General features: G+C 38.2%; 1 protein-coding gene across 3 annotated transcripts; it reads right to left on the bottom strand.

Annotated features, from left to right (window-relative positions):
- Nucleotides 1-8,993: 8,993 nt before the first annotated feature.
- LOC122077749 (zinc finger protein 385B-like) lies at nt 8,994-38,293 on the bottom strand. Of its 3 annotated transcripts, XM_042643600.1 has the most exons (4): nt 37,817-38,292; nt 21,376-21,693; nt 10,360-10,975; nt 8,994-9,375 (listed from the first exon to the last, which is right to left on the bottom strand). In XM_042643600.1, exons 1-3 carry the CDS (start codon nt 38,219-38,221, stop codon nt 10,376-10,378), a joined length of 1,323 nt encoding a protein of 440 aa, XP_042499534.1. In that variant the 5' UTR covers nt 38,222-38,292; the 3' UTR covers nt 8,994-9,375; nt 10,360-10,375. The 3 variants fall into 3 exon arrangements, with proteins under 3 accessions (XP_042499534.1, XP_042499535.1, XP_042499533.1); XM_042643601.1 differs by lacking the exon at nt 8,994-9,375 and having other exon boundaries at nt 9,667-10,975; nt 21,376-21,564; nt 37,817-38,293; XM_042643599.1 differs by lacking the exon at nt 8,994-9,375 and having other exon boundaries at nt 9,667-10,975; nt 37,817-38,291.
- Nucleotides 38,294-63,098: the final 24,805 nt, after the last annotated feature.

Below are 63,098 nucleotides of genomic sequence, written 5' to 3'. Positions count from 1 at the left end.
GTGTGTTGAACCAACTCCTCTATTTGACTAATCACATTTGACAATCATGTAAGAAAATCTTCCCTTTATCTTATTCACAAGAAGTTATTTAAGTCTTGGATGGAAAAAACAAAAAAAAGTAACACATGCCATACTCCCAAGAAAGGCTTAAACTACCTTTGACAAAATGTACCCAAAACCAACATAGGTGAATAGGTACAGAATACCTAGGATACAAGACAAAAAAAATTCAAAATAACTATGAAAGTGATTTATCATTATATCATTTTCAAAAAGTTGCTATTTCACAAAAATGTAAGATTACAACTTATTTTCACCAATCTTAATTACAATAAGTTCCCTTCAATGCGGACATGAAACTTGGTTTGGTGATTTGTGCTTTCCTTGTTGTCGGGAGGCTGTGAACTTGGATCTCAATTTTGAGTCCCCTCCACTGCATATCGCAATGTTGGCTGTTACCATGCCCCACTCCATGCACTCCCCCCCCCCTCTCTCTCTCTCTCTCTCTCTCCCTCTCTCCCTCTCTCCCTCTTTGGGCTTATGGGTCCTCACTCGTAAGATCCAAAGAAAATTTGATATTCCCTTTAATCGAGTATCATTTGGTGTATATACACCATCATATATGTTCATGCATGTATGATACTTCAACCATTACTTTGCACTCTTTCTTAGTCTTGATTTTCAAATCTCTACATTGGCACCTGACAAATTTATATTTGACTAAAATTTTACATGTGAATAAAGGAAACCGGGGTTTAATATTGTCCACAAAAATTGAAGCCCACGAGTTCTGCCATGTAGCAAATATTGAACTGCCTTGATAAGATTAACAATTAAGGTAGATCTTTTTCTGAAACGTTGTATTGATTTGCTTCCTTATTTAGAGTCACTTTGGAACAAAGAAAAGAATATTTCTATTTCCAGTATTGTTTTCTTAGCTGTCTTAAACAGAAAAAGCTCTTACCGAACAAAAAAAAGTCACAAAGATTCCAAATCATTCTCCCCTTTTCCCTTTTTCTGTCGTTCTTCTCAATTGTAATATTTAGCTAAGTTTTTTATTTGGAATCGTGTCAACCCAAACCATGGTTTGAGGAATCGGATTGGATCGCCTGAAATCGATCGGATTGAATTGATATCGATCTTAATCAATTCCAATTATTGGCCAATACCGTATCAGTTGATTGGCACCCTAGTTATCAATTCGGCCGAATAATTCATGAATTATTCGGCCGAACCAAAATTTTCTGAATTTAATCAAAAATTCTGACCGAATCCAAATAAAAAATAAAATTTGGTAAAAATCGAGATTTTTTCAAAAGTGAATATAAAACGCGAATAATTCGGACCGAACCAGATTAAACCGAATTATTCGGTCCACTTAAACAGTATTTAAAAAAAAAAAAAACCAATAAGCTTTTTTGACCGCTTAGGCAATGAGTAAAATAGTCAAAAAATGACTTTAAACATAAAACCAAGGGCATTTTTATCCGATCTTGGGTGATCTAGATTGGTATCAACATTGACCTATCCCACTTCCGATACCAAGTTCTCAAATCATGCCCCAAACGTATTGAGAACATTTTTTCTTCTGTTTTTTTTAAGGGAGGTGATATTATTAGCCCTTCCACATATATATATATATATATATATATATTTGTTATGGCAAAAATATGCTATCATTGAAGGCATGATGCACAAATCGAACCGCAGCTAGTGCGGGCACGGTACAAGTCTAGATGAACGGTTTGGGCCCTACCTAGTCACTTATCTTGTCTGACGTTGATGCATGGGTCAGAAACAACCTAACGGACCTACGTTACTAAAGAACCTCAATAATTGAGTAGCTGGTCAAACACCAGCAAGGTTGCATGGATGTCTCATCGCACAGTAATCTAAACAATTAACAGCTCAACACTAGGACCATGATTGAGCGGCAAACCCAAGGCCTGGCCAACCAAACGGTGACACTGTAGCCTGTCATTAGAAGTGAGTAGCTTGAAAACTGAACCACCTGACCCAGATCGCTAGGCATAGGAGTCCTATAGGTTTCCTCACCAATATACGCCTTGATGAGCCATACAAGATCCGCACGTGATTTATTAGTTAGGAGTGGACTTGTCCTAGACTGGAAAAGATTCTCGAAGAGATACGGATCTTTCCTAGAAAGAAGGATATCTTGTCGTATCCCCCAGGACATGATGAATATGTGGAGTTCCCATAACTGGGACATCCTCCATATTCATTTTCCTACTATGATTCTTGCCATATGTGGGCTCCTGCTAGCATTAAGAAGCTACCAAGTTGGGACTCTCTCTCTCTCTCAATTTTCCCCATTCTTCAGCTATAAATACCTAGGTAAACCCCAGTTCAAAGATATTGACATGTTTCACCCACATTTTTTAGCTATAAATGCCTAGGAAAATCCCCGTTCAAGGATATTGACACTTTTCCATTCTTACCGAATTATCTGTTTGCAGAGAGATTTGAGTTAGGCAACAAAGAGTCCCCGCCGAATCAATCCGTTGCTCACTCTCTTGTGTTTTTTTCTCTGTCCAAGTTCCACGACTGCCTAGGATGATTTCTTGCCACAACAATATTTTTTTATTGGCCATGGAAATATAGAATTAATAGAATTATAGTTATTCATAATTTTTTAAGAGTTTCCAATAGATTATTTTTTAAGGTAGGAGGGGAGAGGGGGGTTCACACTCCTTCCAGTGCGGCCTCTGTTGTGTGTGGATGTTAATGTTAAGAGTGAAGTACCCTTTCTACAACATGGTTCTTAGTATCAGTATTGGATCGCCCGATCCCTAACGGTTTGGAAAGTGTCTAATGTTGATACCTGACCGATAACCATATCAATTGAACGGTATAGACTACAGGCAAAAAAGTCAAAAATCATTTTTTTGGTAAAACAAGGGTATTTCTATTTAGGGGTGCAACAGGGCCGGGTTGGGCTGTGTTTCTTATGAGTCCCTTTAACTGGGCCCAAATCCGCCCTGATCCTGACTTAGGGTCGCAAAACTTCAACCCTGGCCCTACCCTTTAGGGTTCAGCCCAACCCTTACCCGGCCTGATTGGCCTTGATTTTTCAGGGTCAGGTCAGGATGATCCTGATCCTGATCTTGACTGTGACCTTAGTTTGCCATCAAGGGTTGAGTATACTTTGGCCCTGACCCTGACCTTGACCCTACAAACTATGAAATAACTTAAAAATAAAAAATATTCATAATAAAGAGGAAATAAAAAAAAAATACAAAGTTACAAATTTCTTGGTAAAAAAAGCAAGAGAGATCGGTGAGAAGATATATTAGGAGTTTTGAGGTATTAATGACTCAATGTCAAACATTATATAAAATTAGGTTAAATTCAGGGTTAACATCAGGGGCAAAAATCAAGGCCGGGTTCAGGGCGGACTGGGCGGGCCAAAAACATCAACCCTTACCCACCCTAACTATGACTCAGAGTTGGGTCGGCCCTCAGGCCAAAATTTTTGGGCCGATACTTGTTTGGGATCAGGACGGGTTTGGGCCTTCAGGGCCAAACTTGCACCCCTATTTCTATCCGATGTAATTGATTTGATATAAATCTATTCTGATATCATAATGATTTTGGGGACCACCAATACCATTTCGATACCATGCTCTAAAACCATATTCTGCAATGAGGGCGTGGATGACCTTGGTCCTTGTCAAACCCATCATAGTTTGAAACCGTTCCTTCCCTTATCGGACCCTGGAGAGAGAGAGAGAGATAGAGAGAGAGATTATGCATGGGATTTCGTGTTTGCTTGTGTGCTGACACTTTTAGTTTTCCACTTTAGCTAAATTGTGAAAGTGGGAAAACAATGTAAGGGCGAAATGATGGAGAGAGAGAGAGATTATGCATGGGATTTCGTGTCTGCTTGTGTGCTGACCCTTTTAAGTTTTCCACTATAGCTAAATTGTGAAAGTGGGAAAATAATGTAAGGTCGAAAGGATGGTCCCTGGTCATTGGCCCCGTCCCCAGACAGAGAGGGGTAAAATGACACCATCACTCTGTAAAATACGAAAATTCTATCAATTACTGATGTTCATGTGCGTCTCTTCATTGGTTAATATAAACATTGGGTACTAAGTGGTATAATACATGCAAAGTGCTGACCAAGTTTTAAAACTCGGGATTGGTCTTAGGATCTGTCTTCAATTCAATCCCAAACTGAAATTGGACAGATTTGGAGCATCTGAAGTACAATTCAGTTGAAGGCGTTGTGCTAATGCTATTCCCCCAAATAGCTATCCATCCCCTACCAAACAATGAGGTTCCAACACCTTCAGGCTCGTTAGAGTTCTCAATGTCGCAGATTTCACTTTAATTGGTTTACTTAAATGGGATTTCTTTCTTTTCTTCCAATTAGATTCAAGTTTTCTTTAATTGGTAAATAGCAGCCTAGATAATTCAATCTCTTCAGAAAATAACTCCTTTGAGTTATCTCTGTTTCAGATATTTAAAAAACTATGTCCAGCCATCGTCAAATATTGTTGGAAAGTCAAAAAAATTCCATAACCAAGCATGAAAAGAGGCATATTTCATCACATCATCAACATTGATCATTGGCGGCATACTAGGCCTTCTCCAAACCATATTCCTAATTTGAACCAGTCTTGAGATTCATGGGTGTGAAATCTGTAAGTGTTCTCAATAGGAATATTGAGGTCATCAATTTCTATAGCTTTGTTCTAATAATTCTTTGACCTTTCTATGGTAAGAACTATCATTAACTTATTTTGATTATTATTTATAAATAGGGCTCCCCAATGATGACCCCAGCTCTAAGGTACTTGACATTGAGGTCACTTGTTTCTCCTGCTGTTCTTCTTTCTTTGGCCATGCAAGGGATCCTTCGAGGATTTAAAGACACGAAAAGTCCTTTATTTGCTACTGGTAAGTGGAAGTCTTTGTTTTCAGTTTGCATGTGTACGCATACTTGTCCCAAACTTTCACCATTAATACACTGGATACGTCAATAGTGCGGCACTTGCCCATGTGTTGCAATTCAAAATAGATCATTTTTTTTAGGGTAGATAATATTATTATTATTATGATGATTTTCTCAAGTAAATTTTTATCTTTAGGTGCTTCATTGCTATCATACTGTTGTGGAGATTAATGAAACACATTGAACTGTTACCTTCAAGTATTAAAGACCAACAATTTAGTAGGTTTTTTAAAAAATGGTAAGGGCCTTTTTCCTGTATTACTAAAGTGCCTACCAGTTTCTCTTTATTCATATTCCCTTCACTTGAAGGTTTTCAATTCAATAACATATTTCGACCTTTCACACTGTCATGTGGCAGTTTTCAAAATCTAAAGCCATGGATTCATTTTTTGTTATGTATAAACTAAAGAGTTTTGAATTTGTAAGGAGTGATTCCTTCAGCAGGTTGGAAGCTTGATCAAAGGGATACCTATTACGTTTAACATACTCTTGATGACATTAATTCAATCTCATATCAATGGATTCGGAGCTTTTTCCAAGTGAAATATGGATATGGATCACAATAACTGGTTTTTACCTGATCTAGGCTCTATAACTATACATACTGGATCAACTTTCCTCATATGTCTATATGATTACAGGTTTTTCATTACCAGCTACCTCTGTTCTTGGTCCTACTATTTTGGGTATAGATACCATTGATGGAGATACAAATGCCCAAAGGCATCAGCCTCAGTGCTTGAAAGCCTGCTCAAATCGTTTATTTGGGCATTATCTTCTAGTATACATAGACAAAAGGAACTAAAAGTGGGTGAGGAAAAGATAGTGATAGCCACTAATAATCTCATAAAAGTATCAACAGATGGAATAACTTGGAGCCCTGGGTTCGCTGGTTTTGATGCCAAATGCAATCTTGCCTTCATGATGTCTGAGCCGGGTACAGTTTTGGGAATGATCAAAAGGACTTAGATTTTGTGGTAAAACTAGGATGATACCATGTCATTCTAGGGGTATGTGAAGTACAGCTAACATAGTTCAAGTTATTTTCTTGAACTGCTTTAAACTTCCCTGTTTTCTGCTTTGTTTGGCTCCATGAAATAATTGTTTCTGACAGAAGGTGTTAATAAGAATGATTTGAATCATCAGAAGGTTAAATTGAATTTAGTGGTCACGTTTTAATATGTTTATTTTTTCCCCTTGGAACTCCAATTATTTGAGTTACTTTAATTATGTTTTTCTTCACACTTTTCCTTTTCATTTCATCTATAGGGTACTGCTGACGGTTCGAAGGAAACTAAGCCCAAATCTAATAGTACTGGTGAGACATGGTGTTAGTGATGGATTTTGATGCACATACTTGCTTATGTAGCTATTGAGATTTTTATTTTTATTTTTTATTTTTTATTTTTTATTTTTATATTTTGGCCAGTTAAGATAAAAGATGGGAGGAAAGTATTGCCTGATGTCAGACATAATGCTATTGACCAATTTTGATGCACCAAACTTGCTTATGTAGCATCTTTACCAAAAAAAAACTTGCTTATGTAGCTTTTGAGAATATATATTTTTTTTCTCCCCAGTCAAGATAAAGGATGGAAGGAAAGTATTGGCTGATTTCAGCCATGTAAGGAATTACATCATAAGGAGTCGAGCAAGAGATGCATTAAACCAGTTCGAGCAAATTAGAGATTCTTTTCCTGTATGGATAAAGACTTTATTTTGCTGTTTTTTTTTTCCTATTATGTTTTTTTATTATTTATTGTTTTTATTCTTTAAAATTTTGGCACAGGGTTGAGTACCAACAAAGTTTTTGAGCTGTTTTGTTTGGCATGTGTTCTTTTTTTTTTTTTTTTTGGGGTGGTGGGGTTGCTGCAAACCTTTTCCGTCACATGTATGGTTTTATTTTGCTTGGATCCTTAAAATGGAATTCCAGAAAAATTGATTGAAGAGTCCTAATACTCTCACATTCTTCAGCAGTTGGAATTTAACAAGTTCTGAGCATGCAAGGAAGCCCTTTGTGTTTGTTTCCTGGTACCTGTTTCTTGGTTTCCAAAGGCAATGGTGAAATAGAAGATAGAAATGTACAAGGTTTGAGGTTGATTTAATATGCCTGTAAGAGTTAAGGTGGAATTCGACCCGTCAAAAAGAATCATGTAATGAAGCAATGGTGAATGCTCAATTCAAATGAGTAGTTGATTGAGAACCTTGTTTCCTACTTTTAATCTTCAGGAAGTAGTCTGTATTTTTATGGATATTATTTGGATTCTTTTCCTTATTCTGTTTTGGTATGAATTTGTATATGAAGCTTGATCATGAATTTTTTACCTACAGGCTCCGTTTGGTTGCAAGGGAAATAAAGGGAAGAAAAGTGAAATGTTTGGTTGTTTGTGTGTGTGTGTGTGTGTGTGTGTGTGTGTGTGTGTGTAATCATTGCCTAACATAATTGCGGAACTAACTCTAGAACACTTTAAATATGACTATTCAATTTTAGTTAACTTTGCAATCAAATCCCTTTTATTTGAAAAAGAAACAAAGATGATATTATTTTCTTTTTTAACTTTGTAGGTTATTCATAAGGTATGTTATTTATAGGAACCATACGGTTATAGCATTGTCATTGAAGGTTAGTGATAAGAAAGACTAGGAAGTTTCTAATTTTTAGCCTAAGCTGGGTTGCAAGTAAAAGAGGAGGGGAGTGAAGTGACATTGATTTAAAAAGGAAAAAATGATAATTTAATAAGGTATATTTATAGGGCTGGTACGTAAAATAAATTAATTTTATATTGGCAGGGAGGCAATTATTTCCTTGTTAATTCTTGAGTAGATCAATCAATCTAACATATAGTACTAAAGTAGGATTATTTGCATAAATTAAAGGTATGTTCCAGCTTAATTTTCAATTCTCATTCTCTTATATAGTTCTACTAGACTTTTTAGTATAAAGGTCTTGGTTCAGTAATCTATAGGTTACTTACCATTGTGGATGCCTCTGTATGGAGCTGTGAGTGATTTGTTGGTCTCGTGTCATTATTTGTGCATCTTATGTTAAATGTTGTTAGATACTTTCATATTTTAGGCTCAATTCTCAGTAGTTTACTAAGAAACTTGGGGCTGTTTTGAATCTATAAAAAAATTCTCTCACTCTGTTTTGTATCAAGAATCAAGATACCATTTGGTTTATAAAAGAATGCATTCTTAATATTTCCAAATTATAGGGATCCCAAATCCCTTTTCATTTTTTTCTTCAAGATTTTTTTTAATCCATATCGTATATGCATTGGTGAAAGGAAAGTGTAAAATAATATTCAATGATTTTTTTTATTTGCAGGGGGGCATTTATTTCCTTGTTAATTCGTGAGGAGATCGATCTAAGATATAGTACTGAACTAGGATTGTTCTCTCAACGTAAGAGAACACATGAAACTTTGATTTAATATTAGTCATTTCTGTTCCCACGTGCATTTGCACGTGTATTTCTTACTAGTATATATATATATATATATATATATATTGGATCATTTTACCCTTATACTAGTGGATCAACGTCACATCAATCAGGATCGGAGATTGAACAATTGTCTTTGAGCGTGAATTTATCTTCTTATCATGCTTGGGCCTACCCTCCTTATTTGGAGATGGTTTATTGGTGCCTTCCTTGGGAGGGTAGGTCTTAGACGTCTAGCAACGAGCTTGGGCCTACCCTCCTTATTTGGAGATGGTTTATTGGTGCCTTCCTTGGTAGGGTAGGTCTTAGACGTCTTGCCGTTGCAGTTCTTGTGCAACTCAACCTTGAAGGTCATCCATGAAGTTGAATAGGAGTTTCATCGCTCATGTTCGGTACCTTGATGGACCTTGAATATCAAGGTAGAGAATTTCTTTACATAGTCCCGAATATAACTTGTTTGCTTGAGCCTTTTGAGACTCTTCCTAACCAATAAGCAGCATGCCAATACCACTCCGATCCAACTTCTAAAACCATGGTTTCTACCCAAAAAATAAATAATTTTTAAAACTATGGTGCAAACCGTACCCATTCAGCTGCATAGTTTGGTAAATCCCTCCACCCTCTCCTTATGAAAATATAAAATCTGTAGTGTACACAATAGAGGATTCACATGTGTGAATCAATAACAAACATCTACCCAAAAGAAAATCAACAAACAGATGGTAGGACTTCGTACCAAAAGGAAAAATATAATAGATATATATACATATATATATATATATATAGTAGGAGTACTTAATAGGGAGGGAGGGATGGATCATCAGAATCGAGAGAGTGAGTAGGATATACAAGGAAGGAACAAACTTCATCTTCAATTTCCTCCCAGGTCCCCGGTCCACGCCCGACAAATATCAATAATTCCCCCTGATTGTTGGGTTGCCCGTCGGTCAATCTGCAGCATAAATCGGCCATTATTTTAATAAGTATATTTGGTTATATTAAACATAACAAATGAGAGAATGTTCTCCTTGGGGAGCGCAGCTTCCACCAGCACCCTGACAGACTCTGGCGGAGACTGCATTTTCCGACGGAAAACATTATTCCCTTTCAGTTTTCATTTTCCCCCTTCTAAAATCTCTGATTTTTAGAATTTTTTATTCAATAAACTTGAGATCTTGGTTCAAGAATTAAGTTTCACTGACGTTTTTGTTATTTTACTGACTAAAAAACAGAATGAAAAGAATGGTAAAAATGAAGATCAAATATTAATAGTGAGAAATTCAGAAAATGATAGCAAGAATTAACTGGAATTAAGATCAGATCAGGATATGAATTGAGCTGTTCAAAAAAAGATTCCAAGAATTTGCAGAAATCCATAAACCATCATGTCCTATCCCCCTTTCCACTTTCCAGTTTCAACTTTCTTCCCTTCTAATTCCTCAGAGCTCGATTGGATTGGGACTTGGTATCTCTTCCAACCATATCAACACATAAACATCACTCCACTCCACTCTAAGGCCTTCAACAAGCAGTCCCTGAATAATATGGGAAATCCACAACGTATATCCATATCCATATATCCACATCCATCCACATATCTACATCCGTTGAAGTCGGTAGACCCACAGTTTCACTGTTGGATTGCAAGATTGTTTCATCTTTGGGGGCCCTTAGCAGAAGAGATATGGTGCACTGACTGAATCAAATATACCAGAGCTGCTGCACTTTTTCTTGTATGAAAATGGAGGTTCATACTTCATTACGACCAACTAGTAGAGAGAGACTTGGGTGGGTGACATTATCTTTCACCAAAAGAGCCCCAAATTAATGCTCTAACAAGTCAACCTAAAACAAAGGTCCCCCAAAATAAACAAAGAAGAGCTATAAACTGATGATAATAATGATAATGAAATTGATATATTTCCCTTCTTTTTACCAGGGCAATTTGTCTTCTAAGCAGCAAAAACCACCCCAGGACCAGGAGGATTGGCAGTTCCAGCTGCTGCTGCTGCTTCTGCCTGTTTCTCCACCATATTAACATGCTTTTGCCCTGCCAGATGGTAAGCAAAGACTGTCTGGCTATTAACCACCACATTGCATACTGTGCACACACTCACTGCATCAGCTGCCACCCCACCTTCCATCAGTTTCCTCCTCTTTGTTTCTAGAACGTCCCCAGGCCCCAAAGAAGGGGCTCCCTTCTTTTTACTCTCTTGCACACGAACAGCCTTGCCCTTGTCAGCTGCTGGGTTTTCTTTTGGCCCAATCATGGGATCCTTTGCTGTTAGGGCACTGGCTTGTGCCTTTGATTCTTCCAGTTTCTCCAGGTTCTTCTTGTGTTTTTTTCCCAATTTGTGATTGTCCAAGACATCCTTGCTGTTACAGTCAATCTTGCAGATTTCACACCAGGCAGACTGCACAATTTTGGTTTTCTTTACACCCTCCCTCCAGTTGCCATTCACAGCAGGGCAATGAGTCTTTGGCTTGATCCAACCAAGGAGATTGGGATATGCTGCAAGCAACGTCTGTGCCCCGTTCAGTCTAAAGGTAGCCTGCATAGTGTTACCAGCAAAGGAGGACTTCAGTAAAGCCACAAACCTAGCCACCCGAAGGTCGATAAACACAATTGAAGTGAAATTCAATTCCACCCAAAAATACAAAGCAGAAAACTGACAAAGTCCAGGTTCAAGAGACAGTTACTTCATAATGAAGCTGATCAATATGTAAGGGGGAAACAGTTAGAAATCCACAGCCATAAGATTCCAATGACATTGCTATACAAATTATGAACGGCAATACATCTCTGTTATTGCACAAACTCAGACATGTTCTCAGAAACTAAGACTGCTTAGAAGTTCGATATAATTGAGAAGGAAGTCAATAATCCAGAAAGGCAAGTATAGACTGGTAATAGAACCCAAGAATTCCATTAATTGATCAATAAAAATGGAAAAGAAATACCAATTGTATTTCAAGGAATTTTTTTTTTTTCCCATCTGCAATAGCTTAACAAAAATACCACTAACTCATCCTCTAAGAAGACAATATAGGAAGAAAGATAAAGATGATGATGTCAGCAAGGACTCCGTTTGCGATTAACACACTTAAACTAGAAGAGCTGAGAACCTACTTTGCATCTCAGTCAAGTCACCAACCCAATGTATTCACACCTTTTGTTCACCACCATTTGTTAGGAAGGCCAACTCAATTTGAAGATAAAATTTAATAGGTAATTTTTTTTTTGCAGAAGCACGTAAAATTATCAAACAAAATGCAAAACCAGCATAATCTAGCTCGGCAGCATCAGGAACAGTTCCAAGGCAAGCAGGAAATACTCCAAGGCGATGAACATATTGATGGAAGAACAGTTTATGCATCTGCTGCTTATGCTGCAGACAAAGCACACTTCCGCTACAAGGTTAGTCATATAGAAAACCTCTAGCATCTTCATAGACAACTCTCTTTTTCTCTTCCATTTGTTTGCAATGTTCTGATCACAGGCCAGGACTGTCAATCAAACAGATTTATAAGAAGCCTTCATTCTACATCTAACATAGATTGATATCCCAAGGCAGATCTGTATCTTGAGCATTTAAAACTCCATGAGATATGGGAAAGTCCCACTTCCTTAAGAATCTACAACACCAATATGTCCTGTAAACATCCATAGATCCAACATAACCAAAGGCCAGAGAGAGGAAGCCCACAACCCCAGCCCTCAGAAACCGGCCTCGCAGGAAGAAATTTCAGAATGATCTCTGTAATTACTTATCTAGGGGGCTTAAATGAAAAGTTGATAAAGATGTGTGACAACACTACTTCACGGAAATATTTTTATAACATTCCTTGTTAATGTTCATAGAATATCTCCATTTTCAGCCATTAGTTTGGAGAACAAGGCCATCTCTATAATGTGAAAGAGTTCGTAAATCATTGCTAATGATAGGATTAAATGATGTTACTGGTAAATACATGAAAATCTCCATGGGCAAGCCTACTAAATACCATGGAATTGATTGTTGTTGCCAAGGCTACAAAATCAATATAGATAAACAGAGGGTTCAAAATGCTGCCTTAAATGCAACTTGAGCCAAAGTTCATATTGTGGCAGAAGATTCACATTTCACAAGAGGTAGATTTAAGCAAATGAATCTCCGTTCACTAGATGATCACCCCACTAGCTGGTATATAGAATTAATACTTGTATTAGCAAAAAGAAATGGCTCAAAAAATATTTAATGTGAGCCAATTTCCCAAACACTTTGGATGAAAGAACTTGATGTGTCTGAGATATTAATTACTGGATGCTCCTAATAATGCTTCTAAGATGTTATACAATTTTCTTCAGGACAACTTGTTTGGGATAACTATCACCCAAGACAATTAACAAATTGTGATTCCCTACAACAACAACCATTTAAAGACTCAACGGTGTCAAATGATTGCACCAGTTGGGGCTATGGAAGTTGTATTAGGACTGAATTGACCAGCACAAGCTAGAAATCAAGGGCCATAGTAAGGAAGTTCAACTGCTGCAACAGGAAGCATAATAAAGAAAAAAAGAAAGAAAGTAAATTGGTATTAGACGTGAGATGTGTCTTAGTCAAGTATAATATTATAATGTCTAGTGATTTTTCTGCACAAACTACACAACTGCAAACACTACATCAAATTCGAGGTAATGTCATCATAGTGAAATTAAAGTTCAGTAGGAATTTGTTCACTCCGATAGCCTTCTTACCCTCCTTCCCCTTGCTGTGCTCATTTTTCTTCTCATACATGGCTACCTTAAACCCATCAGACTTCCCTCCTCTAGCCTATTCCTCCCCTCTACTGTGGAATGGGTCACAATTCAAACCCCCAACACCTTGCTTTCGCCCAATGGGCTTAACCAATCTGATCCTTAGCAATCCTCCACCACCATGCATAGCTCCAGTGACCAATCCTTACCCACCACGCAAGCCTCCACCATCATACAAAACTCCACCACCATACAAAACCCAAACCCTCCACAACCATTCAAACCAAGGCCATTAGAACCACCCCGACCATGGAAACCATCATCCAGCCAAACAACCCACCACACCACCCTCTATCCCTCCTCTCCAGGGAATCCCTGAGCCACCCAAAACATGGTCTGGTCTTTTCCTTGGCTCTTCATTTAAAGAAAAAGAATTCAAGCTCAAGTTCGTTCCTCCTACCTACCTCAAAGGCAAGCCTATTGCTTTTTTGCCCTCCAAAACAATAGTCAAGCTCTGCTAGCTAGTCAACTGCTGCTATAGGGTTCTTCCTCGGCAACGACCCCCTTTTTATGGCTATGAAGGCATCCCTCTCTCGCCAATGGAAGCACTGCAGAGATCTAAAATTCCATATGCTCAATAACGGAGTTTTTATTTTCACATTCAAAACCGTGGAAGATATGCACTTCACCATTGACAGAGGTCCCTGGTTTGTACTTCGAAGACCCTTAATTCTTCAACCTTAGACACCATCAGTCCAGATTCAACCTGATATTCATCGGTCTTTGCCATTGTGAGTTACCTTCCCTAAACTCCCACTGCACTTGTGGTCAGAAAAAGGGCTGAGCATCATTGGAAGTCTTATTGGGAAACCCCCATACTCTGATGTCTGAACAAAAGCAATGGATCACCTCTCTTACGCAAGAATTCTCATCGACGTTCCAGCAGATTTCAGCTTTAATCTGTTAATCTCCATCCTCCCAGAAAATGGGGTGATCTTTAAGCAAGATGTTCATTTCGAATGGCTACCACCGAGATGTCTATGTTGTAATTGCTTCGGGCATATTGATCAGGAATGTCCAAATTCTCTAATGAAAAATCAATCTATCAAAAAGATGGAATCTATCTCTAAAGCTCCAAGTGAAGAGACCTTGTTAGTGACAGTGCTGCTCTCAAATCCAATGAAGATGATACAACTTCTCTTGTAAGTCTAGACAAGATTGATGTAAACTTAGCCCAGGGAATTTTAGATACATCTCTTACATCAAGAAATTCATTTGGCCAAGGAAATGTTGACCAGCCTATCCAGGTGGCCGGAACTCTATTGTTGTCCGCAAGAGACCTCCATGACAGTCCTCCACAGCTAGCAGAAAATCACCCTGCCTGTTCTACGTATAACTGCCCCTTGATTCATGCTCCTTCCAGGTTTGTTACCAAAAATGCGTTTTCTTTATTGGCAGATTTGGATCCCTTGATTTTAGGGATGGAACCACCTCTTTCGAATTTAAATTTAAACCATTCCATCGAATTTAAATTTAAACCATTCCTTAACATTTACTAATCCCTCCTCCTTGTCCAACGTTTCCACCCATTTGCAATCCCTACTTTCTAGAAATTAACCCCTACTCAACCTCCTCTTGAGCTGGACCAGTCCTTATCTATCTCCTTGAATCAAGGGCTTGACCGGACCATGACCAATTCAAATAAATAGCACTTTATTCCCATTAGTTTGGAACCTCACTTTTTAGCTAACATGCATATCATCACCCAACCATCCATTGCAGCACAATACTTGCCTATTTCTACTCCCAATCAAGCCCATCCCAACCCTTGTCCTACTCACAGTCACTACCCAATCCCACTTAGAGAACAAAACTCAACCGATCCTATCTCATCCTTATCCTCCTCTCCCAAAACTTACCAAACTAAAGCTAACCACCCATTCCACGAACAATTCTCACCAAAACCAAACCCACACTAACCCATCCCACCCAAACCAATCCCACCATAACCTAACCCACCAGAACCAATCTCAACTAGACCAAACCTACAATATCCATCCCAACCTGAACCAAACTCAACTAGACCAAACCTACAATACCCCTCCCCACCCGAACCAAACTCAACCTACCCCTACCCACACAAATCCAGACCTCTCCCCTCTCTCATCCCCCTACCTCTAGACCGGAGCTCCCCTCTACCACCTCTGCTTTGCATGGGCCATTGCTATGCTCCATCCTCCCCCACTCCCCTCCTCCTTCAATCCCTTGTGACCCCCACTCCCCCTATCCCTATTCCCCCTACTTTTCCTTCCCGAGCAACAACTTCCTGCCCTGGATCCCCCTATTGCTGATTCTTCCCTCTCCCAACCCCCTTCAACGATGATTGGGAAGGCTCCGTAATACCCCTCCCTCTTTTGGACACTCGAGTGAGACAATTTCCCCTTCTATCAAGGCTAATGCCCATTCCACACAGGTAAGGAACCCTCCCAGCATGTAAAGGTAAAAATGTAGTAGCCCTCTCAAATGGTAAAGGCCTTGGTGCTAAAAAGAAAAAGGACACCCACTAACTTTTTTCCTATACTAGGATTTGGGCTTTCTCTTTTATGTTTTTAGGTAATGCAATCGATCTTATGTTGGCATATAAGAAGATTGAATGATCCTTCAAAAGAGGAAAAAGTTCAGAATTGTCCGTGGCTCCAACGTTTCTGCATCTGCATTGTTTTGGAAACGAAGATAGAGGATAATGCTATTGCAATTAGCTCTTCCACTGCACCATCATGGGACTTTCAGAATAACTACTTTTATCATCAAAATGGTCACATTTGGTGTTTATGGAACACAGGTAAAATTTCTGTTACATTGTTTTGACTTCAGATCAATTCATGCACTTTAGAATTGTTGTTTGCAAGCAAATCGATCTTTTCATCTCACTGCGATGTATGCCTCAAATTCCATGGTTGATAGAATTAATCTTTGATCATCTCTGTTAGTCATTTCTAATCAAGTAAGGAATAATAATTGGTGTATTGCAGGCGATTTTAATACCGTGCTTGCTGCCCATGAAAAAGTTGGGGGTTTTGTTAATGACAATGCTGTAATGACTTTACCTCTTGTATTAGTTCCATTAATGTAACTGACCTAAGGTGGTATTGTTTTGAGTTTACTTGGACTAATAGAAGACTTGCTGGTTCTAGGACTTCTTGTAAATTAGATCGTGTGTTTGTTAATGAAAGTTGGCTTTCTGGTTTCCCAAGTTCCTAGGTTTCTTTTGAACCCCAGGGTATTTCTGATCATAGCCCGGCTGTAATCACAATTGCTCCATATATCTCATTCAGTCCAAAGCCTTTTAAATTCTTTGACATGTGGCCTCCCATAATGATTTCTTGGATCTTGTGAATCAAGCTTGGAGCTCCCCATTTAAGGATAAATCCTGCCCTCTTACAATTTTTGCTCAAAAGCTGAAATATGTCAAGCTTGCCTTGAAATCCTCAAACAAGAGCACTTTTGGTAACATCTCTCAAGGGGTTGAAGATTGTAGGGCTTTCCTTTCTGATGCCCAAACTAGACTTCAAGCTGACCCTCATAATTTGTCCTAAGCTGAGAAGGAGAAAGAATTGTCCTCTAGATTAGGCTCCCTTCTTCGTCAAGAAGAGGTTTTGTAAGAAAAAACCCAGGATCAAATGGTTGACTCTTGGTGAGTCAAATGCTGCATTTTTCATAAATCTATTAGGACTAGACATAGTCATAATTCAATTCAATGTCTAAGAAATTATAAGGGTGATCTTTCTTCTAACTCGAATGAGATTAAATCAGCTTTTGTCAATCATTTCTCCAATCTTTTCAACCCTTCCATTCTCCCTCCACTTGCTCGAATTTCTGAGATTTTGCAGTTTTCAAAGGCCCCTCCTGACTATAGAAGAGTGCTATCCTCAATCCCATTTGATGAAGAGATTCTCTTGGCTATCAAATCCAATAAACCTGAGAAATCCCCTAGTCCTGATGGGTTCAGTTTTGGTTTCTTTTTAACTACTTGGGTCATGGTAAAGGATGATCTGGTTTCTTTTACCTCCCCAAAAGATTTATGGGATTAACCAGACTTTTCATTGCCTTGTCCCCAAACTTGCGGGGGTTGATCATGTTTCCTCTTTTTTTCCCATCTCTCTTGCAAACTTTCTTTATAAGTTTATTGCAAATAGGCTTAAGACAGTTATTAATGATCTTATGAGATATAATCAGGCTACATTCATTCCAGGGATAAACATTTCCGACAACATCTTGTTGTGCCATGAAATCATCAGATGCTTCGATAGGAAAAACCAACACCCTTTTGTTCTCCTCAAGCTGGATATCCCCGAGACTTTTGACTCCATTAGATGAGAATATATTCATCAGATCCTTAAGAGAACGGATTTGCCCCCAAATTTCATTCATTGGAATCATTGTTTCATTTCCTCTCCTCGTTTTTCCGTCTTTGTTAATGGGTCTCCTCATGGTTACTTCAATTCAAAATTTGGTACCCATCAGGGTTGCCCCATATCCCCATTGCTTTTCTCTATTGCGATGGAAGGTCTCTCCAAAATCCTCTCAATCAAAACTGAGAAAAATTCCATTCACCCCATCTCTAAGGGTAAGGCTTTGAAGATCTCCCATCTCTCCTTTGTCGATGATCTCAAGATTTTTGAGAAAGCAAACCTTTAATCTATAATCAGCATATTTGAAGCCCTTAATCCAATAAAGTTTTTATCTTTCTTTGGAGGAGTCTTGGAGCCCTTTGAAGACTCAATTAAGGGGCATCTTAGGCTTCCCTGAAGGTCATCTTCTTGTTACCTATTTGAGCTTGCCTTTGATCTCTTCCAAGCTTTCTGCCCATCACTGTTCCCCCATTCTTGATAGGCTTCGTAAGAGACTCTAACTTTGGAAGAGCAAATTATTCTCCTTTGCAGGTCACTTAGAACTAATTAGATCTGTTATGCAAACCACACATATCTACTGGTCAGGGATTTTCGGCCTTCCAACTGCTATCTCTTCCAAAATTGAATCTCTTACGTCATCTTTTCTTTGGTAGGGTTGTGAAAGCACTCATTTTCTTCATCCTTTTAGTTGGGAAAGGTATATCTTCCCAAAATGAGGGGGTCTTGGTTTCCGTGAGTTACGGATGCTAATATTGTTGGTATTATAAACTCATCAGGAATAAAAAAAAATAATAAGAAAAGAAAATTGATGATGGTTCTAATACTTATCTTTGGCTTGATAATTAACACACTTATGGGGTTCTAATTGCCAAATATGGGGATAAAATTAGATATGATATGGGATCTCATAGCAAAGGTGTCATTAGAGATAATGGTGTTTGGGACCCTGGACCCGGTATTTCTAATGCTCTAATTGAGATGTGGAACAAATTACCGAGTATCCGGCTGAGACCTTGAGGGAGTGGGGATGTTGTCCAATGGATGGCAAACTCCTCATGTTGCTTTACTCAAGATTCTGCCTGGAACCTGATTCGTTGTATTAATGTGATTGTTCCATGGTATAGAATTGTTTGGTTCTCCTTTGCGATTCCAAGACATTCTTTTACAACTTGGAGAACAATGACCAACTATCTTCCTATCTAGGACTTTCTTAGGCATAGAAATATTTCTATCACTAATGTTGCTTATGTTGGAATTCCTTTCACAGCCTTAAGCATTTGTTCTTTGAATGTCCTTTCTCAAAATCGATTTGGGGAAGTATTGCCCGGAAGCTCTCGTCAGCTCCCAGAATTATTCTTCCATTTGAATGAGAATGAAGATGGATCTTGAGTTGTCTTTAATGGTACAACTTCATGCCACTCTCTTGGAAAGTTGGCTTTGGTGCAGCATTATATCACATTTGGTGGGAAAGAAACAGAAGTAGATGGGCATCCACATCGTGGACTCTAGAAAAAATTCGGGACGCTATCACTTTTGAGGTGAGAAATAAAATTCTTCACAATTGTGCTGATTGCCTTGATACAAGCAAAAATAAATATTTGACATCATCTTGGGACCTTCTGTTATTCTCGCCCCCTCCTTAATTTTGATGAATCATCTCTTTCCATGTTTTGGATCCCCTTTCCCCCTTTTTGTTGTATCATCTGATCGGGTTACAATTATACATGATATTGTTGTTTAATTATTTATTTTTATTTTTAATTATTTATTTTTATTTTTAATTATTTATTTTTATTCGATGCCATCATTTAATTGATTCAGTTTTGCTATTTTATTGTTTTGCAAGGTTTCAAGTGTAGAATCGGTTTTTCCACGAAAAATTAAAAAAGAAGGAAAGAGAGACGATTTTTCTCTCTCTCCTTCTACTTTCTCTTACCCTTCTCCTCTTTTCCTACTTTCTCTCGTCCTTCTCTCTCTCCTTGTCCAAATGAGAACAGGATCCTAATCTCTCCTAATCTCTCTCACTTTCCTATATCGTCCCACACATCCCACGTAATACATCTATTCTCTCCTATTTTCTCCCTTCTCCCTTACAATCTCTCCCATCTCATGGTTCTCTCTCACCCACCGAATACCTCTCTCTCCTCCTTGATCTCATCTCACGCCCCCTTGCTTCTCTTCCCTAGACCAAATCTCTCTCACTCATGGTTCTTCCTTATTTTTCCTCCCTCTCCTAGAATTTCTCCCTCTTTTGCTCCCTTCTCATGGTCTCTCTCTTTGTCCTAATCAGCCCCTAACTTCTCTCTTTCTCTCATGTTTCTCTCTCCCCTGTAATTCCTCTCTCCCAATTATCTCTCTTATCTACATGGTTTCCCCATACCCACAATTTTTATCTCTCACTCACAACTCCATCTCCTCCCACAACTCCCACTCACGCCATCTCTCTTTTGGTCTTTCACACATTCCTTATTTAAGGAGTGCTTCTCCATTGTTTGTGGGCTGGTTTTTTCTCCCTTTTTCACGGTTATCCCTTCTTCTAGACGGATTTCCCTGGACAGCATTGCATAGAGATCATTGCCATCGACCAAGATTCCATCACCACCATCACATCGTGCCGCAATACCTCTGAATCCCTTCACCTGTGTTCGAGACTCCATGGAAGAACAACATCGTTGCTTCCCTTTGCTGATTCACACCATGAGCGGCTAAGTTCCCTTTGTCTTTAAGTGTAGATGAACCATACATTATTGTTATTTAATTTTTGGTTTAAGCATACTTAATTGTTTGATGTTGAGGCTCCATCCCTTTGTGGATGATTTCAATTGAGTTATTTAGTTTAGAGAATGTACTTCTATGATTCATATTTTCTACTCAAACAATAGTTTTTATCGAAATTTCAGTTGTATCGATGATAGTCTTTAACTAACCAAACTAAGCATGCTAAGCGTATGCGAAAGACGATAGTGCTCAGCAAGATAGGTTATACCTAAAATGAACCAGAATTATCATTTTGTGGTTGCATTAGACTTTTAATTTTAATGAACCGGAGTATGCGCCAAAGTTAAATAATCATGTCAATGGGGGTTCGAAACCTAAAGGCTGTTCTTCTCATAAATTCTCACTTTTGTTAATTAGTCGTTAATTTAGTCTTAACTTTGCAATTTGATTTTCAAAATAACATTCACACCAATTTCAGTAAACTTAAAGTCTTTGAGTTCTCTATGGCTTCGACCCCTTTCTTATCATTATTTCATAGTTTAGTTAGGGTTTTATTTTGATTTGTTCAAGACAACGATCATCATCAGTTTGGATTTGTCTTGTTTCTGTCCTCCCCTCCCCCCCCCACCCACCTCCCTCTATTTTTGGGTTTCCTAGCTTGTTCCTTCCTAGGGATGGCTTGTTTAGTCCCTCGCCTGTTGGGCTGGCTTTTGGTGGGTAGGGCCTTTGCTTAGCCAGTTTAGGCTTTGTTTGTTGTATTTGATTTTCATTTGCTTTAATATATTTTTCATTCACCCAAAAAAAAAATTCAGTAGATGGTGATGGAAAAATGACGGCATCAGAAAATGACAACATATGATTAAATTCGCCAAATATAGCTATGCACAAGATAGGGCTGCAGGAGCCAGATCAAGACGACATTGACGGTCTTAATGAAGTTCCCTGTTGAAAGATCTATGACGCATACTAAGGAAAATTGTAAAAAAACATTTTAACAACTGATTTTTAATTTAATTAGAATTAAACTACACAAGAGCTGCAAACACTACATTATCATTTTCCCACCTACATGATTGCCTACCTCATATGGCATATTTCCAATCTCAGATGTCCCTGGATTGCTCTGCATTATTGTAGTGGTGGGGAAATTAAAGTCAATCCTTGACTCTTCTTGTTTCTTCAGATTACTCTTGTGCTTCTTTCCCAAAATATGTTGATAATAGACATCTTTGGAATTACATTCTATCTTGCAAACCTCACAACAAATGGCCTGCATAACATTTGGTTTTGTTAGGAATATCTTTGTGGGATCATTTGCAGAAGGATGATTCCAGTTGTTCCAGACCATGGGAGTCAAACTTGTGGGCACCTCTGGCTCCTTGTTCAGAGATTTTATGGCCTTCAGTAGAATCACAAGTGATTAATTATGGAACAACCAAAGAAAATACAACATAAACACAAAGTCACCAAACCAAATTTTGTAAGTGAGAGGATAAAAGAGTAAGGCTAGTACATGCAACACATACACAATTAAATAAATAATTGGGGGGAGGGGAGGGGGGGGGGGGGGGGGGGGGGGGGGGGGGGCACACATGCAAATAAACAATTATACATTTAGACACCTGGGACTAGAAAAGCGCATGGAAGCATTGTATTGTATAAATGCATTAATGCTGGCAATGATGTATCATAATCAACTAGATATGTGCATAATGTCTAAACATAGGTCTGTCAATGAGCCAATCCTAAAGCCTGGGTAGTTCACCAAACAAGCCTGGCCTGAGCTGGAAGTTGGGTTAGCTTCGGACTGTGGGTGTATAAAGGCCCCTAAATTTTGGATAAAATGAATCAAAATTAAAATTGGACAGAAAATTAGAAAGCTGAGAAAACTGCAGATTCATAAACCTAGGCAATGCTATGCAAAGCTTCCCTCAACTCCAGAACGAAGCTTCCATCAACTCCACAAGGCATGCGGAAAAAAAGCAAGGTCCACACATTTATGCCACCAGGCAGTAATGGGGTCTAGTGATGTGCACACACAGAATAGATATGAATGCATGTTGCTGATTATTTACAACAACAACATCCAAAACCTTATCCCAACTTAATGGGGTTGGCTACATGGAGATTCCAAGCAAGGACTATGATAAGGTACCGGCTGTCTATTTGACGTACCATATGGATCGGTCAAACCAATGCGTCCTACATGCATTAATTTATGAAAGGAGGAATGAGATAATGAATTCTTGAAAGCCCCGCTGAGCACAAAAACATAAGATATCAAAAGTCTGCAAAATAAGAAAATCTCTTTACATTTTTATATCTACCTATATTTCGATCCATGACCATAGTTTTTAAGGCGGTAAAGTGACGAAGGCGTTTGAGGGTCTTTCAGAGTGCCTTAGCGATAAGGCGGGCATAAAGTGTCGCCTTATTAACTAAAGTGTTCCTGTGTAATTCTTTTATAAAACCAATCTATTTAGTTCAAATCCTAGTTGAATCCTATTACTCATATGCTAAATAAAAATTAAAGGTTCATATTCATACCAATGTAAGATATGCATCAAGAAAACAAATCAATAAAGTGAATAAACTAAATTCATCTTCATCAATCATCAATCATCAATCGTCAATCATCATAACATATTAACATATAATATAAATACATAATTATGAAACAAAATTATAAATATAAAGAAAAGAAGACATAAAATATACAAGTATTTATTATACTTATCTCTATGATGCCAGATCAAAGTGTGTGTGTGTGTGTGTGTGTGTGTGTGTTTTAAAGGGAGTAGAGGCTGGCCGCTATCATTAACTATTTCTAGTCTAAATATAACCAATTAGGCACTTCTTATCTTCTTGAAAAGTGAAAACAATACTTAAGCAAAATTGCAAAAAGCCTATTATAAGCTAGAAGCCTGAATACAATTATTATCACTAAAAGTCTAAAGCAAAATTAAAAATAAAGAAGGAAGAAGAAGGGAGAAACAGTAACTCGTAAGACTCACAAAAAAAAAACTGTTAAAGACTTGAGAGTCGTTACATGAGAGTTGTACGACTGTAACGACTCTCAAAGTCTCACCAAAGGAAGGAAAAAAAAAACTGTTAAAGACTTGAGAGTTGACTGTAACGACTCTCAAGTCTCACCGTATGGCATATGATGAAGATGAAAAAAGAAGGAAGAAGGGAGAAGAAAGGAGAAAAAAAAAAAAAGCGCACAAAGAAGATAAGAAAAATCAGAAAATAGAAAAATAAACAATAACATATTACATACCTGGAGAGAGTGGAAGGAACCTTCGTCGGAAGTCGTCAAAGGCTGCCGGAAGAGAATAATAGTCACCGGAGAAGAATCGAAGGAGGAGGGACGAGGGAGTGAGGGACCTCACCGTCGGCTTTGGGGTTTTGCGATTTGGAGTGGAGACAAAGAGAGATGCAATTTGGGGTTTTGTCTTTTAAGTTATAAAGTTTTTTATCCAATGCATCACATGGGCATCAAAACTTATATACCTGCCAATGAGAAAATTTAATTTGGAATCTTCATCAAGCAATTTTAAAACTGTTTAAAAAAAAAAAAAAAAACACAAAAGGCAACCGCGTTTGTCATAAGTCGTCATAAGGCATCACTTAAGACACTTTATAGCACCTTATGCTATAAGGCGACCGCCATAGCCACTTCACGTAAGGCAGAGCGTTGCCTTATCGTCTCTAGACCGCATCAGTGCGACGCCTTGCCAACCCCTTAAAAACTATGTCCATGACCCAATGCCCATCTAAGAGAACTACATAATTCAACATTTCCCAAGTAAGAAGGAGTGATTGGATTCAGACTGAAAGAAATAAAAGAGCTAGAGGCGGGGCTAAAATGACCATAAGCGAAGTGGTAAGGAATGACATGCTTAGTCTTAGTCTTGTCCCAAGTATGACCTCAGATAGAGCCTATTGGAGGGCAAGGATCTATGTAGCCAACCCCATATAGCTTTGACTATCCTGACTTGTTAGGCTGTGCACCTCTTTCCCCTTACTCTCTTCTCATTTTTTTACTCTCATCTTCATTTTCTTATATCTCCACCCTTTTTTCTCTTCCTTCACCTCTTTTGTTTGGAATTTTTCGTATTTTGTTTTCTTAAAAGATTTTATTTCGTTTAAAACACTCCAAACCAAGGATTTAGTTATCGGTATCGGCCAATACCGACCTGGATCTGGATCGGATTGGTCACTTTTCTCCTTACTTTTAAAAAGAAAGTACATTTTCTTTACGGTTTTACCCCTGAAACAATATTGATAACCAATCTAGATTGGTCAAGTATCGGTGTCAACCGGGGCCGATACTGATATTGACGTACCATATACGAGAGAGAATGTTGCTGATTATTTACCACTCAAAAATATGCATACAAGTTCCCACTTCAACAACCCTCTACTATGTGGTAAGTTTCAACAAAAATGCAGTTTGCCACATGACAAAAAAAAAAAAAAAAAAAAGGCAACAATTATGACTCTGAATTGCCAGAAAAGGTGTTGAGAGTGTTATTATTATGTTATAGTTGTTAAAAGTATAGCTTGGGTACTCATCTGAGTTGTTAAGGGTTTCAGGTAATGACTTAAGTTGAGGGTTGTCTATCCTTGTTTTTATAACTTTAATAAAAATAATTAGGGTCTCACGATTTGGCCATCTAATCAAAATCTTGAGCCCTCTTTCCTTGGCTTGCAATACTACTACTCTTCTCTTCTTTTCTTTTCTACTTCTCATTCTCTCCTCCTTTCTAGAGAGTGGACCTTGGTGCAACGGTAAGGTTGCTCCATTGTGACCAAGTGGTCACAGGTTCGAGTCAGGAAACAGCCACTCCGTGAAGCAGGATAAGGCTGCGTACATAATGGAGCTCCCCCCCCCCCTTTTTTTCCCTCTCCTCTTTCTCTCTCAATACTGGTGGCTTGTCTTTGATATTGTTTCATGGTACCTGAACAGCGCTATCAGTAAGTGCTACAACATTCTCTGTTCCCTGTTTTGAAACTAATCTTAAAAATTTTTCTTCTTTTGGTGAGAGCAGCCACCAATGCTTCAGCCCAAAATATGGCCGTTGGACCACCAAAATGGTCAAATGAAACCATGCACTGAAAACCGCCAGGTTAAGGTTGAAATCCGGATTATCTTCTTGAACCTTGGTCTTAACCTACCAAGAATTTAATGGCCTCGTGGTAATAGGCGTCAACACCGCTGACCTGCTAATTTGGCGACCAAGCTGTTAACTGCCAAGTCTTCTCCATGTAAAAGAAGAATAAACTAGTTAGTCACTCTTGATGACTATCTTTTTTGTATGAGATTTAGAGATATCTTCCTTTTTCTTTTGAAATTAGTTATCAATCTTGTTGAATCGGATGTATCTCCTATAAGGTTGAGTAGTTGAGCTCCTGATAAATTACCCACCCCCCTTAGGCTTCTCCACTAGTTCGTTTTGAGAAACCACATAGAAATTCCAGATGAAGTAGGCTACTGGAAGGCATATATTTTTTTACTACAGTAGAGGAACCAAAGTTCACCATTATCTTCTTCTGAACAGAAAGAAGAATCTTATTCGTGCTGGATCTACACAAGATATGCACTAAATGAAGAAAATACACTTACAACTAAGCTTTGGGAACTTTTAGAGCTAGGCAGGGATATCCTATGCTTCCATTGGGTGGTGTGATTATCAAACAAACAATTCCTACCAGAATCTATCTGACAAATGTTGATCAAGGATGGCCACTGAGAAGGATGATTCCGTGAAACCAAAAATCTGACTTAACTCATTCATTTCCAAACTCACTCGTTGATGTCCCTAGCAGTCAACGCACAATCAGTAGAACTATTCCATCTGGTGTACAGTTACTCATTACGACTGCCCTGCAATTCTCACTTGCACACAATCACAGTCTCTGCTGAAAATCCTCACTGTTGGCACACACACATTCACAGCTCCGGCGTTCACAAAAAAATGCATTCATACAATCTGTACACACACAGCCTCTCAATCAGTGGCTTACAGCGAACTATACTGCACATAATCTGTCTTCTTTGTGAAGACTACTACTAACTACTTGCCTTCTTGCGAAGGGCTTTTGATGTTGTTGCTGTTGCTATGATTTGTTTTGCGGTTGATATTCTACACCGCTTATTGCTCATTTTCTGGTTTATTCGACAGGAAGATTTTTTTTTCTATTGTTGCTACTAATGACAACTATATATTTTCAAGACTGATTCTGCTTTTATTATCTATTCTTGTGGTTTCAAGGTGGAGTCTTTTGAGATATATATATATATATATATAAGCATGTACTCATATATATATATATATATATATAAAAGCATGTACTCATGTTTCGCAGCTAATCTTTCACTTGACAAAAATATCCTCCTCAATATATCTTTACATACTTAAAAATCTACGATTCGAGTTTTTGAAAAGGTCAATTAGGTAAATACATTTCCCTTTTATACTGTAAAAAAACAAAATAACTTTCTAGATTCTCTCTCCTCTATAGCTTTCCTAATTTCATTTAGTTCTTCCTTTTTATGAAACTAAACTAATTCCGTCACCTATATTTACACCAAAAAGAGAAAATCCCTATTATCTAGATTCACTCTCCTCAATTGCTTTCCTAATTTAAAGGAAATCTATATTTTCTAGATTCTCTCTCCTCTATTGCTACTCTTTTCTCTCTCTCTCTCTCACGTCCCTCCAGCTTTTGCTATTTTTTACTACCTTCTGTTTTTCAATCTATAACTAAATATTAGTTTCTTCATTTTCATTTAAAAAATTAACTTCTTGAAAGAAAATCCTTATTCTCTCTCACTATCTCTCTCTAGTTTGTTTGTTTCCCATTTTGATATTTTTTTGCTACCTTATTTTTATTTTTATTTTTATTTTTTTTAACAAAAATAACTTCTTTATTTTTCTCACACCCTCCACTCCCATCTCTCCTAATTTGAAGGGAATTTATATTTTCTAGACTCTCTCTTCTCTATTGCTTTCCTAATTTCATCTAGTTGTTCATTTACATCATCCACTCTTATAGTCCTCCATTTTGCTATTTTTTTGCTATCTTTTTTTTTTTTTTTTAAATTAAAAATAACGTCTTTATTCGTCTCACACCCTCCACTCTCATCTCTCCTCAATTGCTTTCATAATTTAAATAAAATCTTATAATTAAATATTTAGTTTCTCTATTTCTCTATTTCTTTTAAGTAACTTAAAGGAAATCTATTTTTTTTTTTATCAATAATGCTTTCCTAATTTCGTTTAGTTCTTTTTTCTTATGAAACTAAACTAATTCCGTCAATCTATATTTACACCAAAAATAGAGAATCCCTATTTTCTAGATTCTCTCTCCTCCATTGCTTTCCTAATCGATCTCTCTTCTCTCCTTTTCTTTCATCGTCTTCTTTTCCTCATTTGCTTTGCTTCTGTTTGCTTCATTTTTCTTTGAAATCTAAGTGGTATGAATACAGACACCTACAATTACTGTATGATTTGGTTCCCTAAGTGTTGTGTTTTTCTTTATTTCTCTCCATTTTCTTTTGAATGCTCTTCTGTTGGTCTGTTGAATCATAAAGTATGGATTTGTTTCATTTATTTTTTGATGTTTAAGCGTTAATTGATTAAAAATTCACAAGTGTAAAAAAAAAAAACTAAAATTTCCTTTGATTTGTGCTTGTAAACTGATTCACTATGCTTTTGAACTTACAATTGCGGGTTGAACAGTTAATAGTGTAGCTGAGTATTGATTATTGGTAGAAAACATTTTTTTGAACAAGTTGCTTAGCTTTTGTAGTATCCAAGGACCTTACTAATTATGAGAGTTAATGGATGAGAATAAGCTCAGGATCCGATTCATCACACATGTTGTGAATAATGTAATGAGAGATTGAAAACCATTTTGAACCCTTTTTTTTGGGCTGCACTAGTTACAATTGTTTTTTTGGGCAATGAATTATGATTGCAATAGTTACCTTAATTCCCTCTTATTGATTGCAGTCGGTTTTATTTTCTTTTATTATCTTGCTACTACGGTTGATTGCTTACAAGTAAGCCTCTGAATCCCCTTTTTTATAATGAAATTTGAGTAGTGAGTGCCTCTCTTCCTTGATAGATTCATGAATTTTCTCTCCCAACATAAGATCACACATGTAGGTTTGGTTAGTTTGTAGTACTTTTTCTCCATACGAGCATTTGCATGTATATTTTTACTAGTGTATATATATATGTGTGTGTGTGTGTGTGTGTATGTGTGTGTGTATACTCAAGCTTGAGGGAGAGTGTTAAAGACTACTCATGATAGGGGGAGTGTCCCTTTCGTGTTTCACGATTAGTTGTAGAGTTGTGTTAAAGTTAAGTTGTTCCAGTATTTACTTTATTCTAGTTATTTACTTGCCTTGTAATTAGACATATACTCTTAGCAGGTTTCCTACCAAGAGTCAATTACCATTGTTATAAGTATTGGGGAGAGATCGCGACGTGATATACTGAATCCTATCGTGGTCCATTGTTATCCTTTCTTCTTCCTTTGTCCTCCCTCTTTCCCTCTTCTCTCCTCTCTCTGTAGGTACTGGTTTCTTATTCCTGTTTTGTCACAATAGCACTTTGGCAAAGAATGATAAAAAACGTCAAGGGAAGAAATAAGAGTATCAAAAAATATCAATTTAGAGTTACATCAGGAAGATTGATAATTGAAGCTATTCACTTAGATCACTGATGAAAAATGTTCTAATAAAAGTAGAAATATTTTCACAAGGTCTTTGTTGGTATCAAGAAAGCATGCTATAGGGTGCCTAGAGAGATCATCTGGTGGGTTTGCAAATAAAAGTAAATATTTTCAAGCGGATTATATTGACAAAATTATGGATTACGCAACATAGAGCTGTAACTTGTAACTAATGTTAAAACTACTGGATGAGAAACAAGTGTGTCTCCAATAAAACGTGTATATACAAGGGATCAACATTAAGTGTGTCCCTCTCTTCATTAGTTATCAATTAGTTTAACCTAATAATAAGTTTTCTTTATCAAGGGACACTTCAAAATCAAAAGTTTTAAAGAAAAATAGGACAAATACCTGTGATAAAATTAAGATTCTTTAATAAAGAATTTAAGATTTTATGATATATAGATAACCCAAATTAACCGTTTCCATAATCTTGGTTCACTGATTAACAAGGACAAGATTGATTTTGGGTTGGATTGATTAAGGTAAGAAAAGCCTCTAGCATGTTGTGTCATCTACTATTCAAGTAAAGTGAATTCTACACGAGAGCTATAAGACAAGCAATGCTACAAGAATACGGAGCTAAACATAGGGGAATAAAGAAAAAAAAATCAAATAAAATGAATGTACTAGGGATAATGATTTCAACAAGGATGACTGGCAAGACACTGAAGGACAATTAAAAAAGAATGCATTCAAGGAATGTAAAGAGTAGCTATAGTTGGTGACAAGATGAGGGGAATTTTATTGAGATGGTTTGGCAAAATGCAACAAAAACCAGCAAGAGAAAGGCCTTAGATGACCGAGGTTGGAGCTTTCAAGGATTCATGTAGATGAAACTCCTAGTGAGTCGACCATAGCCAAGATCAAGCTGTTGAGATGGACCCTTTTTTTCTGTTTTGGTAAGAAGCTGTTGAGATGGACAGATGCGCCAAGCATAGGTAGGACAGAACCAGAAATACATGCATACAGTGGAACCTCAAGTGTTCTACTAAAAACAACATAAGGGAAGGTCAATTGACATATGCAAGGAAGAACAGGGAACACACCAATAAGGAGTGATATATTGCAAATTGGAAGCATTGAAATGACAGGGAGAAAGCCCCTGATAAAAATGACTGGAGTGGTAAGAAAGCTGTCACTAATTGTGAGCTGACAATTGGAAGTCGACTTTTTTTCGTATACATTACAGTTGTAAGTAGCGGTGAGTAATTATTTCTTGGTTTCCCAACATTCTACCTCATATGGCTGCTATAAAATCTGTTTAATAAAGTTCTCCACCCCCCCTCCCCAGTTTAGTGGAATGTAGCAATCACAAGACAAAAGAATTACCCATTTAGGCTAGTAAAATCTAGAAACCACAATGCAAATCCTAGTAACTTCAACTGCTAAGCAATGATTTAGCACTAATATATATTTGTTTGTAAGTATGAAGCTGTTAAAATATGTAATTAGGTGTTCGCAGGGGCACATTGGCCTTTTCCCCCTTCCACCTACCCTACCTAATGAGGGTCGGCTGAAAGGGCGCATTCTTGTAATTTTGGCTCTTCTTTGCTTGTTATAGATAAAGGGCTTGTGTGGTCACTAAGATTATTCAAGCATTACTCATGCTGTTAACATGGTATCAGAGGTAATTTTCTGGTCTAGGGTTTTCAGGCTTCTCTTTCTCTTCTTCCAAAAATCGCAAAGCCTCCATCCTCTCAACCTCCATCTTCTTTTTAACCTCCACCCTCTCCGCTTCCTTTGTCTCCCTAATTCTCCATGTGGCAGCACTAATGAGGTGATTCATATGAATCTAGTTGTTGTCCTACACATTACCTCAATGTTTTAAACCCAAAAACCTGAAAAAATCGATTAGGGTTCTTCCCTTCTTGGAGTTTGATTCTTCCTACTTTTAAAAACAAATCTCCACCTATTGAAGATTAAGTACAGCAAATTGGAAGGACTCATCATCACTTGCAACATTGAAGCCCATCTTCACCTACGATTCACCAAAAGTTAGGATTTTGGGGAGAAAACCCTGACCCCATTGATTTTGGGTTACCTCCCTCATAATCAGTTGATATTTGGTGGAGACCCTCTTCACCTCTACAGAGGAAATCGACCATCCATGTGGCCCTATCTGCCACGGTTGTGTGTGTGATCCTCATCCTCTTCAAAATTTAAGGTTTTCTCCTAAAACCCTGATATGCCTATCTCACCAGTTCTTCATCAAAATCAGATATATTTTGGAGGAGTGCTTCATTACCTTTACAAGGCAATTCAATCCAAATTTTGGCTCTTTCTAACAACTGGTTTGAAGATTTGGTATTTCTCCCATTCATTGTCAATTCTCCATACTATCATCATGTCTAAAGTAATTACTACAACCTTAGGATCTCATAGGCAAGGCCGCAATGAATACATGCCTTCTAATGATAGCTCTGTGAAATTGGAGAGGAACCAATTACCACATCTGGTCCAAATCTACCTACCTTACTATTGCTGGCAGAGGTCTCACTGCACACATCATAGGAAAATCATAGAAACCCTCTGAAGAGTGGTACCCCTCATGACAAAGGATCACTAATGACTCTCTGGTACTGTCTTTTTTTATCAATTCTATTCATCAGTCTATTTCTAGAGATTCTTATTGTTAGAAACTGCTTCTCAGATTTGGGTTGCTGCCAAGGAAACCTGTGCCCTATGGAAAAATAGGGAATGATGCTCAAGTATTTGATCTTCAAAAGAAAGTTCGTACCACTACTCTACAGGAACTCTCTGTGTCCAAATATTATAGTGAACCTCACAGTCTATGGTATGAGCTCGACCTATTTGTAGACTATCTCCCTACCAATGTTGAAGACATTACTACTTATACTAAGCATGTGGACAAAATCAGGGTGTATATTTTTTGGCTGGTTTGAATGTGAGTATGATCAGATTCGTGACTTAACACATCAGAGTATCATCATAACTCTATGCTTCCTCCTACTATGGAAAAGTCAACCCTACAGACTGGTTCCACTACTACTTCTAAGGGAGCAACTCATACTGGTGACACCACTAAGGAGGTTGTTAAATGTGAACACTAAAACAAGCCACACCATACCAAGGTTAATCAGGCTGAAACTGTTGACACACCACCTACAACTGATACTAGTCTCTCCTAGGAGGAACTTCAGGCTTTCAGGCGCATGCTCAAGGCTTCTAATTCGTCAACTCCTACCAATTCAACCCCTTCAGGTTCCAACTTTGCTCATTCAGGTATCTTGTTTGGTAGTCATGTGCATCAGTAGTCTGCAGACCTTGGATCATTGACTCCCCTACAACAGATCACACCAGTTCTTCCAGCTTATTCCAGCAATACTTACCCACTTCAGGCAGAGATAAAGTTAGGGTAGCAGATGGCACCCTATCCTATGTCTCTGGAAAGGGTTCTATTCAATGTTCTTTTATTACATTTTCTTCAGTTTTACATATCCCTAATTTTACTAGTAACCTACTATCCATTAGTAGCCTTACTAGGGACTTAAACTGTAAAGTAACATTTTTTTCCTTCTCACTGCATTTTTCAGGATCTGGCAATAGAGGAAGATGATTGGATGTGGTAAAGTGCAAAGTGGTCCCTATTTGCTTGATGATGGTTGTTGCCTTACAACTGTAGTATCTACTACCAGTCACCAACTACACTCTGTGTCCTCTAATCTGCAATAGTGGCACTGCTATTCAGGACACCCTCCACTTGGGATATTATCTATTTTATTTTCGTAATTAGTTAAGCAATGTACTAGGAATGATTTTTTGTGAAGCTTGCACTTTGGCTAAACAAACTCGTTTCAGTTATTTTCCATTGAATAGAAGTTCTTCAATTTTCCATTTGGTTACACTCTGTGTCCTCTAATGCACAGGGTCCGTCTCGTCGGCCATCTATTTCTAATAAACGATGGTTTGTGCCTTTCATTGATAGTCACTCTTGCACAACACAAAAGTGAGGTGTTCAGTTGTTTTCAAAGATTCCATAAGATGATTCAGACAGTTCAATGCTACTCTGAAGATTCTTCGTAGTGATAATGGTATAGAGTATATGGAGGGCCAATTTCAGAAATACCTAGTTGATCATGGGATTCTTCATCCGACTAGCTGTGTTAGTACTCCACCTCAGAATGGAGTGGCAAACACAATAACAGGCGCTTACTAGATGCCATGATGTTTTCCAAACAAGTTCCTCTAAGTATAGGAGTGATGTTGTCCTCACTGTTGCTTACTTGATCAACCACATGCTTACTCGAGTTCTGAATTCCCAGACTCCTGTTGATGTTCTTCAAGGGAATTCTTCCTTTCTGGTTCCTCCAAAAACCTTTGGGTGCGCCTGCTATGCTCGGGATCATCATCACCAGGGAAATTAGAACCTCGTAGCATTAAGTGTATCTTTCTGGGTTATTCTCCTACATAGAAAGAATACAAATATTACCATCCTCCTACAAGGTGTACTATAGTCACCATGGATGTTATGTTTTATGAATCCGTTGGCTACTACTCCTCGCCACCTCTTCAGGGGGAGTCTAGCATTGATAGTGAAGAGGTGACTCCGAATCAGCTTACTCCACCAGTGTATCCACCATCCTCTATTAAAGACCCTCATGCTCAAAAAGAGGGTGAGGAGATAGAGACTGATGTTCTAGCTCAAGGGGAGATGACTCTTATTCAATATATTATTAGAGAATTTTAGAGCCACGTTGATAATTTAACTCTTCAAGTGTATCATAGGGGTTACACTAGAAACACGCAACTTCAGACCACCACCACTACTGCAGCACCTTTGCGCATCCTCTCGCCAGCTCTGGATCCAAAGCCTACTAAGCCTAACATGTCATCAGGTACAATTCCTACTTCTGACCAACCTATTCCTCTTAGGAAAGGTAGTAGGACTTGTACTCAACATCCCATATCCACCCTTTCTCCATCCTATCATGCTTTTGTGTCCTCTCTTCCTTCTGTTCATGTTTCCTAGAATTAGTAGGAAGCATTTGCAGATGAAAAATGGAAGGCAGCAATGATGGAAGAAATGGGAGCCCTACAAAAGAATGATACATGGTAACTTATGACTCTTTCTCCTGGAAAAAGACCAGTTGGGTGTAAGTGGGTGTTCGTGGTAAAACAAAAAATAGATGGCTCGGTGGACAGGTACAAAGCTATGCTTACGGCTAAAGGGTTCACTCAGACATATGGAATCGACTGCTAGGAGACAATTGCACCGATTGCCAATTTGACTTCTGTGCAAGCTTTGCTCTCATGTGTTGTAAATCTAGGATGGGATCTCCAACAACTTGGTGTGAAGAATGCTTTCTTCCATAGAAAGCTCGATGAGGAAGTGCACATGGATATTCCAACAGGATTCTCCAATGAGGGAACTCAGGGCAAGGTCTATATATGGAAGCGTGCTCCCTATGGGTTGAAGCAGTCACCTCAAGCATGGTTTCATAGATTTCACAAGGCGATGACCTCTGTGGGTTATAAGCAAAGTAATGCTAACCATACATTGTTCATAAAAAGGTCGAGAGATAGAATTACTATGCTCATTGTCTATGTGGATGACAACGTCGTAATAAAAAATGATAATGCTGAGATTGGTCATCTCAAGGACTTTCTTAGTCAAGAGTTTGAAATAAAAGATCTCGGAACACTAAGGTATTTTTTTGGGATTAAAGTTACCCGGTCTTCAAAAGGCATCTTTCTTTCTCAAAAGAAGTGAGGCAGCATTGAAGACATGTACGAGGAAGAAAGAAAAAGAGAGGAGTCGACCAGGCCTAGTATTAAGGCCCACGATTTGGCTTTGATGGGGTTAATTAGTTTCTAATTCCAGTGTGAGTTTCTAATTTCAGTATCTAGTTAGTTTCTAAATTCAGTACTCTTTAATTCCTAGTTTCTATTCTCAGTTTCAGTAACTAGAAGATTTGATATTTTGCAAGCTTTCTATTTCAGTTTTAGCACCTATTTTAGTTTCTAAAGTTGTAAAACTCCATCAACGTTATAAATAAAAAGGAGGGCTCTCATATAGCCACGATTTTATGAAACAAAAAAAGAGCTTGCTGCTGCTTCCGCTATGTCTTTGCTGAGACTACCTTGTGTTTGATCAAGGCTTTGGGGCTCGTGTCTGATCTGGTCAACACTTTGCGCTGAGAAGCCCAAGTAGTTCCCTCTATCTTCTGATATTCTTAGTATTATTTTCTTCAGCCATCTCAGGTAAGTGATCTGGTCTTTTCTTAATTCTGGTTTTAAGAACCCCAGATTTCTCCTACCGACCCATCGCTGATCTGAGCAACCAGCCACCTGATGGCTTCCCTGTTTGGGTCGAGTGTTACCGCTGCTGAGAGGATGGTTCGATCCCAATTTTAGGATAATCAGACCTGGGAACTGTCTGTTAAGTCAAATCTCCCTAATCTGGTCGATATCAGCTTTAATCCAATTCTGCCCAGAATGTTGAATCGATTGTTCTGAGTGTTTGTGCATTATTTTGGTCACTATTCTCCCATGATTCAGTCTCAGATATTGGTGCATTAAGCCTTGATTTCCTGGTTACCATTCAGCTACAGGATTACTGAAATACTGAGATCAATATGGCTGATCCTTGTTTATTTATTTCAGTCTTGTTAGTATTCTGTTGTTAAGATATATGGTGATTGATTGGGTGTTCTTTGAGAGTATCCTGCTGTTTTGGAACTAGGTTGACTTGCTGATTCTAGTTATACATTAAGAAGTACACCTTTGATCTGTTATCTGAGACTAGTTTATTGGGTTGTCATCCTTCTGATACTCATACGGAAGCTAGTACCCGGCTCAAGGAAAAGAAAGGAGAACTGGTTGACAAAGGTCGTTACCAATGATTGGTATGAAAACTGATCTATCTCTCCCATACACGGCCTGATATTGTTGTGGATGTTAGTTTGGTGAGTCACTTTATGCATGATTCTTATTCCTCTCACATGGAGGCAGTTCTGCGTATTTTGAGATACTTGAAGTCATCTCCAAGAAAAGGAATCATTTTATCTCCTCATGATCATCTCAAAGTTGAAGCCTATACAGATGCTAATTGGGCTGGTTCACCTAATGGAAAATCCATCTCGGGTTATTATACCTTCATGGGTGGGAATCTTGTCACTTAGCACAGCAAGAAGAAGAATGTGGTGGATCCAATGTTAAAGTAGAGTTCTATGCTATGGCACAAGGGATTTGTGAGTTGTTGTGGTTACGCACACTATTAAATAATATTGGTGTATCTTTTCGCCTTCCAATGATGCTCTGTTGTGATAACAATGTTACTATCAGTATCACTCATAATCCAGTACAGCATGACCGTACTAAACATGTGGAGATCGACAAACACTTCATCAAACATAATTTAGATGCTGGTTTGATTTGTGTTCCCTTTCAGAAGTCTGGTGATCAATTAATTGATGTATTCACTAAGGGGTTAGTCAAGGAGGTGATTCATCCTTGTTTAGTCAAGTTAGGCATATGTGATATCTATGCACCAACTTGAGGGTGAGCATTTGAATATGTAGTTAGGTGCCGCAGGGGCACATTGGCCACTACCCCCTTCCACCGACCCTATTTAATGAGGGTCAGCTGAAGGGGGGGCATATTTGTAATTTTGGCTCTTCTTTGCTTATTATAAATAAGGGCTTGTATGGTCACTCAGATCATTCAAGCATTCTACCCTACTCATGCTATTAACAAAAGCATCTCTAGCATTAGAAAAAAATATAAGAGGAAGCCAACATTACAACAACAACAACTCAACCTTATCCCAACTAAATGGGGTCAGATACATGGATCCTTGCCCCCCCCCATCTATTCCATGTCATATTTGATACAAGGCCTAAGCTATGAATGAGTTTTCTCACCACTTCTCCTAGGGTCATTTTCAGTCTCCCCCTAGCTCTTTTAGTTCTTTCAATCTAAATCAAATCACTCATCTGCATTGGGGTATCCAAAGGCATCCATTGAACATGGTCATGCCACCTCAAACGACTTTCTCGTAGCTTATCATGTATTATAGTTACCTCCCAATTCAGCTCTAAAATGAACATTCCTGACTTTATCTTCCTAGTTTTGCCACAAATTCATCTCAACATCATCATCTCCACTACACTGAGTATAACAAATAAACAAACAAACAGAAGAAAAAGAGGAATTCATTCAGAATAACCAAAAAGAAAAACAACTACAATTATTCTGACCAAAGGGGGTCATGAAGATTTCAGATGACATGCATAAATGCAACCATTTACTCCAATTAACACGAAATCAATGAATGGAGAAAGCCAATAAAGTGAAATAAAACATTATTATCAATGGTCGAATAATCAAACTGTCCTTACTAACCATGCTGTATAGGTGGGGTGAGGGGAAAATAGTACTATATTTAATAATAAATCAAATAATATAATTTAAAGAGGAAAATTCATTGTTAGTTCAGAAAAATCCAACACAGTAAACTACCATTCAGGCACACAGGAAATAAAGTAAGGGACAGACTACGTGAAAGAAACAGCATCAAACACCAATTCATTCACACATAAATCATAAAACAAGTCCCAAGTAACAATCATGAAATGACCCTCAATTCATTAATCCCAATGAAATTCGAATAACCAAACGAACAACACATACCCACCTAACAAAAAGTCTACAATTTCATACAAAGCCAAACATTTTCACACAAAATAAATGGAGACAACAAAATAGGCTACTGCAGTACTAAATTTGCAAGAAATAGTATCAATACTTACAGCAGTGTAGCTCGTGTGATCGGCACCAAACTGGCATATAGATTCCTTGGCAGCGCAACTCTGCCCAGAATTACCCGTATCCTGATAATACGCTGCAGCAGTCAATGCACCGATCTGAGCCACATGGTGACCATAGGAGACGGCCACCTGGCTTTCCAAACCTACATGGGTAGGAGGATACGAATTAATGGCCGCATAGGAGTCGATTCCTGGTGGAAGGATCGGAGGTTCTACTAAAGTATGGTTGTGGGTTTGGTGTAGGTAGTAAGGATATTGATGAGCGTAGGAGGAAGACTGCTCTACATTGTACAATTGAGCATAATGGTCTGCCGACGATGGGTTAGGGTTTGATGGTTGAAAACGTCGCATTTCAGCCATTTGCCGTAATCCATTGAAGGTTACCATTGAGAGTTGCGAGAGAGAGAGAGCCACTAGAGCCCGTTTGGTAACCCTCTTGGGATTATCTTTTCTATTCTTTCTTCCATTTTAGAATGGGAACAACCAAAAAAGCATTTGGTAAATTCCTTTTTGTTTCTGTACCCAAGGAACAAATCGGTTCAAAAACTCATCCCAAGAGTAGAAATCAAGTAACACCTTTTAGGTGTTTCTTCATTTGAAAATCATCTCATAATGAAGGAACACAAATAGATGATTTTACCGAAGAACGACGTTCTCATAACAGAATCGTTACCAAATGGGCTCTAAGAATTCTGTTTCTGTCCTTAATTCCTTCCATGCATAGTGCGAAAGAGATACCGTTGGGTTTCTGACAACAGGTGTCAATCTGTTAGATTTTGATTTGGTTTCAGATACAAAATATGAAATCGAACCGAATCGAACCAAATCGAACCTGGTAAGAAATAGGAACACATTTTCAAAATCAAAATCAAACCAATTAATTCGTATTTAGTTTTAATTTGATTTCATATCGGTTTAGGTCCTATTTTAAGCGTTTGGACATTTTACATCTTCACCACCAAAAGAAAATTCCTTATTAAGGTCATAATGTACCAAACATTTTCCAAACATAAAAAAGGGAATGTAATTTATCATCCACATTGATTGAAATTTTAAAAATAATATAATTTTACCCGATTCCTTATTTGATTTCGAAAATATGTAATTTAATTCAGTTCGATAGTTTTAGTCTTGAAACTGAAACCAAACCAACTCTATTTACTACGGTTCAATTCAGTTTGATTTGGTTTTACCGATTACGATTTTAATTGACTACCTAACGGCATCTTTGGTTTGCTAATTCTACAGGAAGTCTCTCTGTGGATCGTAGATCTGATTTATTCCCTTATTTAGTTGCACTTAGAGGTGAATCGCGGCAGACTTATGTGAACCTAGAGAGTCATTGTTTCTACCAAAAACGTAACATTTTTCATAAGTCACCTTAATAATTCCACCCTTGATATAAAAACCCCGACTCCAGTTGGAGTCACTTTTGTTGGGTGCCCCCGACGAGTGCGTGCCCATATTAATTGACTCCCTCGCTTGCAACCAAAAAAACAAAGCAACTCAAAGGGTAAGCTCTCTCTCTCTCTCTCTCTCTCTCTCTCTCTCTCTCTCTCTCTCTCACACACACACACACACACACACATCTATACTTCTCCAATATGAAAACAATTCCGTCTATTTCTAATCTCTACACCGACTCCAAGTCCCAACTGCCATGCTCAGTGTGCACGGTGTTATTCTTCCTTGGCTTAGAGGCACCGACAAGCTCACACTAAAAGAAACTTCGCTCACCCTAAATTTTTTGTTTATTTGTGGATTTTCTCATTTCAAATTTCACCACTTAAAACCTTTGGCTGAGTGTTTGGTTTTTGTTATAAAGGATCATGTAATCTCTATACTGAGCAATTTTATCAAAGACTGATATATGCTAGACTTTTTAGAATGCTTTGTGTTGATGCAGTTTCCGGCTCAATTTGGACTTGCACACCACAAAAATCACCCCACAGGGGACTCCGAGTGGAAGTTCTGATGCCTAACTTAGGTTTCAGGTGAGTAAAAGAGGAAAGGAATGTAGAGTTATGGGTGTGTTAGGAGTCTCACCCCTGAAATCCGTTAAGTATCCTTTATATAAAGGTTGGTGGCTCCCTCTATTGGTTAGCCGGTTGCTTTCCTTGCTGATGTGGACTTTCTTGCTATTGATGGGTTGCTCACCATCTACGCCGAGGTGGCAAATCTTGTAACGGATAACTTAACCATGGTTGGCCCATGGTAAGATAACTACCTTATCTATCCCTGGTCAAGTTTGTTAGCTATGGTTAGGTCTGTAAACAGTTATGGATGTCATTGTCCTATGATCAGGTGTAGGATTTAGGATTCTAGGTCTCACGTGGATGATTGGCACATATGGGGGTAGAGTATAAGACTTACTTAAGCTACAACTCCTTATGAGATAAGAGGTTGGCCTCATAAGAGACGACCACGCATGATCGGGGTGCTTTCACCCATGGGTAAGGCATATTTCTAGGTCAAGGTATCAGACACTGAGTAGAGCCTTTACCGAGCCTTTACCGATTGATATCATAATGTCTTATTTTCTGGGCTAGGGTCAGGGTCTAGAGAACCGATCAGGATTATCATTGGTCGGTGCTATAATGGTATATCACTTTGTAAAACCACTCGTAGTGAACTGATCTGCCATTTGTGTTTTTGTTTCTTTGCAGTTGCCAGGCTTTTGCCCTCTTCTTTACCCATAATCTCTCACATCCACTGTTTCATTTTGTCTTTCAAGGGTTTAGGCCATTAGGGTTTGGGCACAAGGTCGTTTTATAATCTCATAGTCAAAGACAACCTGATGGGAAGCTCTGCCTATTCTCTCTCTCTCTCTCTCTCTCTCTCTCTCTCTCTCTATGGAATGCACAAATCTCATGGATTTCCCATCAACGGGTTCTATTGAAACCTAAATCTTTTCTATATTCCTTGTTAACGTTGCTATGACTATTCTTTTCTTTTTTTTCCTTGTGGTTATCAAGTTTAGTAGGGAAATCTATTTCCACATTAATTGTTCTAGAAATATATTTCCACATAAGTTGTTCTTGTTGTTATCTTTACCATCTGTCATAAAATGAAGAGTTGGCCTTTATAATCTCTAGATCTTCTTCAAATTAGTTAGATACCTAGAAAGGAAGCATCCACGGATTATTGTGTTAACATGGCTCAATATCGATCATTTGGATATTTGTTTTTAGGTGGTTGGTTATTTTTGGATGGGTAAATAAGGTCTCAGCATTCCCAATATGCTTTGGAAATAGGAGAACTTCCTTTGTATGTTGATCACCAAATTGAATTCTTCCAACATCTGAAGTTACGAAGTATCTCTTATCAAAATAAATAAATAAATAAATAAGTAACAAAGTATCCATCAGTCCACAGTTGGGTTGTAGTCTTGTAGGTAGGGCACCTCATATAGTGATTGCGTTGTGCAATGCCTTCTTTAATGGAAATGGAAATGGAAATGGAAATGATTGCTATAGCCATGGAAGAAAAAAGAGATAAGCTCTTCAATTCTCAGCCAGAATTAGGAGTAAAAACACTTCATTTCTTTTTCAACCTAATTGAACTAACCCTCGCATTAATTAGATTCTTTTCTCAAACCCCAGTAAATTTTATAAGCATAATTTTCTCCTCTATACTTCTCAGCAATTGACCACTAATGGTCAGTGATATGTCAGATTCTGACCGGCGATATTTCAGTACAAGTGCCTATGTTCCTGAAGAAACTTGCACACAAATGGTAAGTAGAAAGTGTCGGCCCAGAACACTCCAATGCCTAAGTTCGAAGTTTGCAACAAGTGAACTTAAAATTCTGAAAAGAACCCATCCCCCATTTGGAGGCTTACCTCTTCTATTTATAGATGTCTGGTGATGGTTGCTTGTGGGGAGCTTTCCGCACAGTAAGAGTCCTGAAAGGAAGGTAACTCCTTGATTCTTGGGGAGATTCTAGGGGTATTCCCACCTATTGAAAGCCTTGAATCCCTTGAGGGGATCCGTTCCGGATCCTTTGTAGAAACTTGGACTGGACCCTTATCCAAAGGATATATTCCTTATCTGAAGAGTCCACACATGAAGAACTTCCTTGTGTGCTTTTGCTGTTAAGTCCTTCCAAAGATTTGGCACGCAGGCGTGACATGCTCAGTTGGGAGGTGCCAAATATCCACACCGGTCCCGCAAATACGGGGTAGGCCTAAAGGGTCTGGTAGTTAGATTGTCGAGCGGAACGCTTGACCACAAGATGGCCGAGCAGGAGGCTCGGTAGCACAATGGCTGAGCAGGAGGCTTAGCCGCTAGATGGCCGAGTAGGAGGCTTGGTTGTAAAGTGGCTGAGCGGGACACTTGACCACAAGATGGCCGAGCAGGAGGCTCGGTAGCACAATGGCTGAGCAGGAGGCTCAGCCGCTAGATGGCCAAGCATGAGGCTCGGCTGCAGGATGGAGTGTGCATTCTATATAGTGCTCCAAGCGGGGTACATACTTAGGCTCACCATAAGCTCCCCACTCTAGCGAGCCTGGTCGATTCTCTAGAGTAGAGAGCCTCGGGTCATCACATCTAGACTCATGGACTAGCATTTATAGCATCCATCATGCACCATAATGTCGGCGTAAAATCCTCATGGGCCGCCACATGTTTGATGTGATGTTTCGTATCAAGAGCGTCAACCATTGAACGATCGCCACCATTAGTTTTGATGAATCTAGACCGTCAAAAGCATCGACATTCTTTTATAATTAGGCAAGCCCCTGCATTCGTTTCTCTCATCGCAACTACCATTAGTGCACGGATTGTTTCAATAGCGTCTTCAACTCGACATCCATAACCGATTGTCGGTGTGGTTTTAGTCTCTCCTTTTGACTCGGCCTCCATCTTTTAGCTAGTTATTATCTAAGTTATGACCCACATTCATTCTTATCATAATCTGCCTCAGTATGTCTCCGATCAAGGTAGTGGTCATGTGACTGAACCTGCCTCGAACGAGGTAATGGCTAAGGCACCTCCCTTAGCAGTGATTAGGCCTGACCCCACGCAAGGGGCCCGTCCCACACCCGAGGAAATCTCTTCATTCTCAAGTGAGGATACCTCTTCTAGTTGATTTGAATCCTCAGAGAGTAGTTCAGAAACAAAGTCTGAGTCTAGTGAGGTGAGATCCCCAACCCAGTCTAGTGAAACAAGATCTGTTGAGATTAAAAGTGGTGAGGCCGAGGTTGTCGGGGTTGAGGGTGACATCGAGACCATCGAGGTCGAAGAAGGCTCCATGGCTAGTGATGATGAAGGCTCGGCTTCATCGTTTCATGCAAGCCGAGCCGTGAGCAAGACTGGAAGTACCCTTCCTACTACAGCCCTGGACAACATAAGGGAATGGTACAAAACTCTAGAGGACATAGTGATGCGGGTCCCTAGTGGTAGAGAATTCGCCGATTCTAATGAGGATGAGTTGGCCCTCTATGAGTTGGCCTTCCTTAATGGCCTTAGGATTCTGGTGCCCAACCTCATCTACGATGCCCTTGACTATTGGGGGTTATCCCCTACCAACTAATGCCCAACTCCTAAAGAGTCCTGCTTGGATTTAAGATTTTTGTCTCCAAGTTGAAGCATGAGGTATCCCTTAGCCCCTTCTGCCACTATTTTATTCTAAAGAGGCATGGTATGGGTTGGTACCACTTCACTCAATGGGACAAGAAGAAACTTTATGGGACCGTTCAATTCTTCAGCCATATGCCTACTCCGGTGAAGGGTTGGAAGGATAGATTTTTCGTTGCCGCCATACCGAGAAACACTTTCAAGATCACCTGGTCCGAGCCCTCCCTCAAAAAGCTGAACCATGCCCCTGCCCCTAGTGCGAAAGAGTACCAGACTATCTAATTGTGCCTAAATGGAGAGGCCATGGATGTTCGGAGGCTTCAAGAGGAGGACTTCCTGCAGGAGTGGGATCTTAGTGAGATCCGGAAACAGGGTGAAGATTCCCCGCTTGGCATGCATTCCCCATTCCTCCATTTTTTTTATACGTAGCTATTATTTTTTCCTGATGTTTTATTGTTTTTCTCAGTTAAACCACAAGAAACTTACAGCTACGTCAGTGGAGTTTCGGAGGGCCAAGACAGCCAAGCAGGCTGCTAAGAGAGCTAAAGAGAAGGCAGCCAAGAAAGTTAAGCAGTCGGACACTCATGCCTCCGCCTAGGAAGGCGAGAAGATACAAGAAGTGAGCGCCACTACTTCGGCATGGCCACGGGTGAAAGCAAAGGTCCCTTCAGTGACTGGGGGAGGTGAAGAGTGTCCAGAGAAGGAGTTGGTCCCAGTTAAAGGGTTGGAAAAAGGAAAAGAACTCATGGGCCCTCCTCTGACCCACAGGGTTAAGGAGAGAAGTCACATACCATAGAAGGCTTCTCCTCAACCACTCAATTAACCTGCCAGTCAAGGCCAAGAGTGTCGCAAGAGAAGGAGGAACAAAGAACCATCCCCAGATACTGAAGTTCAAAACAAGGTAGTTGCTCCCCCTTTAGGGTGCCCCGTGGCTCAGGGAAGAGGGCCGCACCTCCGACTTGGAATTTGTTAGAGGATGATTGTTCTATTGTGGACAAGGTTGTGGCTCGGATCTACGGTAGGCAGGCTGCCTTCATCCCGACAACGAAGGAGTCAGGGTGCACTTGGACATCTTTTTTTTAGAGAACATCTACCAGTGGATTTGTGATGTGAATGTTCTAGCCTGATCAAAGGCCTTTACAGCCTTTCTCCGATTCTCTTATGTGCCCTTAATGGCTCTTTCTTCGTAGGTATTTAACTGGCCGATTGAGGTGGCCAGTCAGTTCGAGTGGATGGCCATGAAGAAATAGAAGGCCGAGCAGGAGGCCCAGCAATTATGGGATCACCTAGCAGGTTCGGGGCCAACTAGACGTGGCTAGAAAGCAGTGCCAAGCCGAGGAATCCAAGGCCCTTGCAGCTGAGAAGAGGGTAGCTCAGCTCACGGATGAAGTGGGCAAGCAGCTTCTAGCACATAGTGACCTTGCCATTGGGGACAATTCCATTTAAGTTGGGGAGGGTGAATTTGTGAACAACTTGCATAACTTTGAACTTTGATCATTATGTTAATTCATAATTTTTTTTTTTTTAATCTAGAGCATTCAAATTCTTTATCAAGAGTCATAACAAGTGATTCTAGAGTTGGTTGATGCTTTTAACAATTAATTAACCTTAGAACACAATTTCTTTTACATTGTTAGTCAAATTTTTCCTTGAGATATGAATCTCCATCTTTGGTGAATGTTTATGATGATACATGTGTAATTATGCAAGCCTTATGTGGTTGAAATTTTTTAAAAATCCTGCATTTATAACTTCCTCCTTAGTAACTGGATCTCTTTGCACAAGCATTGAGTTTCCCATCAAACAGTTAGAATGTCTATGAAAACAAACTTCCTAATTAGTAACTGTCCCTTTGCCACAAATATTGAGTTTCACGTAAAATGGTTGGAAAGTTGGAAATTTTTTTACTCTTTGATCTAGTCTTGACCTGTAGCCTATTTGGGTTAAGTAAGTCTAAGGGATGTTTTATACCTAATTCCTTAAAGGCCTTTGTCTTGAGAGTAATTGACTCGAAGCTCGTTACATAATCCAACTAGAAAGCTTAAGAGGTAAGGACATTGCACGGATTGAAGCAATTGTGAAAAAATAAAAAGAAATAAATAAATAAATAAAGCATGGGAATGAATGGCGTGTGACGCCTAAGAATACGGCAAGTACCATACCCACTTGGGAGATCAGTGAGGTGTCCCCACTAAGAATATGACAAGTACCAGGGGGTTTTGAAAGATCGGTGAGGGTGTGCAAATTTTTATCCCACATCGCCTAGGCGGAGATTTCGGGGCTAGTTGATAACCTCTAGCTTCCTTAACATGGCACAATGCGTTTTAAAGCCTTGAGGCCCATGGGATAAAGAGAACAATATTGTGCAAGGTTAATGGGGCCGGGGCGTTACATGGCGGGCTTGTGTAACAATTGGACATTATGGCATAGCTTAAGATGAGTGGTTTTGAATGCATGAATAGGAAATGGCTAGCTTGGAATTGGTTTCTGTTAGATTTTATTGGCATGCTTAAGGGTCCTTGCTATTGATTCATTGATGATAATCTTACTTGCTTCTGAGTGGTTAAATTAAGTTAATGGAGTGATAAGAAGAGTACCTATGCCACCTATCACTGAGTGGGATTAGCTAATACATTATCCCCTATTGGCAATGGATTATAGCACTAGGATGTGATCCTAATCATAAGCATCTATATGCATCCATAGCATTCATAACATCCAATCATACATTTGTGGCCATAGCTGTAAAACTGACATCTGAGACCACGGTACCAAAATCCACACCTCGGTCACACTGTGTCTTAGACCGTCAATATTACAACCATTACCACACAACTATTATACTACACATCCACAAAACCTTGATTACATCAAACTCGGTAAAATCATGCTATATGTGCAATATATCATATATATATATATATATACTATTATAAAAGCATGTACTCATGCTTCGTGATTAATATTTTCTTAGACTATTTTACCCTTCTTATTTATATAAATACCTTAACTTCTTTATTACTACTTTCTTTAAATTATTATTTTTTGGTACCCTCCACTCTCTCAAACTCTCACGCCCTTTCCTACTAAAATAAATTCTATAAGTAAATATTATTTTCTTTTTTTTTTTTTTTTTTTTACTCTCTCAAACTCTCACGCCCCTTTCTACCAAAATAAACTCTATAATTAAATATTATTTTATTTTTTTTCCTCTCTCAAACTCTCACACCCCTTGCTACCAAAATAAAATCTATAATTAATTATTATTTCCTTTTTTTTTTACTCTCTCAAACTCTCACGTCCCTTTCAGCCTTTCTACCAAAATAAATTCTATAATTATATATATTTTTATTTTTAATAATTTTATTTATTCATTTTTAAAAGGTTAGTTTCCACTCTTTCTCCCTCTTTCCTTAAGTTATCTCTCCCTCTATCTTGCCATAATCTATATCTTTCTATATTTAATACTTTTTGAAATATCTTATTATGTAATACTTTCTTTGTTAATTCATTATTATTTTGTCTCAATCTCCCACACTCTCCACTCTATCTCAAACTCATGAATGATCTTGAGAACGCTAGGGTTAGAAAACAAATCTCGCAGAGAGGGATCTACACTGGTCGGAATCAGCTATAGTGGGTAGGGTTTCTTTTAAGCTTTAATTTCTTGTTTGTGCTTTTGTGTATTTCTTTTTTTCTTTTCTTGTTGAGTATTATCTTGATTCTCATGCAATGCCGATTGAATGCTTAAGCCAAAGTTCTGATTCTTGTTTTTTTGCACTCCTGTTGTTTCTTTCATTGATTTTCCCTTCTTTGATATTGGGTTATTTGATTCCGATGCCAATCTTACCCTTGAAATTCCAGATTGATACAAATCTAAAAGAAACAATTCTTGAGGTAGAAATCTCAAATCATCAAAAGCATTAGATCTTAAAGACTCTAACATGCATTGCTGAGCTCTGCACCAAATCAAAGCTCGAGAATCATCATCATCATGGCTGCAACTCTAACATACCGAACCGTAATTCAACCAAAGATGGTTTCTTCTAAAACCCTAGCAAGTCCTCGTGTTCTCTCAAGAATTTATTCTCTTGAAAGTGAGTTGTTTCATGAATTGATTTTTGTTTGATCTCTATTTTTTCAATTTTCCCACTATTTGCTTTAATTCCTTCCAAATTTCTTATATTTTTTCATCTTAGTAGGAACTTTTTATGGATCATTGGTATCTTGAAACAAAGGGTTTTGCATCATTGCACTATGTGATGTGCCTGGGACTGTGAATGTTGTTTTGGTTGGAGATAAGAAGATCAGGAATCTGATCATTGTCATCGATAATTATGATAGCTTCACATCTACATGCATAGGTCTATTTCCAACACCCCTCCTATATTTTTATGATAAATAATAATTTCAAAGGTGAGGTTTCATAATTTTTGCGGAGACACCCCATTTTGCAGTTTAGAGTGTCGAAAGAAGAAGATAGACAATGATAAACGCAAGGAGAAGACAACAATATTCTCTTCGAAGAAAATTGTACCGATGACCTCCGGATCAGAATCCTCCCCCACTAAAGTCCCAGTCCTTCTTTGGTAAAAAAAAAACTTTATTTAGATCACTGTGTAATCAAAGCTCATGGTAGGAGTAGAACACATCACCAATGTCCCACTCATTACTCATGAATACAAAACCGATGCTTCATTTATTTCTCTCATTCTTTCAATATTGTATATATTTGAGAAAAAGTTCATTTTTAGACTTTGATGGGAAAAAGCTATATATGGTATAAGAAGGAAAGGTCCAGTTTTTTCTCAACATGCAACTCATGAGCTAAGTTTTGTTACTGAATTTGAATTCTCATCATCTTTGCTTCTATATTTCAGTTCTCTTAATCATGAATGGAAGAAAGTTTATGATTTTAACAGACTTTCTTTTTCTGGTTTAACAAAAAATTGATCGCCAGTCTCCATTGCTCAAGCTTTGTGAATGAATGAATGTGTATTCCTTATTATTATTATTTTTTTGTATATATATATAGAACCTTTGTTTTTTTGGTTTTAATTATTATTTCTCCTTATTTGTCTCAAAAATTTTACTAACTCTCACGCCCTCCTCTCTCTCTCTCTCTCTCTCTCTCTCTCTCTCCCTCCTCTCTACTATTAGTTTCTAAATAGTTTTTTTTTATTAAATTCTCACAATCTTAAACTCTCACACTCTTAAACTCTCACACCCCCTCCTTCTACCAGAAAAAAAAATAATAATAATCCCCCCCCCTTACAGTAAAATAGATACCAAGGTTCTTATTTTTTAGGAGACTTTGCTTTTGATTGGTTTCGGATCTGCTACTTGTACAATCACCTCGTCAAACATGTGAGCATCCAACACCGGATCCACTTCCTGTCATTACAAGAATGAAGAGGGCCATATTTGGAAGCAAAAGGAACATGCGTTTTTTTTTTTTTTTCATAATTAATTGCTTTTTGTAAAGGTTTTCCTAATGTAGGACGTATCGTCCAAGTTGGGTTGCTTTTGGGGCAAATTGAAGAAGAAGACAGAGGATTGGCAATTTGATTACATTGTGAGAAATGAGAATCTAAAGTTGGATATAGAAATTAAGGCATTGATGGACAAAATAGAGTGATGAGAATGTCTTTTTATTTTTACTTTTTTAATTCTTTACATGTATCTAAAATATTGGGCATCAATTTTCCCGGGTATATTTCCTTTGTGGGGTTGGGGGTGGAGGAAGTTGATGTCAAATTGTCCCTAATATGTTTTTCTTCCCCCAATTATACTTCTCTCTCTCTCTCTCTCTCTCTCTCTCTCTCTCTCTCTCTCTCTCTCTCTCTCTCTCTCTCTCTCTCTCTCTCTCTCCTGTTCAATCTGTCCTTGATCCCGCTATTTCTCTCACACACAAAGCCCTTTGCGATAAGGTAGCTCGACATCCCAATCATGTGAAGTTTCAAAGTTATACATGCTCAATACAATGATATTTTTTCCTTCTCTTTTGATTCAATGACTTTGATGAACTACCCTCGGTAATGCAACAATTAATAGTTATCAGTTTCCATTGCTCGGAGCAATTTTATATGAACTATCAATAGTCATTGGTTGCCTTTCTCTCTCTCTTTTTTCCTTCTCTTTTGATTCAATGACTTTGATGAATTTTATAACAATTAATAGTTATCAGTTTCCATCACATTACACATGAGCATGCAGAAACATAAAAGCATATAAAAACACTCCGTAAAATATAACAATAACCCACTCACCTAATACCCAAATCTAATGGTCTTTCGTTAAATTTCCGATCACGCGTATCTATCATTTTTCAGGTTCCTAAACTAACAAGTTATATTTGAGATTAATTTTATTTTATCCATCATATTTATTTTACTTCCTACAACCCAGTTGAATTCCTATACTATAATCCACACTCAGCTAGTAGAGAATATACTGATCCCACGTCAGTATCCCCTCCATTTGACCAAGCCAACATACCAGCTCAACTTCCAACTCCTATGCAGGTCACTTACCCAACCCACATAGCCAAAAATTCCATTTTTGGACTATGGGAACTAACTTACAGATATTTGATCACTAATTACCTATTTGAAGTTGTCTGTAACCTCCACAACCTTTAAATGTATCAGGGTGAGGTTTCCCAACACATCTAAGGCCTACATTGGCATCCCACACCTCAGCCTTCTTCCTTGGGCATTTTCTCCTTGACTTAGGTCATAAACCTTGCTTTCTTTGCTTACTCACAGTTCCGGGCCATAAGAGTCTTTTCCACACTGCCGGGGTATCCAGTTCACATTTTGAGATAAAAATAGCAGAACTGTCAAGGCCAAACCGGCTGGTCGATTCCCTGACAGAATAGGCTACTTATCAGCAGAATTTTGTTGGGTTAATTCTCTTCCATCCTAGACCTCAAATTCTGTCCTACACACTTCATTTTAATAAATTATAATTTATGGAACTAACACCCAAGTCTGGTTTGGGTTTCCAACACCAGGCACAGGGTTAGTTGGGTACTTACCATATTTTAGCCCTAGGTGTACTAGCTAAAATTCCTGCCCTCTTTTTGCTATAATTGAGATTATGTGGAGGCAATCCCACTCCCAATTTCATTACTATTCACACAATTGGAAAAATCCCTATGATTTAAGGTTTCTAGGACAACCCTACAACCAATTAGGGTCCAGGAATTGGGGCTTTTTCTGTGGAAGATTGCATTAGGTTCCCAGAAGCAAATTCCCATCACCAATTTAAAGTAAAGAACATCCCTATGTTAGGGATATGCCCACACTCCTATAGTTAGTTTTGATGATAACAAACATATGAAGGTATTTCACAATTTGGGTTCAAGTATTGTTTTGTAAAGGCTTCATATCAAAGATCGAATTTAATGAATGAAAGGAAGAATGAAGATTGAAGTCATCAAATGAAAAGTATCAACAAGTTGGCATCAACGCTTGAAGAAGATATCACAAGAATTCAAACTTCAAGATGTCAAGACATAAAGCTCAAAAACATGGAATTTCAAACAAGAAGAATGGAAGAATTGCAAAGAGTGAAATGGTCAAGTGAAGAAGAAGACCACTAGGATAGATTGGTCATTTTTAATGTAATTTGTAACTCCCACATATATACGTGCATGTATTCACCGCATGCATGTGCATTGAATCATAATAGAATGACCTTAGGATATACCTTGAGCAAGCATGGAAGTCCATAGGAGGTATGGAACATACTAGGAAAAATATGTTATGTGAAAACCACAATGACCTAACTCAAGGGCATTTTGGGTAGCCTTAGAGTTGCTATCAGGAGATGGACTCATCATAGAAGTTGTAGAAAATCAAGTCACAATTCCAACATAACTAATTTCAGGTCAATCCAAGGTAGGAAAAAAAAGTTATGGTCAAAACACTAATGATTAGTTAGTATGATTGCATTCTGTTAAAACAGAGTCTGTCATGTTGGCGATCGACTGGAACTATCTGAGACCATAGCAGGTCGACTGGAGGAAAGTCTTGATCGACCGGTGACTACTTGGAAGTGCCCCAACAACTATATTTTGCTCCAACGGCTCTTTCCGATAGACCATTTATCATTGGCGGTTAACCGATGGACCCAGAATATGACCATTAGAGCCTGATGTGCTGCCTAAAATGCTCTCCTAAGCTCACCTATAAATATCTCTAATGCTACTCAATAATTAACAATTAATCTTAACTTTGGAGGAGTATTATTTGAGCATTAGAAGTGATAATTGATCTACACCATCTCTTGAGTTCAAATTCTTCATTTTACATTCAAGAGGAACTCAAGACCATCTATAAGTCTTCATTTACATCTTGGCATTTGTATTGCAAGAATTAAGAAGACTTCAAATGTGCATTCTATCTTCATTGCATATTTCATTTGCACCACACTGGAGGTAATCCTCTTTTATTCCACTTCATTTTTTATTTTACATTAAGTCTAGACTATACTTAGGCTTGTGTAAGGACCCTCTCATCCTTAAGAGATTGTAAGGATCCTCTTATCCTTAAAAGAGTGTAAGGTGCATCTCTACCTTAAAGGAGATTATAAGGTGTCTCTCTGCCTGTAAAGGAGATTATAAAGGCACCTCTCTGCTTGTAAAGGGGATTTGTAAGGGATACTCTTATCCATAAAAAGATTGTAAAAGTTTTCTTCCCTGCCTACTGTACTAAAAGGGAGAACTAGTGGAATACCTTACAAGAGGATTCTTGTAAAGAGTGGACTAGACTCGAATTGAGTCAAACCACTATAAATCTTGGTGTTGTGTGTTTATGACTTTTATTCAGCAGCTTTTGTTTCTTTCAATCAGACTTGGGATAATTATTTTGAAAAGATTAAATTTCACTAGTATAACCTATTCACCCCCTTCTGGGTTATTTCAGTTGGTATTAGAGAGGGAGCTCAAATTATTTAAGACTAACTTGTCTTAAAAGTGAGTCAAAGACCATGGTCACATCCCAAGGACCACCAGAAGGCATGAATGCCTCGAGACCCCCTTATTTTAATGGAGAAATTTTTTTTTTTGGAAGTGTAGATTTAAGAACTTCGTGTGTGATCATAACATACTCGTATGGAGGGCCATAGAGAATGGACCATATACCATCACTAAAGTTGTAGATGGAAAGACAATACCAAAGGAAGAACAAGAATGGACAACATATGATATAACCCTCATCCACTATAACTTCTGAGCTATCATATTTCTTCAATGTGCCTTGAACAAGCAAGAGTTCAACCGGGTTATAGCATGTGACACAGCAAAAAAAATTTGGGACATGCTCCTAGTCACACATGAAGGCACGGAAGAGGTAAAGGAAAGAAAGGTAGATCAACTCATCTCAGATTACAAGTCATTTTTTATGAAAGAAAATGAATCCATTACTGAAATGTTTACTCGTTTTACTGATATAGTAAATAGTCTTAAAAGTTTAGGTAAGACTTACACTAATGCTGAAAATGTTAGAAAAATCTTGAGAGCCTTGCTAACAGCTTGGAGACCCAAGAAGACAGTCATAGAAGAAGCTAAGGACCTAATAAAGATCTCGCTCGACTACTTGTTGGGATCTCTACAAACCCATGAAGGTGTTGATAACTGATAAACGAACTCCAGAAAACAAGAGAATGACCATTGCACTGAAATCTTCCCAAACCGTTGAAGAAGTAAGCAATGACAATGATGATGAAGAATTTGACATAGAAGAGGAACTCTCACTACAAGTTCTTGAAGAATAAGGGAAGCAAACAATACAAGAATCAACCCCACAAGAAAAACAAAGGTAAATATTTTTCAAAGGACAAAGATCTATATACTAACAAAAAGAATATTGTTTGTTATGAATGTAGGAAACCTGGCCACTTAAAATCCGATTGTCCAAAATTAAAAAATAAAAATAAGGCTTATGTTTCCGAATCAACTTGGGATACAAGTGATAATGAAGGCAACAATAATGACTCAGATGAGGAAGTCACAAACTTGGCGCTTATAGCACATGAGGATGAAGAAAATGAGGTAAACTCTTCAATTTGTAAATCTATTGATAATGATGATTTAGATGAAGAGACCTCCAAGGAGCCTTTGAAGCTCTTTATGAGGATAGCCTTCAATTGGAGACTTTTAACCTGTCTTTAGAGAAGGAGATAAGAGACTTGAATGATAGAATAGGAATCTTAACCTCCCAAGTGGATAAATTAGAAAAAGAAAATGATACATTGAAATCCACTCTGCACACCTTCACCAAATGTCAAAAGACCTTGGATACCCTACTAGGATCCCAAGATAAGAATCCTCAAAACAAAGAAGGACTTGGCTATGATGGTGGAACCTCATCTCAAAGGAAAGAAAAAGGAAAGGTAGTTGCTCCAAATAGAAGAAATCCCCATTATGACCAAAGGCAAGTTCCAAAAAGGAATAACATCCATTATGCATATTATTACATCCCTTCCAAGAGATATGATAGACCTCAAAGGAATTTCAAATCTCAAAGGAATTTTAGACCACATACTCCCTATTGGCCACAAACACTTCATAGGTCACATACTCCATAACAATCATATGCACCACAAAGGCCTTATCCACTTTATAAACCATATAAGACTCAACGAGATGTTAAATCTTATAGGCCACCTACACATTATGAAATATATGATTCACAAAAGTCATACACACCATTTAGACGTCACACACCTAGAATGGTTTGGAAACCCAAGGGATATTTTGATTTTAACATGGATGGACCCATGAGATTATGGGGACCACTATATACTTGATTCTATTGGCTTAAAGAGCCAAAGTAAAAGATCGATGATGCATTGATGGTTGATTTGGAAACCATCTTAGAATTTTAGTGTTCTATCTCACTTGAATGTATGTTTACTTCATTAACATCTATTGCATATTATTAAGGGGAGCTTCACTTTAGTACTTGTTTATATTTGAATGCATGTTTATATGATGCATATGCTTAGGGGGAGTATGTTTTAGTCTTGATTACATGCTTATTATTTTGTCTTAAGCATACCCTTAGGGGGAGTTATTTTTCCCACAATCCTTGTCAAGTTTAAAAATGGGGAAAGACAATATACAGATTTTTAAACCCCACTTTTGCTATTGACAAAGGGGGAGAAATTGTGAAATGATTCTCCAATTTATTGATAATTGATTATTTATTTTATTTGAGAATCATCTGTTTGTCATCATTAAAAAGGGGGATATTGTTAGGGATATGCGCACACTCCTATAGTTGGTTTTGATGATAACAAACATATGAAGGTATTTCACAATTTGCCTTCAAGTATTGTTTTGTAGAGGCTTCATATCAAAGATCGAATTTAATGAATGAAATGAAGAAATGAAGATTGAAGTCATCAAATGAAGAGTATCAACAAGTTGGCATCAACACTTAAAGAATATATCACAAGAATTCAAGCTTCAAGATGTCAAGACATGAAGCTCAAAGACATGTAATTTCAAACAAGAAGAATGGAAGAAGAAGTGCAAATAGTGGAAGTTTCAAGTGAAGAAGAAGACCACTAGGATAGATTAGTCATTTTTAATGTAATTTGTAACTTCCACATATATACATGCACTCTCCATATGCATGTGCATTGCATCATAATAGAATGACCTTAGGACATACCTTGAGCAAGTATAGAAGTCCGTAGGAGATATGGAACATATTAGGAAAAATATGTTCTATGAAAATCACAATGACCTGACTCAAGGGCATTTTGGGTAGCCTTAGAGTTAGTATCAGGAGATGGACCCTCATGGAAGTTGTAGGAAATCGAGTTATAATTCCAATTTAACTGATTTTAGGTCAATACAAGGTCGAACAAAAAAGTTATGATGAAAAAATTGATGACTGATCAGTATGACTGCATTCTATCAAAACAGAGTCTGTCATGTTAGCGGTCGACCGGCTGGAAGCCCCGGTCGATCGGAACTATCTAATACAATAGCCAGTTGGCCAGAGAAAAGTCTCGATTGACCGGTGATTGCTTGAAAGTGCCCCTAACGGCTATATTTTGCTTCAACTGCTCTTTTTGGTCAACCGGCTATCAATGGCGGTCAACCAGTGGACCCAGAATATGACTATTAGAGCCTGATTTGCTACCTAAAATGCTCTCCTAAGCTCACCTATAAATACCTTTAATGCTACTCATTAATTAACAATTAATCTCAACTTTAGAGGAGCATTATTTGAGCATTAAAAGTGAGAATTGGTCTACACCATCTCTTGAGTTCAAGTTCTTCATTTTACATTCAAGAGGAACTCAAGACTATCTACAAGTCTTCATCTACATCTTGGCATTTGTATTATAAGTATTAAGAAAATTTCAAAGATGCATTCTATCATCATTGTATTTTTCATTTGCACCACATCGGAGGTAATCCTCTTTTATTCCATTTTTCCATTTTTTATTTTACATTAAGTCTAGACTGTACTTAGGTTTGTGTAAGGACCTCTCATCCTTAAGAGATTGTATAGATCTTCTTATCATTAAAAGAGTGTAAGGTGCCTCTCCACCTTAAAGGAGATTATAAGGTATCACTCTACATGTAAAGGAGATTGTAAAAGCGCCTCTCTACCTGTAAAGGGGATTTGTAAGGATACTCTTATCCATGAAAAGATTGTAAATGTTTTCTTCCCTACCTACTGTACTGAAAGAGAGAATTCGTAGAATACCTTACAAGAGGATTCTTGTAGGGAGTGGACTAAACTCGGATTGAGTCAAACCACTATAAATCTTGCTGTTGTGTATTTGTGACTTTTATTCAGCAGCTTTTGTTTCTTTCAATCACACTTGGGATAATTATTTTGAAAAAGATTAAATTTTCACTAGTATAACCTATTCACCCCCTCTGGGTTATTTTACCCTACCTCTGGCCGAATCTGCCATAGCTAAAATTATTGGGGTCAGTTAGGGTAATTTACCTCTCCGAGTTTCTGAGGTTTATAGGCATGGTAGGTGATACCTAGGTGCAGCTCCAGACTTCTTCCCCTACTATAGCAACACCTTTGACAGCCCTGGGGTGTTCACTGATAGTATCAAAGAGAGGCAGTAGCAGTAGCAGTAGCAGTAGTAGAGGAGCAGGTGTAGCTGAAGGGGACATCACCTCTCCCTTCCTTCTTCTTCCTCTTTCTCACTCCTCTGGTTCCATCCGAATACAGCAGAAACATAAACAGTAGCAGTCCCCCTTTTGCCCTAATTTATTGGCTAAAACAGTCCTTAGGGTCTGTTTGGCCTTTAACCTAAAAAAACTCATTTTTTTTTTTATTAATCTTTGAAATTAAATAACTAAGTATAGGCTTTATGGTTTCATATGTAGTTTAATGCATTAGAACCCTTAAATATGCCTCTACATAGGGTAGGAGTGGGTGGAATTATACTGCAAAGGGTTGGGGCCTCCAGAGGAAAAACTTAGATTTTTAGCATTCTATCACCTAACCAGCTAGCCAGTCTGGCAACAGACAACCTGCCAGTTGCCTTATTTTTGCTCCCTAGCAGTCTAATCCTCTGCCTTGCACAATCTACCAAGTGTGGAATCATTTCCACAACTTTGAACCACTTTACCCCTCTTACTTGTCCAATAAATTTTTCAGTTCTTCCTTTAAGCTGCTGTATGTATGAGGTTCATAGTATACAACCCAGTACCCTTATGTCAACCAATTTCCTAACACTAGGGTTCAATTGCCTAAAAAATTCAGGGTGTTATAGCAGGGTGGAGGATATTTAGGGTAGGATTTGGTGTTCTTGTAGATGAAGAAGATAGGGCACTAGTTAAAGAAAGGATATGGCTCGGAAATTTCATTTGCAGGGCCTGAATCGCCCAAACTGTGAAGCCATAAAACAAAGCTTCGAGCCATGGAGTCTGATCGTCGAGGAATTCGACCAAACAGTGGTTGAGATTTTTGGGTTTATTTGTAGGGCCTGAATTGCCCAAACCTCACTCGTTGCTCGTTGCAGGTTTCTGGTTAAGGCAACAAATCACAAGTTAACCGCTTGGTTGCCTTCTAATTTGGGGAAGAAGACAATGGAATGTGAGAGGGTACATGTTTTAGGCAAAAGGGTAAAATAGTCTTTCAAATATGCACTCAATAGAGAGTGACGGTAAGGGGTCCGAGTGTAATTGTAGTAATGTAGGGGGTGTTTTGTTAATAGTGGCATTCTCCATGGGTGGCACTGTAAATTTCCCTTATCAAAAGTTTGAATTTGACTGGATTAGGGCATGGATGTAACAACTTCGATTTCTTCTCCAACATTAGTTTAATCTCCTTTCTAGGGTTCCCCTGAATTTCGATACAACCCTACATAATAGAAGAAAAAGAAATTGTATAAATATTTTTCTTTTATATATCTCTACAAGATAACGCATTGTGTGAGTATGTGTGTGTGTGTGTGTGTGTGTGTGTGTGTGATCGGTATACTATATGGTTTTACACATGGGTTTTTATTTCAATAGCATAGATTTAATGATTCTGATCCAATGAACACAAAAAAAAAAAACCCCCCACACCACCACCTACAAAATCCGAGCTACTCTTAATGTACCTCCCATGGATGCCTATGTTATCCATAAAGAGAGTTGTGACTTAGTGATAATACAAATACATTTTACTTTGTGAAAGTGAGTGTGTAATTCATTGTTGATGGGGATTACGATTTATTTATATGAAGTGTTAATCACTCAAAGTTGTGAGTCTGTCTGAAGAACATGTGAAAAAGCTGACATCCAATTCACCCCCCTTGGGTGTTGCCGTTTGATCCAACATTTGGTAAGAACAAGAAAAGTTGAAAGTACCTTATGTTCAGGCAGCAGACAGTTTAATATGCACAATGTTGAGTACGTGACCAAATTTATCCTATCTAGTATTAGTTTATTAAGTAGATACCAAAGTAATCCTAGCCTTGCCTATTTGGAAGTAGTGAAAAGGATAATGGAGTACATCAAAAGAACTAAATACTTAAAATTATGTTTTTTAAACGAAAAAGCTTGAGTTATTGGATATTCCAATGCTGACTTTGGAGGTGACAAAGATGATTGTAAGTCCACCTTTGGTCATGTGTTTATATTTGGAGATGCAATTGTTTCTTGGGGTAGCAAGAAACGAGGGTGTATTTCAAGATATACTGAATAAGCTAAGTATATTGTATGCAGTATAGTATAATACAGTTCTTAATGGAATTTGGACTGAATCTTGTAAATGGACCAATGGAAATATTTTGCAATAATCAAGCAACAACAAGCTTGAAATAAAGTGGCGCAAACAGTTTGAAGGGAATACATATAGAAAGACAATACTTTATATAAGATATAGTAGACAATGGTGAAATTAAAGTAACCCACATACCTACGGCAACATGGTAGCCAACCCTCAAACAAAAGGAGTTCGTGCATAAGCTTATATGAAACATGTGAATTTTGGACTTGGTGCAATCTAAGTTTAGAATAGGAACCGAGTGTCCCTCGTTATGACAATGCAAATATGATGATGGAAATACAAATTTCAAGATGGTTGTTCCTAGATATTGGGAACACGAACAGAATTTTTTTCACAATGGAAATTCTTGGAAATGGGAATGGAAAGTGTGAATTCGACTAGTATGATTAAGTGTGAGATGTCGGTGAGTTCGCCTTATGGCCTTACCACTTCTTTACTATTATGGTCACTACAATGACCATAACAGAGGGAGAAAATAGGGGCAATTCCGCTAGAACTCTACAAAACTATAACGATAAGGTTGGCATTTATAACATACGGAATCAACAAGTGGGAGCCCCAAAAACCTTCAAGAGTAATCTCCATCTTCTTCATTGGTAAGATCAAACACGAGGTCCACACACCATCAAATATATAATGGGAGAAACCAAGTCCATTCTGCTAGATCCCTCGTCATACCAAATCCTTTCTCCAAAAATCAAGAGAAGGACTCCACATGGATTGCCATAATTTAGTAAACTGTTGGGTGGAAGAGCCATCATCTATCAAGATTTTGATTGCATCTGAAACTAAAGATTTTAGCTTAAGAATTTTCCTCAATGTCCACGTGGCATCAAAGACACAAGATAGTCCAAAAAGAGTGTACATAGAGATATCTTGAGTATATCCACTTGAGTTTATCCATTTGATCCAAATACACTCTTCTTCTCAACAATCCTCAAGAGGTGTTTCAATAGAGTTCTTAAATTCTAGCATTATTTACTTCTTTTACTCTTCTCAAACCGCAACCCCCCTCTTTCTTTGGAAGACAAACTAAAGCTCAGCTACAAGTATACAAGAATTTGTTGTTGTCACCCCCTTTTCATAAGAAAGCACTCATAAGAGTCTCAATCTTTTTTCACTCATAAGTCTCAATCTTTTTTACACAAAGACTGTGGTCCATCCCCATACACACTGGTTCAATAAAAGTAATAAGTGTTAGTTTATGCAGGCTACACTAATATGGGTGATCAATTGGGCCCATGGTAATTAAGCCCACATAAGGGTGATAGGCCCAACCAACTTATTCTGGGAGTATGTTAGAGCTTGTTGGACTATTATAAATAGTCTCTGTGATCCCTGCAGTTATCACTATATGAGAACATAATTCATTCACTGAATTGTAGTGATGACCTAAGTGGGACACTACAGAAGACCCTAAAGTATTTGTTCTTGTTCTTGAGACGAAGATTCATGATCAAGATGTATGGGTGTTCTAAGCACTAAGGAGCAATTCTTCGATCAATTTCCCTAATAAGAAGCATGCATGACTGCTCCTCCTACATATTTAAGGTCCTTATTACTTATCTTTGGGCTTGCTGACTTGTGGGATACTTACTCCTTCTGAACTCTTTATTTGGCCATCAAAAGGGGATCCTTGTCTCCCACTTCTCATGAATGGCACCTCGCAACAATTATGCCTCTATGGGGCATGCCAAATGGATCAACTCTCATCCAATGGTTTTCTCTAACAGCAAAAGCCGGTCAGAATCGAATGCATGAAATTGTTAAATTATGCTTTTAGTCTCAATTTGTTTGCTGTGTTAGTCCTAACGTGACAAAGACAAGTGACGGGTCGAAATTTGTGAAAAATGATAAATTATGCTTTACTTCTCAACTAAACCTAGTATTCTGAAGATGGGTTTTGCTTGATTAGACTTAGTTATGAATTTATACACTGTGAATCGAGAATCATCTAGATCCACAGTTAAGTGAACGAGCAAGCCCAACACACCCCCCCCACCCCCCCCAAGGCCACACCCCGGTGGGTGGTGGTTATATGCCTTTCCCCTGATCTTTATTATTTAATATCTCCAAACCATAAGAAATCTAAACTACCCAATTGCACCTTCTACACTCAGACGGAGGGTTCTCTGAAAAGATACCCTTATCTCTTCAGTTGGATATTTATGTAATAGCCTCGCGATCAGGCTGCGTTGTTTCCTCCTCCAGATTTTGACGAAGTACACTTACTTACTAGTGGACTAAGAATTGATCAAGTGGGCAGGTGGGCCCATATTCGAGGTTGATAAAAGAACACATATATTCTAAAATTAATTAGAGCACATTTAGGCCCGGGCCCACATCAATGGGGTTCCTTTTCTACTCGTCAAGCCTAAATTTCCAACTTGAGTCTAGAAGTTGGCGTGCGAAGTTGCAACAAAAAGTGGCGCTTCTCAAAGTAGACGAGCAATGGAAGCATAGAAGCAACGACTTTTGATCTTCGTTGACCTAAAAAGACTCCTAACCGCTGACGCTCTTTCCTCACGCTGACGTCATTTATGTCCGAATCTGGCCTTTGAATTTTAAATTTTAGTGTGGGACCCATCTCTGAAGTACTAAAACCTGCTTGGATCATGCTTTCTCCTCGCATCCTCTCTCTCTCTCTCTCTCTCTCTGACTAGTGGGTCGACTCTTCATCCAACGGGATTTTCTAACCGTCTGATCAAACAGAATCCGTAGGGTACCACGGTGTGTTCCGTGGATTCCAATCCAATGGATTGGAAAGGACAATCTGAATTTGATCAGATCTCCTGAACCTACTACCTTAGCTTGGTCTTTGCAACGTAGTGAACGTGGCGACACAAACTATGGCGCAACAATGTCAAATTGGGGAGAGCTGGTGGCATTAAGGTCATTTCGGTGAGTCGTGGTCGTTCTAATATGCTTACACGTGTGAGAATTGACCTAAAAAATGTCAGAACAGTGTGAGGTCCGTACTGCAACAGATCTTTACTTCCCTCTAAAGTCTGTGAAACTGTGATTGGATTGGTCTTTTCCTCGTTAATTCCGAGGAACCCCCCATATTTCGACACTTGGATACCTCTGACAATTAAATAAAAATGCATTTAAGGATTTTTTTTTATAGAAATTTAAAAATCATATGAAATGATCAACATACCCTCATTTTTTGGTCACATTGTATTAATAACTTGGGAGAGGGATAGGTATGCCGCCGATATCAAGTATGCTAGCGGATAATTCCGAGGAACACATGATGGAGTATCATTCAGGAAGGATATGGGGGTCATTTTAGAAAAAAGGGAAGAGAGAAATAGACATAATATGTGCTAGCATACTTGATATCGGTGGCATACCCACATTGTATTAATAACTTGGGAGAGGGATAGGTATGCTGCCGATATCAAGTATGCTAGCGGATAACACCAACATGGAATAAAATGATCAGTCTGCTCCACATGAAACAGAAAATAACATTTTTATTGATGTTCGCTCGTGCACTCTCATTGGCCCTGAGAGCATGTCCATGTTATGTCTTTTTTTTTTTTTTTTTATTATTTTTTATGGTGTGGCCCTACATAATATTATTTTTCTCTTTGAAGACCTAGGAATAACCTTTTAACTTGATAGGTGGTAGGACCTCATTCCTCAATTAAATACCAGCTTCTTATTTTTTCCCAAGTAGTTACAAGCTTTAAGCAACACATACCGTGAAGCAAAGTAGCAAATCATATGATTCTGAGTTCAAGGTCTATTATAGAATGTAATTTTCTTCTGGATTTTTATACCTTGTAATGCAGGGCTTGTCTTGCTTGGTTTAAAGGGTCTCTTTTCCTTTCTTTTGGTTAGCCCAAAGAAGGAGATTGAGGCTACCTTACTCTGTATATTTTTCTTTTTAATACATACACACTATTTATCCAAAAAAAAATCATATGAAGAAATTTCTGTAACACAAAATCCAAAATGCTAGTTCTTACCTGTGGACTTCTTGTTGCAGACCATTTGATTGGGATCTAATTGGGTTCCTACCTTCAAATGGGTGTGTGGACGTGGGGTGAAAAAGGGGGGATGGGGGGTGGGGTGGAAGGGTTCCTATAATCCTACCTTTGGTTTATCTCTCTAATCAATCTTTAATCTGAGGTCTTCATCATTTACTCTGGTTTACCTAACGAAAGGAAGATAGGCCCTATATATAACTATAGTTTAAATTCTGTAAGCGGGCCTTTAGATCATAACTTCATGTATCTAATTTATGGTGGAGTGGTTGATTTTAGATAAGCACAATAGGAAAGTCATGGGACAACCCATTTGATCCTCTATTCTCTTGTTTCACTCATGAACTAACCACTTTCAAGATGTTTTTGGCTTGGCCTCCATAAGCGAACTCGGTTTCTTCTCTTCAAGTTGTAGTAGTG

Source organism: Macadamia integrifolia, chromosome 5, assembly GCF_013358625.1.
Source record: "Macadamia integrifolia cultivar HAES 741 chromosome 5, SCU_Mint_v3, whole genome shotgun sequence".
NCBI classification, from domain to species: Eukaryota; Viridiplantae; Streptophyta; class Magnoliopsida; order Proteales; family Proteaceae; genus Macadamia; species Macadamia integrifolia.
Note: the sequence above shows the minus strand (reverse complement) of the source record. Positions and strands in the feature narration are given on the sequence as shown.

Bases quoted from the DNA above. Each gene is read 5' to 3' on its own strand.
- LOC122077749 (XM_042643600.1), bottom strand. From the start codon at position 38,221: ATGGTAACCTTCAATGGATTACGGCAAATGGCTGAAATGCGACGTTTT. The intron at 21,694-37,816 runs GTAAGTATTGAT...ATTCTACTGAAG, and splicing joins ATCACACGAGCTACACTGCT to GCCATAAAATCTCTGAACAA. The intron at 10,976-21,375 runs GTAGGCAATCAT...AACACTATGCAG, and splicing joins TTGGAAATATGCCATATGAG to GCTACCTTTAGACTGAACGG.